General features: G+C 48.8%; 1 protein-coding gene across 1 annotated transcript; it reads left to right on the forward strand.

The window, feature by feature from the left end:
* Nucleotides 1–7233: 7233 nt before the first annotated feature.
* Nucleotides 7234–53443, forward strand: PER3 (period circadian regulator 3; the record flags this gene model as incomplete). The annotated part of the gene is made up of 25 exons (XM_080691267.1): nt 7234–7343; nt 7949–8091; nt 8856–8971; nt 10485–10686; nt 13887–13935; nt 18133–18275; nt 19990–20068; nt 22934–23040; nt 23269–23425; nt 26426–26531; nt 27467–27595; nt 28249–28378; nt 33912–34044; nt 34813–34934; nt 35147–35299; nt 40006–40230; nt 40818–41545; nt 42935–43046; nt 44084–44264; nt 45775–45925; nt 46184–46248; nt 50122–50256; nt 50945–51057; nt 51189–51219; nt 53371–53443. The coding sequence occupies 25 exons, from the start codon at nt 7234–7236 to the stop codon at nt 53441–53443; spliced, it is 3693 nt and encodes a 1230-aa protein (XP_080547393.1).
* Between the last annotated feature and the right edge of the window lie 17407 nt (nt 53444–70850).

Raw genomic sequence — 70850 nt, forward strand, 5'->3', positions numbered from 1 at the left:
ACGAATCGCTCTGGGCTTTCATAGCAGTATTGAAAATGAGCGTCCTCGTCCTGCGTCTGATCTCACACGGAAGCCGTCGGTCTCTCACCACTGAGTATGATGATAGTTATGGGTTTCCACAAAAATATCTTAAGGGAATTCCCTTCTATCCTTAGTTTTCTGAGTGATTTTATCATGAGAGAGTGGGCCCATTTTTAAAAAAAAAACCTAGTTTGGCTCAAGGTAATAAAAGTGTAAACTTGAAAAAGAATGTACCAGTAGATTTCATTGAGGATTTTGTTCTTCTGTTCCTCCGTGTGTATCTTGCTGGGGTCGTGTTCATCTAGGTGGTGGACATAATGCGAGTCAACGTGGACAAGGTGTTAGAAAGAGACCAGAAGCTCTCCGAGTTAGATGACCGTGCAGACGCGCTGCAGGCAGGAGCTTCTCAGTTTGAGACAAGTGCTGCCAAGTTGAAGAGAAAATACTGGTGGAAGAATTGCAAGGTAATTCTCTCCTACCTGACCTGTGTATGCGTTCCTGTCTCTACTCTCCTAGGATTGACCAGGCTGTGATTTCTGAACCTCGATGAATCTGGGATAAGGATTTGACTTCCTACCTGTGCACATTCGCGTCTAAAACACACGCTGTGTCCCCTTTCACCACCCACAGCGAGGAATCCCCAGGTTCATGGCCGATCTTAAGAGGCAGGTAGAACAGGAATGTCTCAAGTCACAGACCAAGCCCCTTCAGGCCCTCAGCCCCCATCCCTGACAGCCTGACAGGGGAGCCTGGCGTTGGCGGTCAGTTTGCAGGTAGCTCTGTGAACGCTCCAAGGTCGAGGGGAAGAAACCCCCCAACAGGAGAGGAGAGGGCGGCCAAAAGCAGATTTGATGTAGTTAGCAAACAAATGTCCTACGGTCAAATCCCAGATACGTCTTGCTCTCTGCATTGCTTAGAAGTGACACCTTGAGACACTCAGGACAAGCTTAGTTATGTGGAAAACTTGAATGTACAAAAAGATCCCTGCTAGGGGCCACCGGTCATTGGAACATGTATGTATGTATGTATGTATGCATGTATTTTGTGTGTGTGTGTGTGTGTGTGTGTGTGTGTGTGTGTGTGTGTGTGGTACTGGGATTGGAACCCAGGGGCCTTCTACATCCGGGCTACACTCCCAGACCTATTTTATACTTTTTTATTTGAAACAGTCTCACTAAGTTGCTGAGAGCCTCACTCAGTAGCTGAGGCTGGCTTTGGACCTGCGCGATCCTCCTGTCTCAGCCTCCCAAGCGCGGGGATTACAAGCGTGCGCTACCACGCCCAGCTGGAGCATATTTTGAAAGGCAGGGAATGACCTCCAGTCCCTAGTTGAGAGCATTCCATTTAGGCTTTATGAATTATGGATTGGTCCCTACTACGGCGCACCTCAGTTTCCCTTTCAGCTATTAGAAGGCTGCTGTAGTGAGGATTTTCAGCAAGCACTTAATACCTGCTTCTGAGCCGTGACCGCCTGTGTTGTGTTGCAGATGTGGGCCATAGGGATCAGTGTCCTGGTCATCATCATCGTCATCATCATCGGTGAGTCTTTGTTCTCGGTGACACAGGGAACGGGTGGTGACCTGAGCTCCCCAAGGGCTTAACTGGGGTGGTTTTTTGTTTGCCTTTTTTTTTTTTTTTTTTTTTGGTGGTACTGGGAGTGGAACCCAGGGGCTTTTCTACCTCTGGGCTATACTCCCAGACCTATTTTATGCTTTATTTGGAACTCACTAAGTTGCTGAGAGCCTCATTCAGTAGCTGAGTCTGGCTTCGAACCTGTGGGATCTTCCTGTCTCAGCCTCACATGCATGGGGATTACAAGCGTGCGCCATCACACCTGGCAGCAGGCAGGTTCTTTTTTTTTTGCGGGTCTGGGGATGGATCCCAGGTACATTCGATCTCTGAGCTATACCCCCTGCCCTATTTTTACTCTTTATTTTGAAACAGGGTCTCACTAAGTAGTTGAGGCTGGCCATTAACCTGTAATCCTCCTGTCTCAGCCTCCCAAGAACAGATTACAGACATGCTCCACCATGCCCAACTTAATGGTGTTTTCTTTAACATATATTTTAAATATTTGCATTTTGTGTGACTAAAGTTTGAGGTTTTTTATATGAACGTTAATTTTTTTGAGGTTAGGAAAAATTGATTCATGTCTGCTGACTAATCATTTCTTCTCTCTGAATATATTTTTATTATATATTTCCTTTTATGTGGTGTGGTGATTTAAAGCATGGACCACCTATGGCCCATCCCGCTCGACCACCTCCAGCACTGTGGCCGTGGGCAAGCAATTTAGTATCTCAGGACCTCAGCTTCCTCATTCTAAGATTGGAGTGATGGTGGTACTTACCTTGTTAATGAGGTCACAAATCTGATTAATTTATAAAAGTGCTTAGGATGGCACACATATATACACACCAACTGTTGCTATTATTATTATAGATAATATTGTAAGAAACCATTGCCATTTTTAGCCCAGTTTATGGGAACTACTAAGAGAAGCGTGGCTTCCTTTATTTGCTAGGTAGATGTTTCCTTTTCTTTTTTTTTTTTTTTGGTGGTACTGGGGGTGGAACCCAGAGGCTTTCTGCCTTCGGGCTATACTCCCAGACCTTTTTTATATTTTATTTGGAAACAGGGTCTCACTAAGTTGCTGAGAGCCTCACTAAGTAGCTGAGGCTGGCTTCGAACCTGTGCAGTCCTCCTGTCTCAGCCTCCCAAGCACGGGGATTACAAGCGTGCGCACCACGCCCAGCTAGATGTTTCCTTTTAAGGAGAACTTATGGTTATTTGGACACTTTCTCTTTCAGTCTTACCTAAATTCCCAGACTTACTGGCTTATTGCCCCCTTCTCAGAAAAAAAAAAAAAGAAAAGAAAAAGGAATTACTCAGTGTCACCTTATTTTTCTTCCTTGCCCTTCCTTTGTACCTGGACACTGCCACCCCGGACGGCCGCATCCCTCCCCCGAGGCGTGGTACACTGACTTGGGGACCTGTGCCCGACAGCACGCAGAGATGCCTCTGCGGGGAGCTGGCCAGTGGCGTTCCTGTCCACATTTAGACAGCAGGACTCACTGCTCCTTCTGGGTTGTACTCAAAGACTAAACGGCCTTTTCCCGTTTTTAAATTTTGCTTCATAGTATGGAGTGTCTCTTCATGAAGAACCGGCGAGACTCGGGCCCGCTTGCTGTTCAGGAAACCTCTGAAAGACTTTCCACTTAGAACCTGCTATGTTATCAAGCTTACCTACTGGGAGTTCCAAGATGATTATTTTTGTTAATTCACGTAAAGTTCAGTTTCTAGGATATGTGCCTTTGTTTTTAATACGCACTCCAAACTTGAGGTGCTGCCAGCCCCGCCCACATTCTGCACAGTGCCTTCACGGATTTCCCTCTGAGCTGAGAGAGAGGACCTCTTAAACTGCCAAGCGCGGTAATCTAGACACAGGTATTGTCGCTAATCAATTGCCATTGACTCCAATTATGGGAATTTGGTCCAGGTTAGCTCTCCTGGTCGTTTGAAATTATCTTGAGAACCACATTTTAATGTTTTAGTAATCAGGTTTCCAACTTGTGCCTTCCAGAAAGAACACTACTGTCTAATGCCAACTTGTGACAATAACAGGCTGTGCCTGATTTTTACTTCCCTGGTTCCCAGTAGGAGAACCCTCTCCTTTTTGTAAGCACTACTGACTCTTGCTATATTTAAAATAAGATGCTGATAAAGAAATTTTGCTCTCACTTTACATACGAAGATGTTTACTTGTTATCTATCACTTGCTAAAATATATTACTCAGAAGTAATACCCGTTTTAAAAGTTTTTATAGAACTATGAATATGACCAAAGTTTCTATTTTGCCAAAAAGTTAAATTCAAATAAAATGTTCCTAAGTCTGTCTCTGACAGATAAATTGAGAAAAGTGCCAAATGGACTTCAAGGTGCCTTTCAAAAGCGAAACAGTTCTGTCCTCAGGACCCTCGCGGTCTTGACCGCCTGTCTTGCTTTGAGATGCTGTGGACGCTGCGTCCCCGCCCCGTGTGGCGGTCTCCACGGTAATGAGTTAGCGGTTTGAGCTACACTTGCCGTCTGGTCTCCCGTTTGTGGACAGTTTACCCAGCACTTTGCAGCCCATCAGAGTGTGTCTCTAACGATGTGAGCTACAGTATTGCCGCTTTTGAGTCAGCCATCTTGACCCTGACCGTTACCTGGTTCAGCCCTCACAGACCCTAGCCTCTGGCGCTTTGCTTCCCAATTTTATCCACAGCCCATTCTCTACAGCAGTCTTGTGAGTAGCACCTGGGTGAGGCCGTGGTCAGAGGCGGGTGACCTGTCAGAGCAGACCTGGCGGAGACGTCTCTCCCACTTTGTAAGCTCCGCACAGGATGCTCCTGTGGGAGTAGTAGCTGGTGTCACCTGAGAGACCCATAGTGTACATGAGACTCACCATCAAGGCAGGTGGCCTAGGAGTTCAGGTATGAAGGAAAGCCGGCGAGGAGGCGCTGAGGGAGGCACACAGGCTGCTTTCCCGCGGCCCACTCACTAGAATGTTCTAAAATTCGTGCTGACGCGCGAGTGTGTCTGTCTGGTGCTCCAGGACATGGTTATGTGTCTTTCATGTCTGCTCCCCGACATCGCTGAGACAGTTTAGTGTTGGAGACACGCCTCGCACGCCCAGCTGTGAGGAAGGGACAGGAGCGCACCGCAGCCTCGGCCCTGCCCGAGGCCGCCTCTGAAACCTCATCCCCTGTGGCCCCGGGGTACCTCGCTGTGTCTGTGCTGGAAAATGCCTGCTATAATGAGCTGAATAAAGTGTTTATAAACACGATCTCTCGCCTCCGTTCCTTGGAGAAGGGTCCAGATCCTAGAAATGACATTACTTGCTGCCCCACCCCCGCTATTTCCCATCTTTCTCCCCATTCCCTTCCAGGTACTCTTTCCTAGCACTCCCACCTTTCCCCACCGTGCTCCCTGGGAAAAGTGCTTCTTGACTTCAGATGAGGCGGAGGCTGGCGTTCGGTTTCCAGTGCTCAGGACTTGGCTTTTGTGCCTTTATAATTCGGCCTTGCAGAATCGACAAGCAGAGCTGGTCCTGTATGTGGTGGACTAGGTAGCCGCCAGTGGGGGCAGGTTAGCTGGGTGGTGAGGGCCCCTCCAGAACATGGCTCTCCTTTTAAAAGGTCCTGCAGCCTGCAGCCTGCCTTCCCTTGAGGGCCTCCACTCTGACTCTGCAACTCCAAGCAAACAGTGTAACAGGAAGGAAGCAGGTTTCTTTATGCTTACTACTTAAAAACCCAGATACCCTTTCATTACAAGCCCAGCCATGATTTGGCCCTTCCTAGCTTTCTGACCTGTCTCACAGCACTGCTTTTAGGCAGAGCGCTCTGCCCTCCTGTTCTCAGTGCTGGGGATCTGTGGGGCCACCTCCTGCCCTGAGACAGCGCCACCTTCTCAGAAGCCCACCCTGATGGCCTGCTCCAGGACCTTTTCCTCCACCCTCCTCTGTCCCAGGTACATTTCATCTCATTGGCCAGCTGCTTTATTTCCTGCACCGCAGCTACTGCTTTCTGAACTTAATTTTACTGCATGCTGTTCAGACGGAGACGCCCCGAGTGGCAGAGTGGCCTTCACTGTACCCAGGGGTAGCAGTCATCCTTGCCTAGATAGGCACTCAACTCAGTGAATGTAGTTTGAGAGCAGTGCTTAGGAAATGACTGAAAAAGAGTTATCACTTGTTAAAACAGTGGCTTATCCTATAGTTAGGCGGGCAACCGCCCACTCCTCGGCACTTTTTCTCTATATGCAATGTTCATCTAGTAAATACTATTTCTGATACGCCAGGCTGCAGAGGGCAGGGCTTCGGGCCCTGAACCTTGCACCTTTCATTGTGGATGTCTTTGGAGCCCTCAGGAAGCGGGGAAGGGCCCCTGAGGTGTGGCTTTGGGGTCACACTGGGTTCTCCCTGGCCTCCGGGATGTGAGGGCGGAGCCGTGTGTTTCTTCTCTTCGCTCTCCACTGCCACCGAGCTCTGTACACCCGCCTGGCATGGGCTGACCCTCCAAATCTCCCAGAACTATGAGCAAATAAATCGGTGGTCATTTTCGATTACGGCAGTAAGAATGTTGCCACACACACCAGCTAAACGAGCTTTCAGACTGTTAATACACCTCCCTTTTCTCAAGCGAAGCATCTTTTCCATACACTTGTCCGCCAATTGCCGAAAGAACCAGTAACTTCAGATAGGCCAGAGAAGCGGTTCAGTTCCACGGTCAAACTTCTCTTTCTGAAAATCGGGTTGGACTTTACCCAGTTGCTTCAATCCCGCCATCTCACCGTTAGAGTTAGCGAGAGGGGCGGCAAGGCTAGGAAAGATGCAGCTAACAGGAGCTCAAGTAGACGGACACACGCAGCCCTGGCCCACTCCAAGCTACTGGCAGTCTGGACTCGCAGGCGCCAACACGGAAGCGCGGGCCTCCCGACCACGCCCACTCCTCCATCAGGCCCCGCCCCCTCGTGACTGGCAGCTCCAGGGCCCTACCACTACTGCACCCGCCGCACCAGCGCCCCACCCTCCCAGTGCTTGACTGGCGCGGCCAGGCCCGAGCGTCCTCCGGGCCGCCCCGCCCGCCCCGCGCAGCCCTCAACCTCCGTGTTATGTAACGTGCTCCGGGGCCGAGGCCCCGCCCACTCGCCTGCGGTTATGTAACCGGGGAGCCCCGACTCTGGCCCCGCCCCCTAGCCAATGGTGGCTCGCGCGGCCGGCCGCGCCGGCCAATCGCAGGCCTAGGGGGCGTGGCCGGGCGCGCGGCGCGCGGGGGGCGTGGCGCGGCTGCAGCCCGGCACGCGGCGAGCCTCGAGACTGCGCGGGGCGGCGGCGGCGGCGGCGGCGGCGAGCCCTCCTCCCGCCCCGGCCCGGGACGCCGCGCTCACGGCGCTCGCCGACTCTGCGGGACTGGGGCGGTGGGAAAGTTGGTGCGGGCCGAGGCCCCTTCCCCGGGCGGCGTCGCCCCCCGCCCCGCACCCTGGAGGCCGGGCCCGCGACTGCACGGCCATGCCCCGGAGAAAAGCGCCCCTGAGATGAGAGCGGCGGGCGGGTGCGGGCCCTGGTGACCAGCTTCCCCGACGCCATGGCCGGCCCCGAGGAGCGAGGTCCGTCGCCGTGGCCGGCCGCAGCGTGAGGAAGCCGGCGGCGGACGGCGGGCTGCCCGCGCGCCATGGACGCCCGCGAAGGCCTGGCCGCGCCCCGCGGAGCCCGCGCTGAGCCCGGGGGCCGGACGAGCCCGGGGCCCTCCGGGGCCGAGGACGCGGAGCAGCGCGGCCGCAGGTGACGCCCGCGCCCCCGGGCCCGGCGCCGCCCCCTGGACCCGCAAACGGGAGAGCGGGCTTAAGGCTACTCAACCCCGGGGAAAGTACGGGGACAGGGAGATAATGGAGGAAGCAATGACCCCGGGTCAACCAGAGAGTAGTCCGGAAGGAGGTAAAAAGAGGCTTAAAAAGTTGGCCGAGTTGAGGCTCAGGTGAGACTGAGTTTGACATTGTCCACGTCTTTGCCTCGGGCTCCTCACCTGTAAGAAAAGGGATGATGGAGCCCGGCGTGGTGGCGCACGCTTGTCATCCCTGTATTCAGGAGGCTGAAACCTGGAGGATCTCGGTTCGCGGCCAGCCTCAGCTACTTAATGAGGCCCTCTGCAACTTAGTGAGACCCTGTTTCAAAAATAAGAAATAAAAAATAGGGGCAGGGGGTGTAGCTCAGGTCAAATGCCCCTGGGTTTCATCCCCAAACCCGCAAAGAAAAAAAAAAAGGATGATGGGATGAGGAACCAACCAGGAAGGAAGAGTTGATGGCGCCTAGAAGACCTCAGAATGGAGTATGTGTTCCCTGATTGTTTTTGGCCTTGCCATTTCTCAATTTTTTTTTTTTTCTTCCAGTGAACAAGATCGGAGCAAAGTGTTTGAAGAACTCATAGCGGTTGTCCAAGAAATGAAAAAATACTTCCCAGCGGAGAGACACAGTAAGCCAAGCACCCTAGACGCCCTCAACTACGCCCTTCGCTGTGTACACAGTGTGCAAGGTGAGCGCGCTGCAGAGAAAATGATGGTTCAGGTGCGCCCTTGATGATACATGCTGGGGCCTGGGTCACAGAGCTTGAGCTGTCTGTAAGATCTCTGGAGCGGGTCGGGTACTGATTTCAGTAGTGTCTCAGTTTTTCAAATTTGAGAGACGGAGGGAACTGTATTTGTCTCTAGCTGAGTAATTATGCAATGTTATGCTGATGTGTTGCAAGAGAGCTTAGCACAGTTTGAAGACTGACTTTTTAAAGGAACGTTGTCTTCAGTGGAGGTGACCAGAGAGAACATATTTGACTAAATACAGTTTACCTTTTCCTGCCATAAACATATTTTGAAAATACAGTCATGCCATATCAAGAATTGACCACATTAAAAATGAACATTTTTTTCCTTTTTCTGACTTTTCAAGGGATTTTATTAGGAGAAGCCTTTGTGTTCCATCTATGATAATATGTTCCTCAGTGCAAAATTTCCACCATAAAAATTAGGTGTGTATTTGGAACATTGGAGCTCGTTAATTTCTTTTAGTATGTTAAACACATCTTATTTCTTACGAGCTAGAAGATGCATAATTCATAAAGTTTACCATCATAAGTTTGCAGAACTATCAATATTTTAGGTAGAAGCAGAAAATGATCTGGCTTGAAGAAAAGACGCCTAGGGTGTCATCATCCTAAGAAAATAAGCCATCTTGATAGTGCTAAAGATAATTTTCTAATGATATTGTTGTCACCAGACTACCTGTTTATTTCCCTGTGTTTCTTAGCAAACAGTGAATTTTTCCAGATTCTCGGTCTAAATGGAGGACCTCAGGCAGACATGACCATGTACAGTCTCAAGGAGCTGACCACTATTGCTTCTGAACACACTTCCAAAAACACAGTAAGAATTCATGAATTTTGCCCTCTCAACCCTGATAACTTTTCCTAAAAGCCTCCTCTGGTTGCAGATTTTTTAAAATAATAACTGAAAGTTCCAATAACCATAATATGAGTAGATGAAGGAGGAAACTGCTGAAAGAAGCATTACGTAGTTTCTCCTGTCCTTGCCACATAAAATGTCTGAAAACAGAAGTAATCCATTGTGCACTTTGTAGAAGTTTTATTTATTTTGGGTTGTCAGGTGTTTCTATTCCTTTGGCATCCCTGAGTTCTCTCAAGAGGAAAAAAACAATAACACTGCAGCGTAATTTCCTGCATCTTATTCTAATCTCTGAATTGTTAATTTCTATTTATATCATTCTTAGTTTCATACCTACTACTTCAAGTTGTAACAACTGGATTTTGTAGAACAGGTGAGTTGAGATGCTGCCATTTTTTGTGAAATTTGGAAGAGACCTTTAGTATGTCTTTTAGGAATCTCTTCTATTTAGACCTCAATAAACATAATTGTAGCTTATTGGTTTAATAATATTGCAACATGAGCTATATAATATAGCACTGTAATAGAGCTTATTTTACTAACAGGTTTGTATATAGTGCTGTAGTAGGTGCTCTGGGGCTTAAAAAAAGTTTAAGAAAATATTTGCCCTTTAAGGCCTCTAAAATAAAGCTAGCGTGGAAGATGGCAGTGCTAGCAAACGCAAGCAGTGGCTGCCTTTAAATGATATTTGTGTCTCATGGAACCAGTCAGAGCAGTGACTCTCAGGGAGTGAGGTCGTTCTTGAAGTAGGTACATCTTGAGCTTGGTCTTAAAGCCCAAACCCCGCAGTGCTGGCCAGACGTGCCTATAATTCCAGAACTTGGGAGGCTGAGGTAGGAGGATTGCAGGTTCCAGGCCAGCCTCAGCAACTTAGCAAGACCTTGTTTCACAGTAAACATAAAACAAGCTGGGGCCATAACTCAGAGGTAGAATGCCACGGTGTTCGGTCCCCAGACCTAAAAACAAAAAAGGCCGGGCGTGGTGGCGCACGCTTGTCATCCCCGCGCTTGGGAGGCAGAGACAGGAGGATCGCGCTGGTTCAAAGCCAGCCGCGCGCGTTGGCTTAGGAGACCCTGTTTCCAAATAAAAATGTAAAAATAGGTCTGGGAGTGTAGCCCGGAGGTAGAAGGACTTCCAGGAACCCCAGTACCACCAAAGAAAAAGAAAAAGAAAAAAAAGAAAACCCCTCCAGATATAAGGTGTAATTTGTGAAAGGAAGAAATCAGAAGTTTATGTACCATTTGTATGTTTCATCTGCCCAGCATACTTTTGGGGGTAGAAATCATATCTTCAGAAGGTAAAATGGAGGTGTTATAATAATTTTTTCTAAAAATCCTGGTCAAAACTATTTGGGGGATTTTATTGTCTTTGTAGGACGCCTGTGCTTTAGGCCATTGGTGATGTGGAAATCAACCTTCTGGGTTATTTCTAATAAGTATATTAATATCTGCATTTGTTTTAATTTTTTTAATAGGATACCTTTGTGGTGGTGTTTTCCTTTCTATCTGGAAGGTTAGTGCATGTTTCTGAACAGGCCCCTTTGATCCTGAATTGTAAGAAAGACTTCTTGGAGTCCTCTCACTTTGCTGACCTGCTTGCCCCTCAAGATGTGAGGGTGTTCTGTGCACACACTGCCCGAGCTCAGCTTCCTTTCTGGACCAGCTGGACCCGAAGAGGTAACATGACCAATGTTTATATGTGCCCCAAGATCAGCCTCATTCTTAGAGATATACTACAGTAATTAATGCATTATTTGGGACTCAAACTATATGGTTTAAATGCTTCTAGTACATAAAGACCCAAGAAGTTTGTTTTCATATAATTAATGGTTTGCTTTTAAAGTCATGCTGTATTATTTTTCTTTAAGAGCTTAGTATCGGCCTTCTTTTTTATTTTAAACCTTTTCTCTAATGAAAAAAAAAAAACGTTTTTAAATTGGGTATGGGGCTACATGCCTACAAGTTAGGACTTGGGAAGTTGAGGCAGAGAATCGCAGGTTTAAGGCCCCCTCGGCAACTTAGCAGTACCCTGTTTCAAAATAAAAAGGGCAAGGAGTTTAGATCAGAGGGAAAATGATCCTGAGTTCAATCCCCAGTACAAAAATAGAAGAAAAAAAAAATCAAATTGTAGTAAAAAACAAACAACATGCGCTTGTAATCCCCGCACTTGGGAGGCGGAGACAGAAGGATCGCGCAGGTTCAAAGCCAGCTGTGCTGGCTTAAGAGACCCTGTTTCCAAATTAAAAAAAAAAAAAAAACATGAAATTTGCCACCTTAATCATTTTAAGTGGTGTGAAGTGTTTATGTTGTTGTGAAACAGATCGCCAGGACTCTTTGTCTCTGCAATGTCAGTGTGTGTGTGTGTGTGTGTGTGTGTGTGTGTGTGTATACATATATATATATATATATATATTTATTTATTTATTTTTGGTGGTACTGGGGTTCCTGGAAGCCCTTCTACCTCCGGGCTACACTCCCAGACCTATTTTTACATTTTTATTTGGAAACAGGGTCTCCTAAGCCAGCGCGCGCGGCTGGCTTCGAACCTGCGCAATCCTCCTGTCTCCGACTCCCAAGCGCAGGGATTACAAGCGTGTGCCACGACGTCCAGCAGTATATATCTTTTTTTAATCCTATTCTTGCCCCAGTGAAGAGCAGCCTTGCATGTCCCTCTCCTCACTCTAGAGTTTTACAGCACCTTTTCTAAGTACTTTGACACACACTGTAGAAAATATGCCTGTCGTCCTTCCCTCCCTCTAGCTTCCGCTCTCCTTTTCCCGCCTTTCAAAAATACTGATTTCCTTTCTCTCCATCTCTGAGTGCACGTTTCCATCCTTTAGTTTTCAGTGTTTGTCTCTCTGCTTTCATTAGTCATGTTACCATTTTCGAGCAGTCGCTCTGGGCCAGGAACCACTCTAGATCCTGGGATACAGCGGGCCCAGGACAGGGCCTCGCTATTGCTTGCTGCGCTTCTGCGTTTTCCCTTCAGCGTTCGCTGCCCGTCTCTCTCGTCTCTTCAGCCTTTTCACCTTTGCTGAGTAGTGATTGCTGTGATGTTTCCCTTCCATATACAAACTTTTTGTTGTTGTTGTTTTTGCAGTACTGGGAGTGGAACCCAGGGGCATTTTACCTCCGAGATACACCGCCAGCCCTATTTTTTAGACTTTATTTTGAAACAGGGCCTCACTGAGTTGCAAAGGGCCTCAGGAAGTAGCTGAGGCTGTCCGTGAATCGCGATCCTCCTGTCTCAGGCTCCCTAGTGCTGGGATTGCAAGCGTGCGCCCACGCCTGGCTCTCATATACAAACTTAGTAGCTCCTGAAATGATTGTCTTCTAGACCTCAAACTTATACCATAAAGGACTGATGTGCCCTGCTTTACTAGAAATCATACTTATAAACCTCTAGGATCCAAGCTCACACTGAGAGCAGTTAATGAGACCTACACCTGTTCTAGGCTGAACCTAGAGTAACCTCTTTGAGCCTCTTCCGTTGAGCTCAGAGAATGTAAGAGGACACAGGAGCTGTGGACTGGGCCGTTGTCAGCCTCAGTCCTTCATTAAAACATGTTCTACTTCACAATGGGTGTACGAGCCTCTCAGAAGGATCAGGCTGCTCCTTCAGAACCGACTGCCAGAATCAGGAGGAGCCCACACATTGATGGCCTGGGTGTGGAGCGCTTCCTGCGCCTCCCTAGCCTGGCGCACAGCGCACGCGCTGTGTGGTCAGTGTGCTTGGAGCTCAGGTGTCGGGGCCACACGTCGAGGACAAGAGTGTACATTACCGTGGGGTCACTTTCTGACTTCCTGTGATCCTCTGCTCAGAAGTGCAGAGACTTGGCCTATTTAGTATTTTGATTCTTTAGTATTCTTACTATTTATACCACCCCCAGTGTGTATTTTTTAAACTCCTCACAGTTCCATGGTTTTTATAAATGAGGACTTTTTGCTCCAGAGCACAAATTTCCAAAAGATATAATCAAGGAGCTCTACAAAGGAAGCAAGCAGCAGACACTTGGGTCAAGGATCAACCCCTCATTCGACCCTAAGCACATTCGTTTCTAAGTCACCACATCGGAAGTCAGCGGAATTGATGCCGCCGTTGGCAGGAGGGTCGTGGGGAAGCGTCACTGCGAGAAAGCACTGTTACTGACACCGTGAATTGGTGTGATCCAGAGACTCGCTCAGCAGTGCATGCTGAGTCACAAAATGATCGTATCATTTAACCTAGAACATAGCCGTCAGCAATGTATTCAAGGGAATTTGAGGTGAACCAAAGGAAAATCAAATTTCATGGGACGAAATGCTAAAAAATAGTCTAAACTTCCAATTTATTTATTTATTTATTTTGTGTGTGGTGGTACTGGGGTGGAACCCAGAGGCTTTCTACCTCTGGGCTATACTCCCAGACCTTTTTTCTATATTTTATTTGGAAACAGGGTCTCACTGAGTTGCTGCGAGCCTCACTAAGTAGCTGAGGCTGGCTTTGAACCCGTGCGATCCTCCTGTCTCAGCCTCCCAAGCGTGGGGATCCCGACCTAATCTTCCAATTTTTGACAAATGTCCAGACTACTACAGTAGAATAGACCATTATCATTAAAATTATTGTTTCAGAGGCTCCTTGCAGCCACATTTGAAGTAGTGAATTAATGGTCAGCCATGGGCCCTAGGACATCATAGGGAAAGAGAGGTTGGGGACCCTCTCCGCTTTGCCTGAGAGCTGCTGGGGCAAAGCAGAGCCCTCGGGGTGAGGAGAAGAGCCCGGTTCAGCCCAGGGCACCTGTCTACAGTAACCTGATGTTGGTGTGGTGGCAGAGCGGATCACTTTGCTAAGGGAGAGCTGCCCGAGGAGGGAAGTGACCGTTTGCCTCTGTTTTCAGCACCACAGTATGAATATGCTCCGGTGAAGTCCTTCTTCTGCAGGATCCGGTGAGTAGAGGGGCGACCGTGGTCAGGATCATGTCCGACCTTTATTTAGCACGCGTTGTGCTGCTTTTGTATTCAGCTAGACTGCGTTGTAGATATAAACAGCAACAAAACAAGGTTCGGCTCCTGCCACCAGGAATTTGTATTTGGATTGCGGAGAAGAAACACTTAGGAGGAAACAAGACAGTAATGCAGTAGGAAGGACGGTGGGGAGGTCCTTGCTACCCCAGGGCACGTAGGGAGGACGGTGGGGAGGTCCTTGCTACCCCAGGGCACGTAGGGAGGACGGTGGGGAGGTCCTTGCTACCCCAGGGCACGTAGGGAGGACGGTGGGGAGGTCCTTGCTAACCCCAGGGCACTTAGGGAGGACGGTGGGGAGGTCCTTGCTACCCCAGGGCACGTAGGGACCACTGGGTGTGAAGTTGACTTGCAGCGACACTCGGGGCCTTCAGCCACATTTAAAATTAACTTCCGAGTCTTCTCCCATTTGGCCGCCTTTCCATTTTTTTAATTTTTAGTAGTTATTTTTTGGAGATGAGGGTGGGGATGGAACCCAGGAGTTCTCTACTACCACTGAGCTACATCCCCGGCCTTATGTACTTGGTTATTTAGTTATTTATTTAAACAAGGGCTGAGTTGCACAGGCTGGCTTGGAACTTGCAATCTTCCTGCTTCAGCCTCCTGAGTAGCTGGGATTACAGGTGTGTGCCATCACGTCCAACTTACGTAGCTTTGATGAAGGCAAGATATTTATATTTGTTAGAAGGATTTAAGAGACTATTGGACAGCACGCAGAATAAAATAGACTAAATCTTAATGGCAGTTCATTTCTTTTTCTCTTTTTTTCTTTTTTGCGGGTCTGAGGATGAAACCCAGGGGCATTCGACCTCCGAGCTACACCCCCTGCCCAATTTTTTATTCTTTATTTTGAAACAGGGTCTCACTGAGTTGCAGAGGGCCTCACTAAGTAGCTGAGGCTGTCCGCGAACCGCGATCCTCCTGCCTCAGTCTCCCAAATCCTGGGATTACAAGCGTGCCCACCACGCCCGGCTGGTACTTAATTTCTTCTAGAATTTCCTAGTAATCTTTTTCATTTTCTAAATTTACTATAAGAATTTACCATAAGAAGAATTTACAATAAGGAGAATATTTACCGGTGGCATTATTGAAGCTACTAACTACTCTAGGTACGTAGAGGGAGGAAGTGCTGTAATTGGTTACTGAGGCACTCCATGGACTCGAGGGCCTTGGACTAACACTGCCTGGACGCACGGGGAGGGACAACCTGAAGTCGGGCACACACACCGTGCCGTCAGGTCAGTGGTTGCTCGTGATGGTCTTAGAACTATGCCCGCCGTGCAGTGAGTGTTGTACATGCTTGTTAGGCTGAGATTTTTTGGTCCTGTGTCTGAGCCAGACGCTGTAATAGTGCTGGGACCAAAACAGTTCTTACCCTCATGTACTTAAAAGTCTAGAAAGGAGACCAGTAACTCGTAAAATACACAGTCTACAGAGACACACGAGCTGAGAAAGGAAGGGCCGGGCAGTGGCGGGTCTCTGCTGTATTCTGGGCTGCTGTAGTTCATTTTCTGCTGCTGTACAGAATACCTGAGACTGGATAATTTCTGAAGGAGAAAGGTTTACTTTAGCTCACCGTTCTGGAAGCCTTGGCGCATGGGGCCAGCATCTGCTAGGCTTCAGCTCAGGACCTCATGACAGAGGCAAGCCGTCATGTGCCAGGAAAGGGAGGAACAGAGAAAGCCGGACACCTTATGACCACCAGGACCTGCAGCAGCCCCTTCATGCGGGCAGTGCCCTGTGACCCACGCAGCCCTCGAGGGCCCCGCTACTTCTCAGTACCCGGGCAATAGCAATGAGGCTTCTACATGTATTTTGGAGGTGAGAGATCACATCCAGACCGTGGAAGAGTGATGGAGGAACTCTTCCCTTAAGCCAGTTTGCAGCCAGAAGCCTAAAGGAGGCGAGAGAGTGAGCCGCACAGGAATGGAGGGGTAAGAAGACTTGAGGAGGTGTGTTCTGGAAAGGGAACAGCGAGTGCAAAGGCCCTGGGGTGGGGAGCACCTTTTGAATGGGGAGTAACACTGCCGCTGACTGGCAAAGGTGAGCACGGGAGATGGGAAGCAGGGGCCATGCCGAGGGAGCTCTGCCTTCTGAATTGTTTGAGGTTAATTACTTGTTTCCAAAACTTTTTACTTTGCAATTTTGTAACAGAATAGCAAGTAGACAAAATAGCATAATGAAACAGTATGTCCTGACCACCCAGATCTGACGCCAGCCTGGCGCTACCTCTGTGGCCTGCAGTTCCTCTCTCCCGAGCTGTTCTGCTGCAGCCCTCAGCTCTCACGTCACAGCGTCAGCTGCTGCTTCCGATTAAGCTCCCACTCATCTTGTGCTGCTCAGATTGTCCCGTTTTCAGCCAGCAGGACGCCTGTGGACGCCTGTGGTCTCCCTGCACCCAGTGAGAGTGCCCCTGTGGTTTGAAATGGCCGCCTCGCTTTCAGGCCTGAGAGCTCTCAGACTTGCAGTCAGCCGCTTCTCCGGAACCCCTGGTTCTGTGGTGGGAGGTGGCGTTAATATCCGGAGAACGAGTATGGTTGTAGGGGTGCTTGTTGCTACAGGGTTGTTGCTGCTTCTAGGACTTTGCGGTGCACAGAGCCAGGCAGGTGCACAGAGCCAGGCAGCCAGGCAGGTGCACAGAGCCAGGCAGGTGCAGGTCCTTGAGTGGAGGCGCGACTGGCGTGAGGGTCTCAGGGCTGCCGTAAGGGTCGCAGGGCTGCCGTGCCGCAGACACGGGGGCAGGGAGCGCTGGGCCTGGGGAGTGGCCAGCCGGCGGCGGTGCAGGGAACACTTGGGTTTTTCCAGGTTTATTCATGGACTCGATTTAGAGAATGAAGTAAAAGGAGAGGAGAATGTCGGAGGGTTTGGGGCTGCAGTCAACTCTCGGAGTGGAGAAAGAGGAAACATGGCTTCCTAGGAAGATTGAAGGAAGCGGGGCTTGTTTAGTCCAGTCTGGGATCTAGGGCGAGGCCCCGCACGAGCGCCTAGGTCTCAGGAAGTGGAGCCGCTTAGGTCGTCAGCGTTCCAGTACTGAGAACTCTGGGGCGGGATGAGCCCAGAGTCCTTCCTGCACATCAGAGAAGCCGGAAGAGCTAAGTGTGGGTGCTGCAGGCTGGTCCAGAAGAGGCTGTCTTCTGAGTGAGGGGGAGTGCTGGGGTCGGGGGGGAGCCGGGGAGCGCCGCCGTGAGCCATCACGGTCTGCGAGGAGCCGGGGAGCAGAGGCGTGGGGAGTAGAACGGACATTGGAACTCTTTTTTTTTTTCTTTGTACTGGGAATTGAACCCAGGGGCATTCTACCTCCAAGCCACACTCAGACCTGGTTTTTTTATTTTGAAACAGTCTCACTTAACTTACTGAAGGTCTTGCTAAGTGGCTGAGACGGGCCTCTAACCTGAGATCCTCCTGGCTCAGCCTCCCCAGCACTGGGATTACAGACATGTGCCATCATGCCTGACGGGACATAGGCACTCTTAAGGAATATGGCGTACCCAGCTAGAAGGGTCCTCGGGTAGCTGGAGTGAAAACCTTTGTCTTTATCTCTCGTGACCCGCCCCGAGCGCCCTGTCCTCTGTGAGAGTTAGGGGTGCGGGACTGGGTTCTGGGCTTTAGCCCTTGGTCTTTCTCGCCACCCCAGCATTGTGAAGAGCACAGAGTGCTTAACTACAGGCCAGGCCCTGCTCCGGCCACCATCGCAGCCGAAGCCGTGAGACAACTAGCTACTTGAAAGGGAGTGGGAAGGGACAGCGGAGCGTGGCTTTGGGGCATGGCCACATTTTCTGTTCAGGGTACCTGGTGTGGATGTGTGAAGCAAGACCTTTATGCCTTGGCCCACAGCAGAATTGGAGACGTCGGCTGAGAGTTTGGGGCACAGAGGCCAGGAGGAAGTTGCAGGGTGACTCCTGTTCTTACTCAGAGTAGTAAAAGCGGGTCTCCATCAGACCTTTTACCCAGTGAATAGTGAATGAGTGTTAATACTTTTGGGTATTGACATTTTAAACTAACCTTGCTCGCTGTGGAGAACAAACATGTTTAAACATTTGAAATTCCAGTAAGTCTGTCTTGGACATTCCCTGTGGAAACTCCAGCCTGTTTCCTGGGTGCTAACGGCCTTGATCTCTGCAGGGGAGGCGGGCCTGGAGAGCATGAGGAGCACTACTGCCCCTTCCGCGTCATCCCCTATGTGGTTCACGTACATAGCCCTGCCCAACCGGAATCTGAGCCTTGTTGTCTAGCTCTGGTGGAGAAGATTCACTCTGGTTACGAAGGTAAGTCAGGAGGACCTGCGAGGAGGGAAGACGCGGGAATGCAGGCACCAGACAGGAGCAGGGGGAAACGTGCAGTTCTAGAACAGTCTGGCCCCCAAGACCTAGAAGCACTTTACTGGCTTTACTGCAGTCGGCTTGCTGACCTTGACCCCTTGTGCAGCGTGTCCTCGGACAGTGTGGGCTCAAGGCCTGAGCCTTGGACTTGGGCCAGTCCTCTCTTCTGGTGGCCCATCTGTGGCTTCTTACTGCTGCTTTTTGTGTGAAATATAGGCACTGATGTTTCCCAGATGGCTACAGGAATGATGAATTTATGTTTTAAGAATTGTTTTGAAGTGCTGGGCGAGGTGGCGCACGCTTGTAATCCCAGCATTTGGGAGGCGGAGACAGAAGAATTGTGCTTCACAGCCAGCCTCACCTACTTAGTGAGGCCCTCTGCAACTCAACGAGACCCTGTTTCCAAATAAAGAATACAAAATAGGGCAGGGGGTGTAGCTCAGAGGTAGAATGCCTCTGGGTTTCAACCGCAGTACTGCAAAAGAAAATAAAAGAAGAAAGACCCTGGGTAAAAAGTATCGTTTATGAGTTCTGTGAGCAGAACCACATTTCTAGACTTATATTTAGCTCCATGTGCTGCTAGAAATCACCGTCAGTTCCTATGACATGATGTGCTTCTCTATAGATTACTGTCCTGTACAAAAGTCACACAGTGAAAGTGTAGTTGTAATCGAGCAACGCAGGACGTTGAGGCAGGAGATTCACACGTTTAAGGCCGGCCAGGGCAACTTAGCGAGACCGTTTCAAATGAAGAATTAAAGGGGGCTGGGGATGTAGCTCAGTGGTAGAGCACCCCTGGGTTCAATCCTGAGTGCGCAAAGCAAAATAAGTAAAAATTTACAAGCTATAAGATGATGGGGGCATGGGTTGCAGGCAAGTAGACGAGTTCATGTGTTGTGTCTCCCGAGCGGCCATGACCAGCTGGATGCTGTGTCCTGCATTCACTTAAGGCTTCTTGCAAACAGAGTTGTGTATAAGCAAATGCAGTGTTGGATTGTGTCCGGCATTCTTCCCTAAACACACCGCTGCGTTTTCCAAAGCTTGCCTTCAAGCAGTACTGTTTTTATTATGCAAATAACGTCCATGTAGTGCTAAGGCCTTGTTTGTAAACATTTTGTTTAGTTAAATACGCCACTAAATAGCATTAAACTTTTCATTTACTCCTGCTTTAACTCTTGAATTAATTGTGATGAGGAAACTAGCAGTTCAGTATGCATAGACTCTCTGCTTAAAATTAACTTTATTAGGCATCACATTTTAACTTGATTAAAATGTTAATAAAGAGCCGGGCGTGGTGGCACACGCTTGTATTCCCGTGCTTGGGAGGCAGAGACAGGAGGATCGCGCAGACTCGAAGCAACCACGCTGGTGTAAGAGACCCTGTTTGAAAAATATAAAATAGGTCTGGGACTGTAGCCCGGAGGTAGAAGGGCTTCCAGGAACCCCCCCAGTACCACCAAAAACAAAAATAAAATAAAATGTTAATAAGGAAAATAATTATCATTTAGCCTAACTTTGGTTGCTTGAAATCCTGTCCTCGAAGTGAGGTCTCTACTATTTCATATAGATTTTATTTCCTTTTTAATATGTTACGTGTTTCGTTAAGTAGATAATCAATTTGATATTTGCCTTTAAGTGGGCCTTTCTGTTTTTTCCATAGCTCCTCGAATTCCTGTAGCTAAAAGAATTTTTACCACAACACACACCCCGGGGTGTGTGTTTCTTGAAGTAGATGAAAGGTAAGTACTTTTTAAACCTAAAAGAAACTTTTTTTTCTGAAAATATATTAAAAATATGAAGAAGTTGACATGCGTTCACCGGCTCATCTGCATGCTATAACAGAATCTGTCCATCTGCTCATCTGGTTTCCGTTAGGTTGAAATTTACTTTCATTGTCTAAATTTTTAATGTAAATGTCTCGCATGTGGTTCTAGAAGTGATTTACAAGATAATCATAGTGGATTCACAGCATTGTGCTGTGGGTGGGTCGAGGTATAGCTCAGTGTTACGGAGGAAGGCAGTGACCCGGAGGTCAACAGTGACCCAGAGGCCGGCCCGAGAGCGTGCGCGGTGTCCGCCGTGCTCCGGCTGCCTCCGGACCGCGGGCTCCTGGCCTCTGTTCCGCTGCATGGGTACGTGGCAGGTGCTCTTCACGTCCGTGTATGATGAAATTTTAATTAGTCTGAAGTGGGAGAAAAAAGAAGGGGCTTTTTGTTGTTTGTGGAAAGCTCAACTTCTTAAAAGATTTTTGTTTATTTTGATCTTGTGTCTCTCCTCTCTTGGGGGGTGTTAAAAACGTTTTTGTTATTTGAAGACTAGTGCTGGCAAATAGTACTGGCGGGCCGTCACCGCTGCTCACTGCTGCTTTTCAGTATCTTCCTCTGGAAAAAGTGAGCATTGGTATCACATTAGTATCTGCCGTTCCCACACATTTCTTTTAAAATTTGACTTACTCATGAATTTGGAAATCTATACCACATAGAAGTATAAAAAGTAAAATGTCAAAAACCTGGACACAATTACAGTAGGTATTAATTTTGATTTTTAAATGTTCTTAACATAAGAGAATGGGCTTACTTAATCATAGTTATCCAGAAACCAAAAGGTGAGACTTTGTGTAATGTGATTTGTATACACCATATGTAGATTTTGATACCGAGAAAATGTGTGTGGAGTCCGTTTTTTCTCAGGCTCCCCTCATCATATCCTCTGTAGTTTCCTGCCAGTGTATCCGGTACCCTGAGTGTCCTGTGTGCCAGTTGTCTATTTGAGTCCATCTTTTGGGAGCCCATCTATTTACGTGTTTTTAATCGTGGTTGTGTTACTCGTCTTTCTGTTACTGTAATCAAGAGGAGGAAAGGCTTGTTCTGGCTCGTGGTTTCTGTCCGTGGCCAGTTGGCTCCGTTGCTTTTGGGCCTGTGACAGGCCACCACGCAGGAGCGTGTGTTCATTTAACAACATCAGCATCTCTCTGTGGTCTTCTTGTGTGCGGTACCGGGGACGGAGCCCAGGGGCCTCTACCTCAGAGCTGCACCCCCAGCCCTGTATTTTATTCTTTATTTTGAAACAGGGTCTCACTGAGTTGCAAAAGGCTGTCCGCGAACCGTGATCCTCCTGTCTCAGCCTCCTGAATGCTGGGATTATGAGCGTGGGCCCCCATGCCTGGTTAGCTTTTTTTTTTTTTTTTTTTTTGGTTGTACTGGGGTTCCTAGAAACCCTTCTACCTCGGGGCTACACTTCCAGACCTATTTTATACTTTTTTATTTGGAAACAAGGTCTCTTAAGCCAGCACAGCTGGCTTCGAACCTGTGCGATCCTCCCGTCTCCGCCTCCCAAGCGCGGGATTACAAACGTGCCCACCACGCCCGGCTGCCTTTTTTTTTTTTTTTTTTTTAATGGCAACATGAGAGCTTTCAGACGCCCTCCGAAGAACTTGGTAAAAACAAAGCTCCTGGTCTGTATCCCTGATTCTGGTGTCATAAGCTTACAGTGAGCCTTTGATCTCGTATGGCTTGTTCCCTGGACAGCTCTGACACAGCCTATCGGGTCCACCGCCACGTGAGAGTGCATGGCCATCTCCCCACAGGGCAGGCATTGGGCTGTGCATTGTTTTTATAAATGCTTTAGTGACTGTCTTTGCATAAACATTTTCTTACTTAGAACTAAGAAGTATTTTTTGGTGTGTGTGCTTTGTTCTGTCTTGCTTGGTTTTGTTTTGCAGAGCTGGGGACTCAAACCCAGGGCCTTGTATATTCTAGGCAAATGCCCTACTACTGAGCTGCCTCCCTGGGCCAATAAACATATTTTAAAAACATATAAAGAGCCAGACATGGTGGGGCACGCTTCTAATCCTAGTACTTGGAAGGCTTAGACAGGAGAACTGTATGTTTTTGGCCAGGCTCAGCTACTTAGCGACGCCCTCCACAACTTAGACCATTTCAAAATAAAGAACAAAAAATAGCCAGGCGTGGTGGCGCACACTTGAAATCCCAGTACTTGGGAGGCTGAAATGGCAGGATCTGGGTTTGTGGGTAGCCTCAGCTACTTAGTGAGGTCCTCCACAACTTAGTGAGACCCTGTTTCAAAATAAAGAACAAAAATGGGGCTGGGGGTGTACCTCAGAGGTAGAATGCCCTCCTTGGTTCCATCCCCGGCACCACACACACACACACACACACACACACACACGCACACACGAATAAAAATAGAACTGGGGCTATAGCTGAGAGGTAGAATACCCCTAGGTTTAATTTTCAGGACCACACACATGAATGAGTGAATATAAAGTATAAAAATTAGTTAATGTGCCAGGCGTGGTGGTGCACGCTTGTAATCTCAGTGCTTGGAAGGCTGAGACAGGAGGATCGCACAGATTTGAAGCCAGCCTTAGCTACTTAGTGAGGCCCTGTTTCCAGATAAAATATAAAATGGGTCTTGGGGTATAGCCCGGAGGTAGAAAAGCCCCTAGGTTTCATCCCCAGTACTACAAAATAAAGACTAAAAAATAGGGCTGTGGTGTAGCTCAGAGGTGGAATGCCCCTGGTTTCCATCCTCAGTACTGCCAAAAAAAAAAAAAAGTTTAATATGCTGTGTGTCTGCCCCAGAGCAGTGCCTTTGCTGGGTTACCTACCTCAGGATCTGGTCGGAACCTCCATCTTAACCTACTTGCACCCGGAAGATCGTCCTCTGATGGTCGCCATACACCAAAAAGGTAGGGCCTGCTCCTTTACAGGAGAAAAGGTGTTGTTTTTTACCACAAATTCTAATTTTTCTAATTCTTTTCTCATTAAAGCAGAACCTTTAACCAGATGAGCAATGTATTAAGACTGCTATAGTAATAATTCAGTGTACTAAAAAAATGTACAAGTAAATGACGTTAAAGATCACTTGTGCTCAGAAAATCTGTAAAGTTCTTTTTTTGTCTTGTTGTCTTATATAGTCTTGGAATATGCAGGCCGCCCTCCCTTTGAGCACTCACCCATTAGGTTCTGCACCCAGAACGGAGACTACGCTGTACTCGATTCCAGCTGGGCCAGCTTCGTGAACCCCTGGAGCAGGAAGGTCTCTTTCATCATGGGTCGGCATAAGGTTCGAACGTAAGTCAGTCGGCCTGACTATTTTCGAGCAATCTTCTTACTAAGTAATACTCAGTCGTGCGTTAACTGCCCGTCAGGCAACTGGCACGTGAAGTACAGAGAGCACAGAAGGTTTTCAGTGCTTTGGGAAACAGCAGAGCAGTACGTGCCGAGCCTGAAAGAAACCATAGCGTCAGACTTAAAATCGCTGCTACATTCATCATTAAGAAAACGCTGGCATGAGCCGGGTGCGGTGGCTCACGCTGCAATCCAGCATGCAGGAGGCTGAGACCGGAGGATCCAGTTCACGGACAGCCTCAGCTACTTGGTGAGGCCTTGTTTCAAAATAAAGAATAAAAAACAGGGCAGGGAGTGTAGCTCGGCGGTTGAATGCCCCTGGATTCCATTCCTAGAACTGCAAAAAAGGAAATAAAATGCCGGAATAATTGTTTGATGGATTATGTTGGTCAGAAGACGTTTGCAAAACCGGGTGTGGTAGTGCACGCTTGTAATCCCAGCATTTGGGAGGATCGCGGTTTGCCGCCAGCCTCAGCTACTACTTAGGCCCTGTGCAACTCAGTGAGACCCTGTTTCAAATAAAGAATAAAAAACAGGACTGGGGGTGTAGCTTGGAGGGAGAATGCCCCTGGGTTCCATCCCCAGTACCACACACACACACAAAAAGATATTTTGCAGAAATGACTTCACATGGTCTCTACAATATTTTTACATATTAGATGTAAAATGCAGTATACAGGGTTATTTATACCTGTTCTTATACTTATGTTTACACACATGCTGCAAAACTGAATCATGGAAATTGGAAAGAAAATAAAAATTGTTGTTATGTGTGGGTAGAGAGACTATGGATAAGGTCGGTCACCCTGCTCCTCCCACGCGCCCTACCCCTCTCTCTGCCATTTCTATACTTTAGAGATCTTTTGGGGAGCATGTAAAACATTTCTATGTGGAGGGGTATTGGGCATCAGACCCAGGGAGTTTCTACCCTGAGCTTCACCCCCGCCCCATTTTGGTTTTATTTTGAAATACAGGGGCTTGCTAAGTTACTGCACACTGGCTTCAAACTTGCAGTTCTCCTGTCTCGACCTCCCAAGTGCTGAGATGGCAGATGTGCCCCAGCACACCTGCCTGAGCACGTAACTTCTTATGTCAGCCTCCTGTGTGGTGGCAAACATTTATAATCCCAGCACTTAGGAGGCTGAGATAGGAGGATCGCAGGTTCAAGGCCAGCCTCAGCTACTGAGTGAGGCCCTCTGCAACTTAGTGAGACCCTGTTTAAAGAATAAAAAAATAGGGCAGGGCCTGTAGCTCGAGGTAGAATGCCCTGCGGACAGCCTCAGCTACTTAGTGAGGCCCTCTGCAACTCAGTGAGACCCGATTTCAAAATAAAGAATAAAAAATAGGGCAGTGGGGGTAGCTTGGAGGACGAATGCCCCTGGGTTCCATCCCCAGACCCGCCCCCAAAAAAAAAAAAAAAAAAAATTTGTGATTACAATGCACCAATAAAATAAGTAAATAAAAACAAACACTCTCACAGCGTGAAGGGGATGTATGCTGGGCGCTTGCGTGGCGGTGGGAAGCAGGTGGTTAATTGAGGCACGGCCCAGCCATTTATATGCACACCCAGCCTGTGCAGGAGCTGCTGATTGGCCCATCCCAGCTGCTGCCCTGGGGCACGTGTGTGATGAGTGGAAAAGCCGAGTTACTGCTCACTATTACGACATTGCCAACACCCTCCGCTCTTCTGGTGATAATTTCTGCTTTTCAGAACAGGGCTTCAGTTTTTATGTAGCCGAGCTACACTGTGGATTCAATCCCGGCTCTGCTACTTTGGGTTGTCTAATCCTATGGAATCCTCTGGTTGGGTGGTTTGTGTGGCGCTGAGGGTACAAACAGGCCTCCTGCGTAACCACTCTGCCACCGAGCCATCCCCAGCCCGCCCTCACTTTATTATTTATTTATTTATTTATTTATTTATTTATTTTTGTGGGTCTGGGGATGGAACCCAAGGGCATTCGACCTCCGAGCTACACCCTCTGCCCTATTTTTTCTTTTTTTCTTTATTTTGAAACCCGGTCTCACTGAGTTGCAGAGGGCCTCACTAAGTAGCTGAGGCTGTCCGCGAACCACCATCCTCCGGATTCCAAGCGTGCGCCACCATGCCCGGTTCCGCCCTCACTTTAAAAGTCCCCGACAATTCCTACCCCAGGACTCTAAGAACGCGGGCCTCTGAGGTGGCGGCAGACGCGTGGACGTCGGGGCCTGGACCCTTGTCCCTTGGTGCTTTCCTGCTTGCCCCGTGCCAGCTAGCAACCTGGAGAAGGTTGTGACTCCAGTGAAGGAGAGGGTACTTGGCACCTAGAATGACACCTGGCACGTCGTAAGGGCTTTACATGTTGGTTATTGCTGTGTGATATAAAAACTAGTGCCATGCTGTGGAACAGGGCCAAGTAGATGTCGGGTTCTTCCCCTGTTCTCTCCTGCTGGCGTGCACATTTGCTGTGTTGAGGGAGTGGATCTGAAATGCACCAGAGTCGAGGGGAAATGAGCTGGGGGTTACCTGGCGGCAGCCACATCTCCCCCGGGGATGGGTGCTGGAGTCCTCCTGGTTGGGCAGGTAAATGATCGGGTGCGCGAAACATTCAGTGCTGCGTGCGAACCGGGGCTCTTGCGCTGCCTGCAGAAGCTTCCTCAGTGAATGTCAGACTTTAAAACCAGTCATTACTGAAGATGTTTTCGAAGCTGAGAAGGTCCCTTGCCACTGATTTTTAGATCCATACATATGCAGTGCTGAAGTACTTACAGAAATATTAGTGCCCTAGAGAAACTTAAAGCCTTTTAAGGTCTCATCTGTTTCTTTGTATTTTCTATATTTTCATGAAGAGAATTTTAGCTCTGTAGTTCCCGTATTTGAAGTCAAAGAGTTGCTTTTTAAAAGCATAGGTTTGTTAAAAATCATTTTAAATTGCTTGACTCGGTCTGTTACTCGGCATTTTGTAGGAGCCCGCTAAATGAGGATGTTTTTGCTACCAGAATAAAGAAGATCAACAGTGATGACAAAGACATAGCAGAATTACAAGAGCAGATTCACAAGCTCCTCTTGCAGGTAACGTGAGAGATTCTTTTTAATAATAAACACAGATTCTCATAATTGTGTTCCACGTTGGGATTCAGTCTTAACGTCGCTTCACGAAAATAAACTTGTTAGGAAACAGAAGAAGTCTTTACATCCTAGAAATTTATGTCTTTCTATTTTTGTCCTTAAATTGTATTAATTTTTGTTCCTTATTCTGTGTGAAATGCACAGAATATTTTTGAAAGAACTCGGTTTTTTTTGTTTTTGTTTTTGTTTTTTTGGTGGTACTGGGGTTCCTGGAAGCCCTTCTACCTCCGGGCTACACTCCCAGACCTACTTTTACATTTTTATTTGGAAACAGGGTCTCCTAAGCCAACGCGCGCGGCTGGCTTCGAACCTGCGTGATCCTCCTGTCTCTGTCTCCCAAGCGCAGGGATTACAAGCGTGCGCCACCACGCCCGGCAGAGAACTCGTTTTAAGACAGTAAACTGTATCACAGCAACAGGGTAGGAAGACTTTTTTATTTCTCTTTTCTTTTTTTGCCGTACTGGGGATTGAACCCAGGACATTCTACCTCCCATCTACACCCTCAGCCCTATTTTTTATCTTTAATTTTGAAGCAGGTCTAAGTTGTGGAAGGCCTCGCTAAGTTGCCGAGGCTAGCTGAGAACCTGTGATCCTCCTACCTCAGCCTCCCAAGCGCTTGGGTTGCAAGTGTGTGCCGCCAGGCCCAGCTCTGCTGTGGTATTTTAGAACACTTGTTCCAGAAACACCCGCCTAGATTAGAAAGCAAGATTTTGCCCTTGAGGATTAGGAAGTTATGGAGGTCTCATTCATGTCAGGTCAGGGTTAAAGCACCAATTTACACGCACCTAACTTGGGGCTCGGGGTTTTTTCATCTTGGGTTTCTGGTGGGGGGACTCCTGTTCACTAAGCAGTAGCTGCGGTCGGGCCTCTGTTCTCAGCCAGTGCACGTGGGCGATTCCAGCGGTTACGGGAGCCTGGGGAGCAGCGGTTCGCAGGAACACCAGGCCAGCGCTGCCTCCTCCAGCGAGGCGAGCGGGCACTGCGTGGAGGACGCGCCCAGAGAGCCGGTGCGTGGGGCTGTGTTCTTGGCAGTTGCCGGGTGGTCCCTTACCGCCCTGGCCCCAGGGCTGGCGCTATGGGTGGCTGGGGACATTGCAGCAAACGGTCTTCACTTTTGAAGCCCTCATCTGATAACAGACATTTCAATCTATTTTGTTTTGGAAAAAAAATGCTCTAAAAAGAAAAGACCACCTTTAGAAGGTGGTACTTGAATGAATGGTATGCTTTTAAAAATCAGCATATTGTGTTAAGCCGGGCGTGGTGGCTCACACTTGTAATCCCAGCATTCGGGAGGCTGAGACCTGAGGATCGAGGTTCACGGACAGCCTCAGCTACTTAGTGAGGCCCTCCACAACTCAGTGAGACCCAGTTTCAAAATAATAAAAAATTGGGCAGGGTGTGTAGCTTGGAGGTCAAATGCCTCTGGGTTCCATCCCCAGACCCGCTAAATAAATAAATAAAAATCAGCATATTGTGAACACATGTATTTAAGGTCTCATCAGTATTAATGTGCCGGGATATTGGGAAGCAGAGTTCAAGTGATACCTATGTTTTTAATCATTATATCTTCAGAGAACCAGAAGGTAGATGTATTTTGTTTATTTTTTTAGTGTACATTTTTATAAAATTTGAAATCTAATTTATTATTCTTTTCCCAAAGATGACCTTGCAGCAGGTATATGCCAGTGTAAATGAAATTAAGAATCTGGGTCAGGAGCTCTACATCGAGTCGAAGACCAGATCATCTATCAAGCCAGTGCCAAGGGCGCGTGCGGAGCCGCGGGGAGGTGGTGAGTGTGTGGCGCTCTAGGTCCCCGGGCGTCCTCCTCTGAGCCCCGTGCTTTAACTTTTATTATAATATTGTAAATTAAACCCAGCATGGTAGCCGGGCGTGGTGGCGCATGCTTGTAATCCTCCGACCTTGGGAGGCTGAGACAGGAGGATCGCACAGGTTCGAAGCCAGCCTTAGCTACTTAGTGCGGCTCTCAGCAACTTAGTGAGACCCTGTTTCTAATAAAATATAAAATAGGTCTGGGAGTATAGCCCTGAGGTAGAAAGCCTATGGGTTCCATCCCCAGTGCCACCAAAATAATAAAATAAATAAATAAATAAATAAATAAATAAATAAATAAATAAATAAACAAACAAACCCAGCATGGTAGCAAATGCCTGTAATCCTAGTACTTGGGGGAGGCTGAAACAGAATCGCAGGTTTGAGGACAGCCTCAGCAAGTAGTGAAACACATCAACCTGTTTCAAAATAAAAAATTAGGTTTGGGTGTAGCTTAGAGATAGAATGCCTCTGGGTTCAATCCCCAGTAATCACAAAAAATGAATAAATAATATTGCAAATTCATAGATTTTTGTTCCATCTGATCTTTCTATGAATGGAGTTGATTTTGCAAATACATTTCAGATAAAGTATATTAAAATAATAAGCCCATTTCAAACAAATGGATAATATTTTTTGTATAAATTCAAAGAAAAACATTGGTCTTAGTTTTGCCCTGTTTTTTTTCTTTGGTACTTGGAGTTGAACCCAGGAGCATTCTGTTTTGGAGACAGACCCTAGCTCTATTTTATTTTTTATTTTGAAATAGGGCCTCACTAAATTGCTGAGACAAGTCTCCAACGTGTGATCCTTCTGCCTCTGCCTTCCGAGCACTGGGGTGATAGGTGGTAACAGTACACCCAGGCCAGTATACCCAGGCCAGTACACCCAGGCCAGTACACCCAGAACAGTACACCCAGGACCTTTTTCTTGATAGGATACTACAAAACACTGACATTATTTTGAAAAGTTAACTTAATGTAGAGATCGAATTAGATTGACTTTCTTGTGTGTGTGATACCAGGGATGGAACCCAGGGGCATTCTACCTCTGAGCTACACCCTAGCCCTATTTTTTATTCTTTATTTTGAACAGGGTCTCACTAAGTGGGATTACAAGCATGCGCCACCACGCCTGGCTGGACTGAGTTTTTAATTTAGCTAGCTTCCCCTTCATTTTTTCCCCCTGAATGTCAATATAATTTTGGAAGTTATGTTGGACTTTGTCCACCCTAGCGTTATAAACGGGCTCCTCGTGTCAAATGTAGGCCTTTTATATAGTAGGAGTGACACTGTCTAAGGCCAGGAATAACAAGAATAATAGCTATGTTTTTCAAGACCTGACATGATCTGTGCCATACGAAGTCACAGCACTGTTACCATCAGTGACGTTGCTGGTACCCTGCCCTGGTCATTCTGTGCCGCTATTCCTGAGGCTAATTTATAACAACAGGAATGTATTTCTTGAAATGTTGAGGCTGGGAAGTCCACCACTAAAGTGGAAGGGTGGGTGTCTAGTGAGGTCTCCGTCCTGCTTCCACGCTGAGCCCTCTGGAGTCCTGGAACACCCTCCAGAGGGAGCACTGCAGAGAGAGACAGAAGGACCTCGTTCCTTCCCTCCAGCCCTCTTTGCGGGGGGGTTGAGGGCCTTGCTGTGTAACCCAGGTAGCATCAAACTCCTGCTCAAGTATCAGCTTCCCTCTGAGACTCCAGGTCCGCACCAGGGCCCACAGCCCTTTCATACGGTCCCTGAGCCCACGATGGCTCTGCCTCACGACTTAGTCACCATCCAGAGGCCTGTCTCTGTCATGTAGTGTGTTAGAACTTAGGCGTCTTGAAGGGAAGGGACATGTGCATGGCAGGCCATGGCCGAGCCCAAGGACTCCCTCCAGACAGCAAGACCTATCCTGGACTTGTCTCCTGCTTTGGTAAGGTTAGCTTTCCATTTGTTAAAAGACATAAGATGCCAGGCATGGTGGCGCATGCTTATAATCCCCGCGCAGGTTGAAGCCAACCTCGCTGGCTTAAGAGACCCTGTTTCCAAATATAAAATAGGTCTGGGAGTGTAGCCTGGAGGTAGAAAGAAGGGTTTCCAGGAACCCCAGTACACCCCCCAAAAAAAAAATTGGTCTGGGAGTGTAGCCTGGAGGAAGAAGGGTTCTTGCGGGGCAAGGTGGTGCACGCTTGTAATCCCCGCGCTCGGGAGGCTGAGACCGGAGGATCGTGCAGGTTCGAAGCCAGCCTCGCTGGCTTAAGAGACCCTGTTTCCAAATAAAATATAAAATAGGTCTGGGAGTGTAGCCCGGAGGTAAAAGGCCCCTGGGTTCCATTCCCCAGTACCACCAAAAACAAAAAAAAGACATAAGATTCTTAACAGGTTATTTTTCCCTTGTCTCTGAAACCAGCAGATTTCCTCTGTGCAAAAGAGTTTACCTAAATATCGTTCTTGCTGCGTGTCATCAGCCATGTTCTACAGATCGGATCTCTGGGAGGTCTTAAGCCAGGGCTTCTAAATGTTCTCCTTGAGCGTCTGCCCCCTCCCCCCTCCCCCCTGCTCCCTGCTCCCTGCGCCCTGCGCCCACCACCTTGACCTGGGCTCTCTATTATGGTTACTTTTGTAACCTCACCTCTGTGTCATCAGAGTAGCTTCCTTCCTCGCCACCTCATAATCTTGTTCCTTCTACAGTAGTACTGTTTTCACACATGCACGTGTGTGTGTGTGTGTGTGTGTGTGTGTGTGTGTGTGTGTAACCCTGGAGACTGAACCCAGGGCATTCTGTGTCTGAGCAACACCCCCAGCCCTATTTTTTTTTTTTTTTTTTTTGAAACAGAGCCTTACTAAGTTGTGGAGGGCCTCACTGAGTTGCTAAGGCTGGTCACAAACCTGTGATCCTCCTGTCTCAGCCTCCCGCTTCCTAGGATTCCAGGCATGTGCCCCGTGCCCAGCTCAAAGCAGATATCGGTATTAACATCATTCCCGTGTTACAATAGTTCAGTGGCAGGGGGTCTGTATGCTTTGCTGCTACTTTGGAAAGAGAAAAGTTCCCACTTTTATTTATTTTGTTTTGTTGTATTTTGTGATGCTGGATATTAAGCCTTTTTTCTGTGTGTGTGCGGGTCTGGGGATGGAACCCAGGAGCATTCGACCTCCGAGCTACACCCCCTGCCCTATTTTTCATTCCTTACTTTGAAACAGGGTCTCACTAAGTTGCAGAGGGCCTCACTCTGTCCGTAAACTGCGATCCTCCGGTCTCAGCCTCCCGAATGCTGGGATTACGAGCGTGCGCCACCATGCCTGGCTTAAGCCCATATTTAATGGGTTTAATTTTTTTGTCTGTGTGGCACTGGGGGTGGAACCCAGGGGCTTTTCTACCTCCGGGCTACACTCCCAGACCTGTTTTATACTTTATTTGGAAACAGGGTCTCACTAAGTTGCTGAGGGCCTCGCTAAGTAGCTGAGGCTGGCTTCGAACCTGCGCGATCCTCCTGTCTCAGCCTCCCAAGCACGGGGATTACAAGCGTGCGCCACCACGCCCGGCTAACTCCCTTTTTAAGACACTGATATGTACAGTGTAGGACTTGTGTTTAGAATAATAAAGAACTGTCAAAACTCAATGTGACAACAAACATCCACATTAAAAACAACTTTAAGAGATCTGGGTGCTTTTGCAGATACCTAGATAGCAAGTCGCATGTGAACGACTCGGCCTCGATAGTCATTAGGTGGAAACCAGTTAAGACCACGAGCATTCAGCTGCCCACCTCATACACACACTAACTGTTGGCAGGGATGCAGGATAAACAGGGTGCTCATATTATTGTTGGACAAAATGCAGATTTGTCCATCCCGCTGGGAAACGCTTGACAGTTTCCTCTAAAGTTAAGCATGTTCTTGCCATATGACTTCACAATTTCACTCTCAGTTGTTGTTTACCCAGGTGAAGTAACTTAAATTTACACAAAAACCTGTATGTGACTATTTACTGTACTCTCACCAGACCCCGGGCGCAGTCAGGTGTCATTCAGGAGATCAGTGAAGGAGTTGTATGCCATCCGCGCGGTGGAGGGGTGCTCGGCAACAAGGAGGGATGAAGCGGGCCGGCACCTGGGCGCACGCCTGTAAGCCCAGGACTTGGGACACTGGGACGGGACGAGCGCAGATTTGAAACCAGCCTTGGCAAGTCAGCAAGGCTGCTCATAAAAAATTAAAAGCAATGCCAGGCGTGGTGGCGCACGCTTGTAATCCCCGCACCTGGGAGGCAGAGACAGGAGGATCGCACAGGTTCGACGCCAGCCCTGTGCTGGTTTAGGAGACCCTGTTTCCAAATAAAAATATAAAAATAGGTCTGGGAGTGTAGCCCGGAGGTAGAAGGGCTTCCAGGGACCCCAGTACCACCAAAAAAAAAAAAAAAAAAAAAAAAAAAAATTAAAAGCAAACGTGAAGTGCTGGGAGTGTAGCTCAGTTTGTATTACCCGAAGAGAAAGAGATCAATAAACCTGATATACGCTGCAGCGTAGCTGAGTCTTAAATACATTTGCTAGGTGGAAAGAAGGCAGAAGCATACGTTGGCATCAGCCCCATTCTGGAGTGCTCCAGACAGATGAGTGTTCACAGCAGTGCCCGTGGGCGCAGGGGTCAGAGTCTAGGGTTTCTAGCAGGTGCTGGAGGCGTGGATGGTACTGAACCCCATGTGGTAAACAGTGGGTTACCCAGGCTTTCGTTTCCACCGTGCCTCTGAAGACAGGGAAGCCCGGCCCGGCCAGCGAAAGAACTGAGAGCAGCGGCTGATGGAGCCGACCTCCAGCAGCCTGTGGCAGGCAGCCCCGCCCTGCCCGGGCTCCAGCCTCGGCTCCCATGCCGCCGTGCTCTGCAGGAGTCTCCTTTGCCGGTTCATTCTTCTCTGCACTTAAGTCCTCTAGTGCTCAAAACTGGGGGCCTTCTTTCCTTTCTCTGTACCTGTGCTGTCTGATGTGGGACTCACTAGCCACACTGGCGATTTAAATTCAGATTAAATACAAACCAACCCAGTGGCACTTCTGTTATGTCTCAGTCATTCCTGCCGCACTTCAAGTGCTTGGTAGCTACGTGCGGCAGTGCTCTGGCCACTGTTAGACAAAGAATAGAAAACAGTTGCCAGTCACTACAGAGTTCCGCTGGACCCAGGCCCCGCACAGGCCACGCTACACGCGTGACGCTCCAGCACCTGCTCAGGAGGCGGGGGTACCCGCTGTGCTGCTGCCGAGTGTGCGGTGGGCACGTGCTTCGCCTCACCTGGCATTCCGTGGAGCACACGCTGCACCTCGCTTTAGTTACTTTGGTGTGTGTTGTACTCTCTTCCCATGTCAGTACATCTAGACCTGAGCTCATTTTTAATAGGTGCATAATATTCCACTAACATATATGTCACCGAGTGCCATGAATTAATTTTGCTGGATATTTTATTAACCACATGTTAAAATATTTTAATTGCACGTCTTTTCATTCTCTTTCAGATGCACAGAATGCTTTAACTTCCTCCCAGACACTGAAAAATAAAGGCATGTACAGTGAGTCTTATGAGGATTTCAGGAGAGACCAGCACAACCCATCTTATCAACAGATAAACTGTATTGATAGTGTTATCAGGTATGAGACCAAACTTTTGTGGGGGTTTTTTTGGGGGGAGCTACGAATTAAACCCAGGGGTATTATACCTCTGAGCTACCCCCAGCTCTGTTTTTTATTCTTTATTTTGAAACGGCCTCACTAGATTTATGAAAGTTTTACTACTTGCTGAAGCCGCAATCCTCCCACCTCAGACTCAGGTCCTGGGTTACAACCATGCGCCACTACGCCCTGCTTCATAGAATTTCAATAGCTCCTCTGTCTTGATGTTACACTGCAAATTGAGTGCTTACTATATACAGTTAACGGTATACTAAATATTATGGAGGGTGCAAAAAAGATTAGAAGATGCATTGCTTCTCTGAAGGGATAGTTGTGAAAACAATACCTAAACTTGTCAGAATCAAACAGAGTAAGATATGCCAGGCTTGGTGGCACATGCCCGTAATCCCAGTACTTAGGAGGCTGAGACAGGAGGATCACAGGTTTAAGGCCAGTACGTGGTAACTTAGGGAGACCCTGCTTCAAAATAAAAAAGAATGAGGGTATAATTTAGAGATGAAATACCACCAAGTTCAAGCCCCAGTACCATAATAAATGAGTAAACAAACAGTATAAGATGTAATGGCCCACTTAAGACCAGAGTAAAGGGGGTTACAACCTAGTCGCTCGGGCCAGATGGCTGCGGAACACAGAAAGAAAGTCCACAGCATTTCAAACAGAAGCGGCCGCAGAGGCAGACAGCGGAGGGGGGCAGCTAGGAAGACGTGGCCGGGTCCTGTTGCGCAGATACCTGAAGAGCTACAGCATCCCAGCCCTGAAAAGAAAGTGCGTCTCCTGTACGAACACGACGTCCTCGTCCTCAGAAGACGGCAAGCGAGACCACGAGGCGGGCGTCCGCGCGTGGCCAGGTGAGAGAGCCGCCCGCAGGCAGGCGGAAGCACGAGGCCCGTCCCGGCTCTCCAACCTCCTGCCGTCGTTGCGCGGTTGGATCACAAGGTCCTCGTGTCCACCAGGCGGCTTGGACCGCCGCTTTCCAGCTGCTGTGCCCAAGCTGTTTGCCCTGGATGCGCGTCCTCTCGCGAGGCTTTTCTGTTCACCGTCAGTCCTTGTGTATCAGCAGCTGCTGCGCAGACCCCAGCCGTCCCGGAACCACACGTGCTGACCGGTGGCCGGCCCGCAGACGCCGGCGGAGGCGCCGCGCCAAGCGGGGGGCCGGGCACGAGCCAGTGCAGCTGCAGCAGCACCGCTGTCCACGCCCCGGCCCCGGAGCCAGGTACCACCCGCCTTGTGCCGGCAAGCAAGCCAGGAGTGCTGCTTGCTTCATGACCTCTCAGTCACAAGTATTGCTTTCCTTTCTTCAAGGAAGTTAAGATGTTTTTGAAATGCCATGTTTGCATTTCATACTCCTCGTTACGGGGCTTGTTGAGGGAGTTGCGTGTGGATTGAGCAGCATGGCGCGTGGCCTCCAGCGGCAGCCGGCTTCCCGCCTGCACAGGGCCGGCCGTGCCGGACGCAGCGCCCGACGGGGCGGTGCTGGGCCACTTTGTTGCTGACCTGATTGAAACATGAGCTTAGTCTTTCGGTCAGACATTCACACTTTTGTATTGATTTGGTAATAAAGAGTAGAGTATGTTTAAAGCTCTTTTCTGTTAACATAATTACTTGGTAAATTATTCTAATCTTTTTTCTTTAATGTTTTACTGCCTCCTATCCACTTGACCTGTGGCAGCTTTTTAGTGAGTTGGTCTGTGGAATGCCGACACATCTATTAAGCTGGGGTTTCAGGCTGTCTCTCATTTATTTCTCTCCGCTAGTCTTCAGGACCATATCAACTTCTGTGTGCCGCTCTGCTCTTAGTTCTCAGGCAACGTGAATTCGTTCAATCTTCCCAGCTCTGTAATATGGAGAGTGTGGTATTGACAGGAGAGCTGGGGGTGCTGGGGAAAGACCAGAGACACAGCTGTTGCGAGATTGGATTCTGTTCCTAAGTAGCCAGAGCCAAGCGTTTGTTGGAGCTGAGCCGGGCCTCAGGACGGGAGCAGACGCACGCGGGCAGCGTGCCTTCTTCCTAATGCTCTGGTTCCATATAGCTGTGTAACCGCCCGTGCCATGGCAGGGAGGGTCGCAACCAGTGTTTTCAAAAGCTCTTTTTTTTAACTCCATTATTACGCTTTTGATACTCTGGTCTTAAATTGCTCTTTGGAAGAAGTTTCTACTAAGTACGTATGCTTTCATTTAAGGAGCTATTTACTGGTCATTATTTCTCCTGATCTTAAAGTCGTCTCAACATCTACAAGGCCACATCTTTATTCCAAAGAGAAAAAGCAGAATCCGCCCAGATGCTCTTAAACTGTATGGTATCTCTGTGGTTCTTTTTCTTTCTGCAGAGCTTGTATTCCTGAAGTTTATACCCTGTCTCTAGTTGTGAAATGGGCCTGAGGGTCATGATCACAAATGCTCTGCAAACTGCTATCTTCATTGTGTATGTGGAACAGTAAAGACACAGAGGTGAAATGACTGAACTTTCCCAGAGTCCCGTGGCCCATGAGCAGCAGAGGAGAGAGCCACTGCTGTTACAGGACCTGGAATATGAGCTGCAAAGATTAGCTGAAATGCCAGTCCATAAACATAAACGAAATCTTAAAAATACTCAAATCCAGAAGAACAGCCGGGAGGGAGAAATAAAGAAACGGAGATAACCCAGTGCATATGAAATAGTAGCTTTAAACCTGACTATCAGTCAGGACTTACTGTGAATACTGCAGTCAGGAGGCAGAGCTTGTCAGGAGATACAGAGGTCAGTGTCCAGCTAACGCTGCCTGCAGAGTAACTTTAAATGACTACACAAAGACAAGAGCCCGCCCAGGGCGTTTTATAGGAGGCCGGAGCGCTCGCAAACACAGGGGAAGCAGGTTTCAGGACAGGAGTCTTACCAGAGACATTTCATAGTGGGAAAGCAGCCCAGTGAATTCCCCAGGTAGAGTAACAGTCATCAACTGTATTCACTAATGATAGGTGTAAAGACAGGGAGCAAAAATAGAGTTAAAGAGACAAAATAGACTTTCTGTGGTTTTAGTTAGCAAATTTAATACTCTCTCTGTGCGATTGTTAAAACATCTGGACGAAAAAATGAGTAAAGAGCTGGCCATGGTGGCGAATGACTGTAATCTCAGTACTTGGGAGGCAGAAATAGGAGGATTGCAGGTGTGAGGCCAACCTCAACAACTTTGCAAGGCCCTGAGTAGTTTAATGAGACCCTATTTCAAACTAGAAAATAAAGTGGGGCTGGGGATATAGCTCAGAGGTTAGAATGCACCTGGGTTCAATCCCCAGTACTACACATATACAAACAAAAAATAAAAAAGAAAGAGAGAAGCCTAATCTTCAAAGAACATGATACTTGCTAACAAAGTAGTGTGCGTTCTTTTCAATTACACAGAGTGTCTACTGACTATAAGATATATTTGGTTGTGATATGTCTCGAGTTTTATATATTTATCATTTACTTATTTATTTAGTGGTACTGGGGGTTGAACCCATGTGCATTCCACCTCTGAGCTACAGGCTCTCACTAGGTTGCTAAGAGTCTCACTACATTGTGGGTCCTCAAACCTGTGACCTTCCTGTCTCAGTCGCCCAAGTACTGGGATTATAGGTGTGTATCTATATGCCCAGCTAACTCTCCGTTTTTAAAAGATTGATGATTCATACTGTACTTTTGGTGTAGATGAATTCAATTGAAAGTCAAAAAGACAGTAGAAAAAATTAAAGCTAAAAATTGATTCTCTGAAATGATGTCCAAGATTAACAGAGTCTTATACCAATACAGCATGGTCTTGATCCACGTAGGTTCATAGTACGTCTTTAAAGGTGGTAGTGTAGCCAGGCGTGGTGGTGCACACTTGAAATCCCAGTACTTGAGAGGCTGAGAGAGCAGGATCACAGGTTCGCGGCCAGCCTCAGCTACTTAGAGAGGTCCTCTGCAATTGAGTGAGACCCTGTTTCAAAATAAAGAATAAAAAATAGGGCTGGGGCTGTAGCTCGGAGGTAGAATGGCCCTGGGTTCAACCCCCAGTACCACAACAAAAAGCCGAAACTGTGGGAGTGTAAATCCTCCTGCTCTGCCCTTTGTCAAGATGGCTTTGGCTCTTGTCGTCTTTTGTCTGTCTCGGTGGTAGGCGCTGTTCTTCAGTGCTTGTGTTGTTGCTATTGTTGTGGGTTATGTTTTCTTTCTGCGTGCCTGGTGATATTTCTGTGGATGCCAGGTCATTGTGAATGTGTACCAGGTATTTCTGTCTTCCTATGAATATTCTTGAGATTTGTTTTAGGACCCAGTTAAGTGTTAACTGGAAACAGACCAGTTCATTTCGGCTTTATTTTTAAAATTCATTCATCTGGACCACAGCAACATATATGGTCCAGGCGCGACTGATTTTTCTCTGCCGCTGAGGCAAGTCCTCCTGAGTCCTCTGGCCCCTGCCACCGAGTGCCGAGGCTGATGGCCAGCGCTGTTCTGAGTTTCAGGAACGGACCCTCCCACCTCAGAGGTTCTTCCCACACACAACTGCACGGCACACGCTCTCCTGAGCGCTCTCAGGAGTCGTCTCTGCACATTTCCCGCAAGCTCAGGTCCTCTGGGTGACTGCGGCCTGGCTCCCTGCAGGCGGTATGCTGGGCCAGGCCATCCCATGGTTCCTCTCCTCAGACGACATCGTCCACCACCTGAGGCTCAAAGCCCTGAAACCTACTTTTCCATGTTTGTCCTTTTCCCCACCGTGTAGGCAGGAAGGTGAATCTGGTGCCAGCGCCGAAGTCCTCTGTGTGCTGAGACGATTCAGAGCATCAGAGCCCACTTGTGGATGGGGCGTGGGGCCAAGCAGCCGGCTCCAGCACGCTGAGCAGCCCCGAGAGGTGCTGGGCTCCAGCGCCCACCATGAAACCTTGTTCTTGGGAGAAGTGACTTTTTACAAGTCACAGGGTCCATTTCCAGAGTCTTAGAAGTGTGGAGTACAAATAAATGGAATCCTGTATAGTATACAGAATTATCTATGTACTGGCAAATTTCCCCAAGGGATAGTGTTAAGTGAAAAAAGTAAGTTGCAGCCTAATGTCCAGTGTGCCTTTCGGGTAAAGACAGCCAGTGGGACGGAGCTGAGCGTCTGATTCACACGTGCTCACAGTTACACGAGGAGACGGAGGACGTGTAAAAGGCACTCAGGCAGCGAACGGAACCAGACGGGGAGATTTACTAAAAACCTTTCTTTTGGGGGCAGTACTGGGGATGGAGCCCAGGGGCAGTACCACTGAGCTGTACTCCCAGCCTTTTTAATTTTTGTTTTGAAACTGGGTCTCACCAAGTTAACAAAGCTGGGCTCGATCCTGAGATCCTCCTGTTTCCGCCTCCTAAGTATTGGGATTACAGGCGTGCACCATGGCATCCAGTTACTAGGGGTGTGTGTGTGTGTTTCACTAGGGATTGAACCCAGAGGCACGCTAGCACTGAGGCACACCCCCACACCTATTTATTTTTTTTATTGGGAAACAGGGTCTTGCTAAGCTGCAGAGATCCTTGCTAAGTTACCCCGCTGGCCTCACACCTGCGATCCTCCCGTCTCAGCCTCCTGAGTCCTGAGATGACAAGCATGCCCCAGGCCCGGCTACTAAGTAGCTTTTTAAATAGGTGAATATAATTACCTATTTCGAAAGTAAATTTAATGATAAAAATAAATGTTTAAAGAATTCAGGAAGATAGAAAAAATTTATAATAAAGAATTAAATATGTGTACTATTATTAAAGCTCTATAAAGTATGTACTTATGCATACAAAAATATAAAGATAAGACTTTTTGTGCTAGGCTGATGAAGTTTTTTATATCCCAACAGTCATAATGTTTGTAAAAATTTATTAAAAGGCTGTTAAAAAGGTAAAAATACAAATACTTGATACGAGTTGCAGTTAAGTCTGTCTCCCCTCTGCAGAGGACGCTGCCCTCGCATGTGAGCCCTGGACCCTAAGCGCACAGCCAGCTCTTTTCACCACAGAAGAATCTCAGCACGTGGGGCTCACGGCCGACGCCCTGTCAGCCCACACGCAGAGGGAGGAGCAGGATTACGTTGACAGGCTCAGGGAGAAAATCCTGTCCTCACCCTACAGCTGCTACCTTCAGGAGAGCACGAGCAAAGCCAAGCACTCCTGTGCTCAAGGTAGTTAGTGTTAAAGGTATATTCCATTTGTCTTTGTAGCTGGTAAAAATCAGGTACAGCTCGAGTCCCCTCAGGTATGGGTGGGCCCCGGCTGAGACCGGAGCCCACGGAGTCTCGAGTCCCTTTCGGAAAAGGACAGAGACCTGCGCAGGCTCCTGGGCGCTTAAACTCCTCTCCTCCTGTGCCTCCTGCAGTGTGGAGAGTTGGTATGCTGTGGGGAGGGCCTGAGGACAGGAAGCAAGCGCCTCTGTTCAGTACAGACGCAGGCTGCTTTCCTGAGTAGTCTTCGTCTGCGGTCGGGAGCCAGCGTGAGGAGCGGGCAGCAGGGCGTGCCGGAGAGCAGCACAGGCTGGATGACTTACTAATATCAGCAGTCCGCGTGGGGTCTTTATGACGCGTGAGGCACTTCCTGTAGGAAGCTGGCCAGGAGGTGCAGCAGTGTTTATCCACAGTCGTGTTCCTGTCTTCGGGCCCTTCACCCTCCTGTGGTAGACCTGGTTACTGTTGGCAGTGTTACTCCTTCCTGATCTCCCCACGAGTCCCTACAAATGGCTTAATCTTCTCTAACCCCATCTTTGTCCTTTCAGGAGATGCTGCTCCCAAGCAGACCAGATCAGCTGGGTGCAAGAAAGGAAAGTACAAACGAAAGAAGCTCCCGGTGCCGCCCGGCAGCAGTGGCTCCGGCGGGGCCCCGGCCCGGGGGCTGGCTCGGGGCGGGCAGCCCTGGCACCCTCCCACTGCCTCTTCTCCCCGCGCCTCTGGCCCGGCACTGCCCGCCCCTGCCACGGCTCCCAGCCTGGCCCCGTATCTCCTCCCGCCTTTCCCCTTCCCAGTCGTGGCCTCCGCAGCCTGGGGAGCTGCACCTGAATGTCCACCGGTGCCGCCTCTGTGCAGCGGCCTGCAGACTCTCGCCGCTTTCCCTGCTCACGTGAACGCGTACCTGACCGTCTTCCTGCAGGACCCCCCGGCCTGTCCTCTGTGGGCCCCGCCTTTCTCTTCATATCCATTCTCGGGGGTCGTAGGCCCTTCTGAGATGCCACCCTCTGTGTCAGCAGTGGCTCCAATCCTGGAACCACCTCCTCCAGTCAACAGCCAGAGCAGAGTGGAGGAGCACTGGGAGCCGCAGAGCAGAGGGCTCCCGTTCGTCAGTTCTCGGAGCAGCTCGCCGCTGCAGTTAAACCTGCTCCAGGAAGCAACGCCCGGGTCCTCCGGATTCTCCGGCCCCAGGGGAAGGGACCCTGGGCCAGAAGCTGAGTGTGTAAGTGGTGCCAGCCGTGTGCAAGAAAGGAAGTTCGCGTCCCCCAAAGGCGCAGGGGTGGGCCGCAGGTGCTCGGGCCAGGCGGCAGCCTGAGGGGTGGCCTGGCGCTGCGGGAGTGTGTGGTGCCCCCGGCTCCTCTGTGGCCTGGTTCTCGGGCGCTCAGGAGGTCTTCTTTCCAAAGTGCCATCTGGCAGGTTTTCTCTGTGAGCAAGGGACCTCTACCCTGCGATGCCCAGGTATGAAAGGAAATGTGTTTATGCCCCTGAAGTGTACTTTCTTAGAACACGATGCTGTGGTCTGGAAAGATAGGGGTAAGCCATGTGGTAGGATATGAACTTAGACTCATACTTCACACATGCTTGTAGGACAACAGGTGGGTATAGAAGAGGTAGCAGCCACTCTTTCTTATCATAAAGTAGGTGGCGTGTAGCTGGGCATGGTGGCCCATACCTATAATCACAGTGCTCGAGAGGCTGAGACAGGAGAGTTCCCAGCCAGCCTCAGCAACTTGTGAGGCCCTGTTTGAAAATAAAAACAAAAATAGGTCTGGGGATATGGGTTCATTCCCAGTACCACACACACAAAAATAGGTAGCTTATAATTTCATACTTATACATGTCTTTTTTTTTTTTTTTTTTTTTTTTCTCTTCAGATCTGGGGATGAAACCCAGGGCATTCGACCCCTGCCCTGTATTTTATTCTTTATTTTAAAACCGAGTTTCACTGAGTTGCAGAGGGCCTCACTAAGTAGCTGAAGCTGTCCATGAACCGCGATCCTCCTGTCTCAGCCTCCCGAATGCTGGGATGACAAGCGTGCACCACCACGCCTGGCTGTACATGTCATTTTTAAAGATGAAAACTTATGGCCATTTTATTTAACTTTTCAGACTTTGCCTAGAAAAGCATTCTCAGATCTGTGAGATTACGCTTTATTATCTGACATTCCGTATGTAGGTTAGAACCCAGGACACGTGTGAGCATCTACACGGCTGCTGTGAGCTGCCCTCGAGGTGCAGGATCTTCTAAGTACAAGGGTGCAGATCAAGGAAATGCCCGTCCTGGAGGGCAAGGCCGCGGCCGATGGGCGGCCCCTCCTTCCTTTGCGCACGCCGACCGAGCGCTGGGACTTCATTCTGCCCACGGTCGTGCTCTCGAGCTTGGAACCATGCTTAGGACTTATATAATGTCCGTTATTGCGTATCCTGAGGGACAGAAATAAATGAAGGCACACATTTGTGTAAGGCTTGGTGTGTTGCAGGTGCTCAGAAAACTGCACCTCCCCCTGGTGCACACATGAAGGGACATTCGCGCATTCTCGGGGACGGCTGAGCGTGTTGACTCCTCAGTCGTATCTATAGATTTTACTCCATCCAACTCGTGAAGCCGCTGACCTGCACTCTGGCGTGACGCCCGCGTGTGAAATGCTCTCCCGTGTCTTCCCTTCAGGCCTGTGTCCTGGGCGGCAGTGGCAGTGGGAACGCGGGTTTCGCCGCCAGTGGCGGCTCCACGGCGTCACGGCGCACGGCCTCTCCCTCCGGAGCCAGGTCTGCGGTCTCAGGTAGCGGGCTAGAAAGCCACTTCTTGGACTCTGTCAAGGCTGTCCAGTTGGGCACTGGTGCAGAAGTCATTTTTCCTCTCCCTTTTTGTAAGCTTTCTGGGGTACGTTTGCATATAGTAAAATTCACCAATTTTAGGTATATAAGACAAGACCTCTGGCAGATGGGTACATTAGTGTAACCACTGCCATGATCACCATAGAAAACGCTTCTTCCTAGGAAGTTCTGTGGTGCGTCTCAGCTGTCCCTGTCCTGGTCCTCTGGCTCCTGGCAAAGCATTGATTTGCTTTCTGGCACCTGAGGCTTGTTCATTCTATAGTTCACATAAACTGAACCCGTATGTGGTTTTGGCATTAGGGTTCTCTCAGGACGAGGCAGTGGAGGGCCATCCCTGCCGTCCACGTGGGCACTGTGTTCCTCTGACTGCTGAGTGGATTTGCTTCGCGTAGTGTCTGTTCACAGTGGGCGGCCGCGGAGGGATCGGTGATGCTGCTGAGCGTTTGGGGAGGAGTGCTCCTGGTGCTGTGTGTTTCCTAGGGAGTGCTCCTGGTGCTGTGTGTTTCCTAGGGAGTGCTCCCGGGGCTGTGTGTTTCCTAGGGAGTGCTCCTGGGGCTGTGTGTTTCCTAGGGAGTGCTCCCGGGGCTGTGTGTTTCCTAGGGAGTGCTCCCGGGGCTGTGTGTTTCCTAGGGAGTGCTCCCGGGGCTGTGTGTTTTCTAGGGAGTGCTCCCGGGGCTGTGTGTTTCCTAGGGAGTGCTCCCGGGGCTGTGTGTTTCCTAGGGAGTGCTCCCGGGGCTGTGTGTTTCCTAGTGAGTGCTCCTGGGGCTGTGTGTTTTCGTTTCCCTTAGGCAGTACTAGGAATGACCTTGGGAGCTCCTGTGGTCAGGGTGGCTGGCTTTGTGAGCAGGCTGTGGCGGGGGCTGCTGCGGGGCTGGGGTGAGGAGCGCTGCTGGCTGGTTGCCTCAGTCTTTGAAGGGTGAGGCCTCTGTGGCAGATCAGTCCTGACACGCGTTTCCTAATTTGTTGGTGATGGTCTTGACAGGAAGCAGTGGCAGCGGTATGTACTTGACTAGTAGCAGTTCTACGTCTGAAATCTCCGAAAACGGGCGACAGGCTCAGGGTGCGCAGAAGGCAGCCTTTCCCGGCCGAGCCGAGGAGTCCATCTGGAGAACCATAGAGCAAACGCCACAGCGCGTCCTCCTGACGTACCAGGTGCCCGAGCGGTAAGAATCGCTTTTGTAAGTGGTGAGCCAGACTTTTATTTATTTCCTCGTTAGGGAGACAAGGGAAAGGGCCACATCTCTTAGTAAAAAGGAAAGCTTGAAGGTAGAAGGGACAGTTGAGAAAAGAGAAAGACCAGCCTGAAAGACAAGAGCAAGCCCCGCCCCGCCCCGCCCCGAGGAGCTGGTCATTGAACGGCCACGTGACTCCTGCCGATTAAAAGGCGCCCAGTAATACTGCAGCGGCGTCCAGTCCGTGGGAGCACCGCAGGAAGTAGAAGTGGTGCGGCTGTGCTCTACTCAGGTTCAAATGTGTATGAAACGAAAAAGCCAGCGCCATGGAAGGCCACTTTTTTTTTTTTAGCGGTACTGGGGCTGGAACCCAGGGTACCAGCCCTACTTTTTATTCTTTATTTTGAAGCAGGGCCTCACTGAGTTGCAGAGGGCCTCACTAAGTATCTGAGGCTGTCCGCAAACCGCGATCCTCCGGTCTCAGCCTCCCAAATGCGGGGATTACAAGCGTGCGCCACCACGCCCGGCTTAAAAGACCCACTTCTTATACTTATGTGGTTTCTGATGTGTTTTAAATATACAGCAGTTTTTAAATGCTTTGTCCATATCCTTAGAAAAATATGTTTTTAGATTTGGTCATTTGAAGTCAGGCGACATGTTTTTTGTTTGTTTGTTTTTTGTTTGTTTTTCTACTGGGGATTAAACCCACGGTGCTCTACCTCCAATCCTTTTTCCTTTTCTTCTTTTGAATCAAATCTCACTAAGTTGCTGAGGTTGGCCTCAAACCTGTTATCCTCTTGTCTCAGCCTCTCAAGTACTGGTATTACAGGTGGGTGCCACCGTGCCTGGCTAGCAACAAATGTGTGTGTGTGTGTGTGTGTGTGTGTGTGTGTGTGTGTGTGTGTTCCTAGGGATTGAATCCAGGAGCATTCTTCCCCTGAGCTACACCCCCAGCCATGTTTTGTTTTTTATTTTAAGACAGGATCTCAGGTGATGGAGGCCTTACTGAATTGCTGAGACCAGCCTCAAACCTGTGATCCCCCTGTCTCAGCCTCCTAAATACTGAGATTACAAGCCTGGCCCAGCACGCCTGACAGTAAATGATTTCTTAAAGCCTAAAGCCAGGATCGTGGTGGTAAGGCTCATGTGTTCAGATCCAGATTAGACAAATGATACTCATTATGAGACAAGGACACAGAATGGCTGTGCTTTCACAGACAGCGCACAAGTCTGAAAGCTTTTTTCTTTAGACTCTGGTAGGAAAGAAGAGCCATGTCCTGTGCGCTTTATTGGAAGGTTTCCAGTATGAGGCGGGGTTGCTGTACTGACTGGCTGACAGGCGGATCCGCTGTGTTCTCGAGATGTGTGTTGTAGTAACAAGATGCCAAGTACACTGCCGCCCAAAACGAGGGCTGCTTTGCAGCGACTCAAGGGGAGCCTCGTGCCTCACTCAGGACCGCTGAGGTGGTGTTTGAGGTTTTGTCGTTGCTGTTGTTTCCAGAGCTAAAGACGTTGTGCTGAAAGAAGACCTAGAGAAGCTGGAGAGCATGAAACTGCAGCAGCCCCATTTTTCTCCTGGGCAGGAGGCGGAGCTGGCCGAGGCGCACGCCTGGATTCAGAGGCAGGCCATCCCTCGCAAGGTGCACGGCCAGGTAAGTACAGGCACAGGCCACCGTGCGTCGACTAGCGTGTGCCAGCTAGCAGCCTCGTCATCGATGTAGGTGGCACAATCTCTGCTTTACTGATAAACAAAATAATGTAAGCAGACAGTTCTGTTCTTTGCTGGGGATCAAACCCAGGGGGACTCTACCACTGAGATGCGACCCCGGTCCTTTTCGTTTCTATTCTGAGGTTTGCTCGGTTGTGGAGGCTGCCCGTAAACTCACAGTCCTCTGCTTGTGCCTTCACAGTCCTTGGGTCACCGCTGCATCACCACGTCTGGTTCCCCCTTACATTTAGAGGAGTTTGGGCAGATGTAGGAGTCTTGGTTCAAAGCTTTTTCCTTAAGAACTTTGAATATATTCCCTCTTGCCTTCTGGCCTCTCAAAACTCCCAGACAGAGCAGACATACGCTGTTCGTATTATTGGCTGTGTATGGGGACTCCTCCTCCCCTTGCTGCCTTGAGGGTGTCTCTTAGTCTTCAGCTTTAGACTGTTTGTATTGTGTTTTCATGCGTGGGTCTCTGAGTTCATCCTATTTGTAGTTCATAGAGCTTGGATATGTATATTCGTGTCTTTCGTTAAATGTGGAAAACTTTTAGCCATTATTTTTCCACATACACTCTGTTTCTTTCTCTTCTCTTTTTCTTCTTCCGTGTGTGTGTGTGTGTGTGTGTGTGTGTGTGTGTGTGTGTGTGTGTTACTGGGGATGAAACCCAGAGATACTCTACGTTTTATACCCTCAGACCAATTTTATTTTTTATTTGGAAACAAGGTCTGGGTAACTCGCCGAAGCTGGCCTCAAACCCGTGAGCCTCCCAAATCCTGGGAACTGGGGGGTCGCCACGCCCGGTGCCCTTCTTGTCTGACTCCCCCGGTGCCTACATTGCTCCTTGACGAGGCCGCGTGTGCTGTGGGCTCTGTTCACGTCCGTTAGTCTTGGCTCTTTCTGCGCGGCTTTGAGCTCACGGCTTCACTTGTCCTGGCTCCAGGCCCCCAGTTCTGCCTTCTGCCTACCCAGATCTTCCTTGGAATCCCTCTAGGGAATTTCTCTTTGATTTTTCAGGTACAGAATTTCTTTTCGGTTTCTTTTTACATTTTCTGTCACTTTGACATGCTCTGTCACTTTATTGGTTTTTCCAGTTTTTTTTTTTTTAAGTTTTTGCTGGTGCTTTGTAATCATGCCTACGATGAAGTTTAGAGCACGACGCCTGTGCACAGCACGTGCCAAGCTCCTCACGGCCCCCTCCCCATAGTCCGTGGTGTTGAGGCTGGCAGTGACGTGGTTTGTGCCTCGTGGCCGTGGACGCGCCTCCCTCACATCGCCCCTCCCTCCCCGCGCCCTCGCTCCGCTGGGCTTCTCTTCCTTTGCCTGGAGTCGCTTCGTATCCCAGGTTCTCCCTGGCTTCCACAGACGCGGGGAAACGTGACCTTCCTCACGTAACATTGTCTAATTCCATTCATCTTCCTGAAAATGACAAAATTTTGTTTTTTAAGGCCAAGTAAAATTATACTGTGTGTATATTTCATAATTCATAACCCGTTGGTCTCTTGATGGACACCTGGCTGGTTCCATATCTGGCTGTCATGCCCTGTGCTGCTGTGAACATGGCTGTGCCTGTATCACTGTGATGCTCTGCTTTAGTCCCTTAGGAAAGCTGCCCAGGAGCACTGTTAGCTGGGTCGCATGGTGGATCCATTTCCAGGCTTCTGAGGAACCTCTGCACTGATCGCCAAAGCAGCTGTACTGATTTGATATTCCACTAACAGTGCTTAAGAACTTGGGTTTACCCACATCCCTGGCAGCAGCATTATTGTTAGTATTTGCCTTTTTTTTTTTTTTTGAACTATAATCCCTTTTTTATTTTTTTATTTTTTATTTTTTTTGGCCATGACTGCTTTTTTTTTTAAATTTTTTATTGGTGCATTATATTCATACATCATATTAGGGTAAAAAACTTGTGTGTACATACATGTACACATCACCGATTTAACCACTACCCAATTCCCACCCCATTCCCTCCCCCTCCCTCCTTCTCTTGCTCGGCTTAGTGGTTGACTTCGATACGTTTAAGTACATTGTGTGTTTTAGAGATTTTCCTCTTCCCCCCTCCTTTCTCCTTCTTTAGGTTGTCATGTCTGCTCCTCTATAGGATTTCCTTTTTCATCTAGAGTTCCTCCTATGACCCATTTTCTCCCTAACTCTCACATATTAGTGAGAACATCCGATTTCTTATTTTTTGTGACTGACTAATCTCACTTAGCATAATGTCCTCCAGTTCCATCCATTTCCCTGTAAGTGATGGAATTGTATTTTTTTGATGGCTGAGTAAAATTCCATTGTGTACATATGCCACAGTTTTGTAATCCATTCCTCTATTGATGGACATCTTGGCTGGTTCCATAGTTTGGCTATGGTGAATTGTGCAGCTATGAACATAGGTACACATGCATTAGTTTGGTAGTTTGGTTTCCTTTCTTTTGGGTAGATACCCAACAGTGGTATTGCTGGATCAAATGGTAGATTTGTTCCCATTCTTCTGAGGATTCTCCATACTGTTTTCCAAAGTGGTTGCACTAATTTGCAATCCCACCCACAATGTCTTAGAGTTCCCACTTCTCCACATCCTCGCCAGCATCTGTTGTTGTTTGTGTTTTGAATGATGGCCGTTCTAGTTGGAGTTAGGTGAAATCTCAGGGTAGTTTTGATTTGCATCTCTCTGATTGCCAGTGATGTTGAGCATTTTTTCATGCATTTATTGGCCAGTTGAATTTCTTCTTTTGTGAAGTGTCTATTTAGTTCATTTGCCCATTTTGTTATTGGATGCTTTGTTTTCTTAGTGTTGAGTTTCTTGAGTTCTCTGTATATTCTAGATATTAGTCCTCTATCGGAGGTGTAGGTGGCAAAAATCTTCTCCCATTCTGTTGGCTCTCGATTGAGGTTCTTGACAGTTTCCTTTGCTGAACAGAAGCTCTTCAGTTTCATGCAATCCCACGTATTGATTCGTCTTTTAATTTGTTGTGCCTTTGGGGTCTTCTGAGAAAGTGTTTGTCTGTGCCTATGTGTTGCAGTGTTGGACCTATGCCCTCTTCAAGGAGCTTCAAGGTCTCTGGTTTAGTTTCCAAGTCTTTGATCCTTCTTGAATTGACTTTTGTACAGGGTGAGAAAGTGGGATTCATTTCCAATTTTCTGCATATGGTTAACCAGTTTTGCCAACAACATTTGTTGAACAGGCTATCTTTTCTCCAGTGTATGTTTTTGGCCCCTTTGTCAAAAATCAATTGGCTGAAAGTGTGTGGACTTGTTTCTGGGTCTTCTATTCAGCTCCATTGGTCTATGTATCTGTTTTTTTGCCAATACCATGCTGTTTTTATTACAGTGGCTTTCTAGTGTAGTTTAAAGTCAGGTATTGTGATTCCTCCTGCATGGTTTTTGTTCTTGAGAACTACTTTGGCTATTCTGGGCTTTTTGTTATTCTAAATAAATTTAATGTTAGTATTTTTGATGATTGCCATTCTAATTGACATGAAGTGGAATCTCAATGTAGATGTGATTTGTATCTCTCTGATTGCTAATGATGTTGAACATTTTTTCATGTATTTATTGGACATTTTTATTTTTTCTTTTGTGAGGTATCTGTTTATTTCACATGCCCATTTTTGATTGGGTTACATGGGTTTTTTTATGTTAAGTTTTTAAGTTTTTTATTCTAAATACTAGTCTTTTATTAGAAGAATCACTGAGATTTCCTATTCTTTTGGTTTTCTCTTAAGATTCTTGATTTCCTTGTTTTTTGTTTTGTTTTGTTTTTGTTTTTGGTAGTGCTGGGGATTGAACACAGAGGCATTCTGCTTCCAGACTACATCTCCAGCATCTTTTTAAATTTTTTTTATTTGTAAACAGGGTCTTGGTAGGTTACTGAGAGCCTCACTAGGCTGCTGGGGCTGGCTTCAAACCTGCCCAGCTTCCCAAGTACTGGGATTACAAGCGTGCACCACCACACCTGGCAAAAATTTTTTATTTAATGCCATGTCAATTACGAATTATTATTTAAGTTTCTTATACAGAGGATATTTTCAAACATAAGTAAGTTGGGGGCTTAGAAATGGGTTGCTTGGCCAGCCTTTTCCTGAGTTAAAGCCTCTCCAGATAGCCCTGTATGAGGCACCTCTGTTTTCCCTCCTGTAGAGCTGTGCCCCCTGTGACAAGAGCGGCCCGGCCGGCGACGCTGCGGAGCCCCACGGGCAGCAGCCCGCAGAAGACCACGCAGCACTCTGACCAGGCCCGCCACGCCCCGGGCTCTGCGCCTCCAGAGCCGACGGAGTGGCTGATGAAGACCCCCCCCCCCTTTCTTGCTTTTTAATGGACATCCGTTTTCTGAAGCAGACCTTGTATACAGGATTTTCACTTTGTTCTGATATGTTAAAACCGCCAGTTAGGCTCCTTTTCTAGGTAAATTTTCTAAAGAGATTGGATTGCCTTTAAAGAGGTATGTATACGTCAACTTTCAGACATCACCCAAATAAATTATAAGTACAGCGAGGGTGAGCCCCAGACCGTAGCCGCAGTTGTTCTGTTCTGTTGTTACAGAAGTCACTTTTCCCTGTTAGAGTGCAGAAGAAATGCACGTAGGGCCGTAGGCTTCCCACAAGCTCTATAAGCGGACGCTCCCCTTGGCTTTGTAGGGCTCGGTGCTTCCCCTCCGCGATGAAGACACGACATTCCAGCTCTCTCCAACAAAGTCTCTCGCCCGTTAATCAGTCCAGAAATGCCTGGGTGCAGAATGCATCGTGTTGCTGCATTTTGGCTCTGCCTTTCACTGAAAGGCTTTTCTTAAGAATCCGTCAGTTTACACGGCTTGCATCCTTGGTGTATGTGAAGAGCCTCTTACTCAACCAGTGGTGTTTCTCTTTAAAGTGTTTTGTTTAAAAAAAAATGATTGTAAAATGCTTCAAAAGTTCTGACTGCATTTGTGTTTAAATGTTTGGTACCATTAACTCTTCCTTTTCAGAAAATTGACACAAAGAGGTGTCTCCATGCCGGCCAGAGCTCCGATTGGCGCTGCCTTTTTCGCCATGAACAAGGGACAGAGTTTGGAGACTCCCCAGGGAGAAGCTGCTCCGGGTGCGCTCGCTGGTGGCCCTGAGCTTCTGGGACCGCAGAGCCCCGACTCTGCTCTGCCACCTGCAGTGTGTCTTTTAAGAAGTGGGCGATTATCACCTGATAAGTCTGCTCACTGTCTGGTGCTCTTACAGAAGTCCACGACTCCTTCTCAGACTTGGAATGGTAGACAAATTCACACCCATGCCCTTCAGAAAAAGAAATAGAGATAATGAAGGTTGCAGTAACCTTTTATTTTTTTAATAACTTGCAACTAACTTATTTTTCTTTTTTGTTTTGGTTTTAGTTTTAGGAAAACACTTCTTTCTCCTTTGAAGTTTTGTAGCTTTTTATAAATGCATTCTCAATATGATTAATAGAATTGCTCTTTCTGCACGATGCCTGCAGGACCTGCTTCTCCAATCCTGTAGCTCAGATTTCCTTTGTAGAGTAGTGGTTTCTGGATGATAATTCAAGCTGAAGGTATCAAAACCGTTTTCAAATGCTGCCTTTGACATCTCGGAATTTTCTAATATTAAGCAGTCCCATGCAGATATTGCTGTCTTATGACTAGGGAACGCATGTTCTGCTCCGTCTCGATAGCTAAATGATTCCTGAGGTCTTTGTGTGTTGAGTAAATAATGCATGGTATTTTTCTACTTGGTAAAAATCAAGTTAAAAGTTATCTGGAGACAGGCATGGGGGCTCACGCCTGTAATCTCAGTGTGTGGGAGGCTGACAGGAGGATTGATTGATCGTAGGTTCAAAGCCAGGCGTAGCAACTTAGCAAGGCCCTCAGCAGTTTAGTGAGACCCTGTTTCCAAATAAGAAGTAAAATTGGGCTGGGGTGTAACTTGGAGGTAGAATATCTCTAGGTTCAATCCCCAGGACTGAAAAAAAAAATATCCTCTATAATGTCCACTGAGGACCTTCTCTAATGGTAATTTTGAGTTGGAGCTCTCAGGCTCATTCTTCGTTTCTGTGTACATATTTTAAACTTTATGTCCTCTAATTTCGTGAGCTCTTCTCTCTCCCTACTCTGGATCTTGATCTTGATCTCAAATCGCTCGTTTCTCCGCCTTAGCACACATTGTATGGAGCGTATGTTATCCGCAGCTTGATTTGAAACTGGTGCTTATGGTAGCGAGGTCTGTGAACCGTGGATGAAGCCTCTCCCTTGGTAAGACTGGTGCATCTGGAGGTGGTCGCTGCCGCCGGCCGCGGCCCCGCAGCGCTCTCGCCCCTCCCCGGGCCTCTGCGCGGAAGCTTTGTTCACACTTACTAGCTTTTTGTATTAATGACCATAGAAATTGATAATAAAAGTGTGTATTACAGGCTTCAGTGTTTACATAAATGTTACCAAAAAAGCGTATTTTCTTGGGCCGGAGGTTAAGATTTATAACAACAAGATGCTGAGGGAATGGAACCATTTTCACTCAAGTGAAACTTCATCATAATTCACAAGTAAATTTAAGCCGAATTGAAAGTTTGTTTCAGCTGAATTTGTAGTTAACCATGTGAATTTACCTGCTTTTAATGGTTATTAACATTTTTGGGGTATTTTTTAAATGAAGACAATAAACTGTACATCCAGAACTTGAGGCGTTTTCCTGAGCCGTGGTGGCAGCCTGCGTCGAGCCGCTGCCAGGATGCTTCACGCCGGCTGGGCGTGGTGGCGCACCAAAAAAAAAAAAAGCTTCATGCGTCCCTGGGTCGGCTGGCAGCCCAGCAGTGCCCTCCTCAGAGGCGCCCAGCCCGCGCCCGCTGTGCCAGAGGGCAGGCGGCCCCGGCTCAGCGCTGTCGCACTTCAGCACTGCCGAGGGGTTGTTGGGTCCTGAGTACGTGTATATATACTTTAGTACTTAATAATTCTGATGCCAATGTCATGAAATTCATTTATCAAGATTACAGACTGCAGGGTAGGCGTGTCTTATTTATGAAGCTGTATGACTTGGTGCCAATAAAATCTAGAAATTAAAATATGGCACAAGATCCAGGAGCCAGCGGGGCGTTCAGATGTGAGAAGCCCCCGGTGCCTTTCTGTATCACAACAGTGGCAGGCAGGACAGCTGCCCTTCACGGCGGTCCCTGGCAGGCCTGGGCCAAGCACCCCCGTGGGGGCCCGCTTCACAGGACGCCCAGGAAGGAGGGTCAGGGACCTAGTGAGCTGACCGCAGAGCGGAGGGAACAATTGCTCGAGGGGCTCAGGATCACCTCAGTGGGGGTCCACTCTTGAGCACTGCCGTCCCAAGGAGAGAACCCCTGTGGCTTCACTGAGCTCCTTGGCTGTGTCTGAGATTACCTCGCTCTTCACCCACAAAGCATTTTTCCCTACAGGTACGCCCCCGACATCTTAGATCAGGAAAGCTGTACCACTCCTGTGCCCTCTGAGAGCCGTGAGTGCTGCTGACCAGGTGATGCCACCGCGTGGGGGCCTGTGGCCCTGACACAAGGGAGGCAGGAGGGGAAGGTGTGCCCGGGCAGGGCATCTCGGGTTCCCCTGAAAGCCTTGGTACTCAGCCAGGGCTCCACACGTGCGCAGACCACGCTGCAGTATATAGACCTGCTGGTGGGACGCAGATTAGTACTATACCTGCAAGTGTTTGTCAAAGGTTAATAAGCCAGGGTATATCTTTAATGCCTCAGTCTTGTCTCTATAAGAAACAAAGATATTTTTCCCTAAAGTAAGTGAGCTTTGACCCTTGAGCCCACAAAAAATGATCAAGTCTTGGTGTGAAAATGTTTCCAAGTTCCCAAGACCTAGGTCAGCTAAGGGAGTCTAAGCATATGAGCTTTCTCTAATGGAACCTAGAATTCACTGTCCCTATAATGCCCTTCACTTGAGATGTTCTTCATTTTTAAGGTCTCCAAGCTGTGGTATTGCTTTTTTAAAAAAGCATTCAAGCCGGGCGTGGTGGTGCATGCTTATAATCCCAGCGCTTCGGAGGCTGAGACAGGAGGATCGCACAGGTTCAAAGCCAGCCTCAGCTACTTAGGCTCTCAGCAGCTTGTGAGATCCTGTTTCCAAATAAAGTATAAAATAGGTCTGGGAGTGTAGCCCGGAGGTAAAAAGTCCCTGAGTTCCACCCCCCAGTACCACAAAATAAAATTTAAAAAGCGGTCACTTAGCAGGCATGGTGGCACATGCCTGTATAGTGTCAGTACTTGCAAGGCTGAGACAGGAGAAATGGGGTTCAAGGCCAGCCTGAGCAATAGCCCCTGTTTCAAAACAAAAAGGTCTGGGGGTGTAACTTGGAGGTAGAATATCCTGGAGTCGATCCTCAGAAACACAGACACACACACACACACACACACACACACACACACACACAAATTAGTACTACACATACAAGTGGTTTTCAAAGATTAATAAGCCAGGGTACATCATTAATTCCACAGCCTCGAGTCCTGCCTGTCTCAATACCATGTTATTTTTAAGACTTGAGGGGACATCATAGCAAAGTCATTTGTTTAATGATGAGCGGTTTGATGGTTCTTACTAAGTCTTCGGTGCCGTTTTTTCCTTAACATTTGCATCTGCTCATTTACTGGCTTTACTTTCAAATCTTCAAGAAGTTCTCTGAATTGAAAGAAGAAACGTAAGGTTTTTCAAGATATGCTTTTAAGTAAAGCGACTGCTCATGGTAGTTGCAAAACAGGGTTTATTTTCCGGGAGCGGGCCAGGTGTGGTCGCCTGGGTGCTGCTCACACTGTTGTCAAGCGGGCCCTGGGGTTGCGTGTCCAAGCGGGGTGCATCAGAGGTGACTGGGGGCGGCACGTCTCCCTTCACACACAGTATTTCCAGAAGCATTCCGAGCGGGGCCCCTGCTGCTTGTGTTGTTTCCTGGCTCTGGCCAAAAGCTTACTCAATAAGATGTTGGAATCTTTTCCAGAGAAAGCCTGAAACCAGATCAATCCAGAAGACAGGTAAGTTACCCGTGAGTACAGTCTCACATGGAAAGAAGCTTTTACGGGCGATGTCAGATGCCTGGGCTGCAGCTGTGCAAGCGGGTCCAGGCCCCTCCACCTCTTCTGTCCAGCCTGGGGTCGCCATCAGCTTTCCTAAGCCTCGCTGGCCTGTTTCTGCACATTTACTATCCTCTGTGGCCCAGGCCTTTGGTCTTGAAATGAACGTCTTTAAGGTGACCCTGAGTTTTCTTATTTTAGAACTAATTGAGCACATCCTACTAATCTGTATGATCTTAATCTTTAATCATAATCCTTCAATTCAGAAGAATATCAACATCTGAACAATCACCAGCCACATGTAGACGCCGCCGCCACCACCCCGCCGCTGGCTGGTTTAGCCCGCTGGGGGCCTCCAGCAGTGCTTGCCTCCAGAATTTAGTGCATCGTGTCCAGAGTATGTTTTTGCCAGTGTTATGAGGCCAAAGGCGGGCTTCTGGTCAAAATGTTGGGGAAATGTTTGGCTAAAATTAAGCAATTGGCCAGGTGTGGTGTGTCCAATGCGGAGGAGGCTAAGACAGGAGGGTCGGAAGCTTGAGGCCAGTTTCAGCAACTTAGCAAGACCTTCAGCCGTGAATGAGACCCTGTTTCAAAATAAGTAAATAGGGCCAGGGGGCTGTAGCTTGGAGGTAGAACGCCCCTGGGTTCAATCCCCAGTGCCAACAAGTAAATAAATCTCTTGATCTGGAGCATGGCTGCGAGACCCAGAACCGCCAGGGCGGGGCGGGGCTGGACCCTCCACACAGCTGTGAAGAGGCTGGGGAAGATGGACCACAGGGACCCAGAAGGAAACACCGAGAGCTTTCTAGGGGCTGATAATGGCCAAACGCAGACGTTCAGCCTCCCAGGTCCTCTGAATGGCGCATCACTTCTAACCATTGGGCGTTCTCGTTATTTCCTGCCCCGTCCAAAGTCATGGATGCCCGTCCCATTTAACGGGGCACCGCAGCCCCTGCGTGCGGGGTGCTGGCCTCACAGGCTGGGCCTGCCTGTCCCGCAAGCTTCCGAGAGACTCCAGCGCTGCCGGAACTCGGCTCACCAAGACGACAAATGACGCCGCTGGGGGACAGCGGGCTCCCGCGCAGTGACCTGGCCTGGTTTTCCTTTTACTCTCTTTCAACTTGTTACAATTTACTCCAAACACATTTAGTTAATCAAGTTAATCGCTTGATTTCTCCCTGTAGATTGACTGTGAATCAAAATTTGGAAAAAGTAATGTTTTGGCACAACACTGGTCAACCATTTCCAAGTGAGGTTTCCCCCAAGAACACTTCTGTGAACGTAGGAGCCCGTAAAAGCGAGCGCATCGCTCACGCTGACGAATAGACACTTACCTTTCTTGTATTTCCTCTCGCGGTAAAAATGGCAGTGCTGGGATCTGGAAAGCAAGTTTGAAACCAGTTCATCGTCTATTGTTTCTATCTTACGATGATTCTAAAGCATGCAGAACCGAGCCTGGCGTGATGGCGCACACTTGTAATCCCCGCGCTTGGGAGGCTGAGACAGGAGGATCGCAGAGGTTCGAAGCCAGCCTCAGCTACTGAGTGAGGCTCTCAGCAACTTAGGGAGACCCTGTTTCCAAATAAAATATAAAATGGGTCTGGGAGTGTAGCCCAGAGGTAGAAAGCCCCTGGGTTCCACCCCAGTGCCACTAAATAAATAAATAAAGCATACAGAACAGGACTGGATGGTATTTACTCTCAGGCTCAGTCGGACCACACAGCACTTCTCGATGCAGACAAGTGCTTTTCTCTGGGACTCACAGAAGGCAAAAGGCACCGTTGGCCCCGTAACTTCACAGTTCACACATTTATCAAAAACCTCGGTAACAAGTAAACTCCTCTCCGTTGAACACCATCTGTTGAAAGCATCCACTGGGCTTCCAGAATGTGCTCTGCATCCCGTCAGCGCCCAGACAAGCGCTATCGTCATGGAGGAGACAGCCAAGCTGGCACCTCTCTGATTTCAAGTTGCTATAGTGCTTGTATTCTCTCATTGAATCTTCAAAATAACCGTAAGAGTCAGGTGTGGTGGCGCACGCCTGCCATCCCGGCACTTGGGAGGCTGAGATAGGAGGATCACAAGTTTGAGGACAGCCTCAGCAACTTGGTGAGACTCATCAACCTAGTGAGACCCTGTTTCAAAACTTGAAAAAAGCTGGGAGTATAGCTCGTAGGTAGAATGCCCCTGGGTTCAATCCCCTGTACCACAAAAATAAATAACCATAAGAGGTGTATTTTAAAATATACTTTCTGTTTACTGTTAGGAAACAGTGGGCATGGTGGCACATGCTTGTAGTCCCAGGTTGAGACAGGAGGATCGCAAGTTCATGGCCATCCTCAGCCCACTTCAGTGAGGCCCTCTGCAACATAGTGAGACCCTGTTTCAAAATAAGAAAAAAATAGGGCTGGAGCATAGCTCAGAGGTAGAATTCCCCTGGGTTCAATCCCTGGTACCCCACACACACACAAAAAAACTAGGTTACAGAAAAATTCGCTAATTTAGCTGGGCGTGGTGGCGCACGGCTGTAATCCCAGCACTTGGGAGGCCTAGACAGGAGGATCGCAGGTTCAAGGACAGCCTCAGCAAGGCAGCAAGACCCTGTTCCAAAGTAAAAAAGGCTGGGGGTGTAGCTCAAAGGCAGAATGCCTCTGGGTTTTTTTTTTTTTTTTTTTTTTTTTTTTGTACTTGTATTGATATATTGTGCCCCTGGATTTAATCCCCAGAACCACAAGACTGGGGGAGGGATTTTGGGGAATTTGCTTAAGTGGGAGACCAGGACTCAACACTGCATTCGTTGGAAACTGAGATGACGCCAGTACCCTAGCCCCTAAAATAAATGTCCACATGGAACAAGAAGCTCCTGGGGTGTCGTGTAAGCCGGGTGCAGAGAGGGGTGCAGGAGATTGCAGAGCTTTGGACCAGGAGGGGAGACTGCTGGGTAACTTTACTTATTTCAGATGTCTTCTCTATACCTCAAAATAGGGCTTCACTTCCTCTGAAAAGAGAGAGTTAATTCAGGAGCAAAATAATTCAACAGCCTCCGTGCACAAGCCACCTCACCTGCTTCCCGGAGCCCGGCTCCCCTCGCCGCGCCCAGCATCTCGGGAAGCCGCAGGGCCGGAGCGCCTCCCTGCTCCTCCAGAGCCGGCCCGGCCTCTCCATCCAGTGCTGCAGAGAGAACAGGAGGGCGACTCAGCGGAGGAACCAGGGACTGGAGGCCCGCAGGAACAGCTTCAGCGTGAGTGATGGTTTGGTGGAAGAAAAGGCTTCTGTCCGCTGTGCGAGCCAGCAGAGCAGAAGTCAAGACACGCGAGCCAGGCGCGGGAGTGCACGGGTGTGATCCCGGTACCCCGTGGGTCACAGTTTCGAGGCCAGCCTCAGCAACAGAGAAAGAGGCTCGGCTAAGAACTTAACGAGACCCTGTCTCAAAATAGAAATGAAAACTAAAAGGCTGGCGTGGAGCTTGGAGGTAGATGCCCTGGCTTCAATCCCAGTACAAAGAAATGGAAGAGAGAGACAGACAGACAGACAGACACCCCTGGGTCTCATGTCACCTCTTTGCTGCCAGTTAGGCCGAGTCTGCTTGTCCTTGTCCCTTATCCGTGCACTGCTGCCAGTTACCTCTGCTTTTAAACACGGGTGGTAAGTGCTACTTGCATGTCTGTCTATATCACCAAGTCTCACTAGGATGTGCAGTTCTATACATTGCGCCATGAACCTGTAAAATAATTACTGGGTGGTGCACTTGGGAAGAGAAAGCAAAGATTACGTTCTCCCCAGAGCCAACAGGAGGCAGCACCTCGCCTCCCGCTGGCCTTGGAGATGTGGAGGTAATTGTTAGACTTAAAGGAGCCAACACGGCTCTCCCAGCCGGGACCGGGAGGGACCGGATGTCTCCCAAGGTGCGTGGCAGTGCTGTGAGGTGCGGGGGGCCCTGGTCTTGGGGGCCCTTGGCCCGGTGCTGCTGTGTTGGAAGTGAGGCTCGGGGGCGTTGGGCTGGGGAGCACACAGCACACCCGCATGGCGCCGCCTGCCACGGAGGACGGATGCCCAGCTCCACACACAGCACACCCGCATGGCACCGCCTGCCGCGGAGGACGGATGCTGAGCTACACACGACCTTGACAGAAATTCCGGAAAGACGTCTGAGCACAGACGCCGTCTTTCTGCAGAATACTAATGAAAACCGGCCCAAGGTGACCATGCATCGATGTTTAGGTCACAAAGGAGCAAACAAGCAAGAAAAAGTGTGGCAGGAATCCAAGGTAAGCTTGCTTCTATTCTACCTGTTTGGAATTTGAGAGAGAGGCCAATTCCATTTCATTTGTTTCTTCAAAATTATAATAATTACAGGTAAGTCTTAAAGATGATATTAATGTCTCAGTGTCCGTTCTTGGCTTCTTCCAACAGTGGTCGTCATCCCTCTTAACAGATTAACACAGGAGGATCACAGGCTCGAGGCCAGCCTCACAATTTAGAGAGACCCTCCACAACTTAGCAAGACCCCTTTTCAAATTAAAAAATAAAAAGGGCTGGGGGTGTAGCTTGGAGGTAAAATGGCCCTGGGTTTAATCCCCAGTAGCACACACGCACACACACGCGCGCACACCAGAGAGTTAGCCGATGCCTGCTTTTCCCATAAGATGAGTGTCAGTGAGAGCTCCGTGACTCTAAGTCGACCAGACTTTGAATGACCAAGGACGCCTGAAATCTATCAGGAAGCTGACTGGAAAACATTTACATGCCACAAGTTAAGAAAATAAATGGCTTAGAGGGCTTTTTTTATCTAATAACTGTCTAATAGTACCCAAAATTAAAGGTAAGATTAAATTCAGCTAACTTTCTTGTGGAACTTTACACTCAACATATTTATTTTTTGAACTAATTAAGAACAAAGTTCTACTTGACTGATAAATTTTTTAAACAACCTGGACTTGAATGGACTTACGTCAGAAGGGAAGGTAAGTACACTTGAACAGCTCTGCTGTGTCTCCCTCCAGCCTGCCATCTTTTTCTTAAGCCCTTTTGCTTCATACAACACATGTCAGAAGACTTAAGTGGAACAACCAATTCTACACCCAACCAGTTCACTTCTAAACTAAAAATAATAACGTTTTAAACTTAGTGCAGTTTTTACAAATGGAAAAAATATATATATTGACCAAGACGAAAGTTTGAGTCACAGAGGGGACATGAAATAAGCAAGGTGGCTCCTCTCCTTTTCCATGTTTGAAAGAGAAAAGCACCCCCATAACTAAGTCTACAGTGTGCAGTGTGCCCCAAACATCCTTTTCAAAGTCGGGACCATCCACGTGACAAGACAGGATCCTGTAAGGAGAAACCCATTCTAATGTCTAGCAAGGCGTTTGAGGCCCATGGAGACGTGTTCAAGACTAACGCACAAGACCCCTCTTACCCGGGAGCAGAGGCGGCGCATCCCCAGGGTCGGTGGCAGGGAGCGACCAGAGAGGGTGCAGGACTCCTATCAAGAGCACGCAGCAGGAGGCCAGCTTGGACATGGCTGGAGAGACGGGAGTCTTCCTTCTGGCCTCCTGTTGTGGAAACCTTACAGCTTGCTCCTGCTCCTTCTCTGATCACCGGTTATATATATCATCCTGTGACCTCATATCCCCTCCAAAAAAAAAAAAATGAAATAAATTTATTGGCTGTGGAGGCTAAAAGGCAATCACTTTGCATTGATGTAATTTTTCAAAGTAACGATTCATAGACAATAAATTTGCTGTCCTGTTGCCTCGTGGACAAAGTAGGTTTTATATAAAGAACAGTTTAATAATCTGGCCAAAGAAGTAGCTCGGCTATAAATCAGGAGTTAGAGAAAGGGTCAGGCGTGAGCTGACGCGTGCGGGGCAAGAGACATGGATTTATGAGTTCCCGTAGAAATTAACACCGAGCGTGACATGAAATACATCAGCTTCCTTTTTTCTAATAGACAAGGTGTTGTGTTTGGGGCTCCAGTGATTGAAAATGACCATGTGAACACTTAAAAACAGTAATTCAGAGCCTGGCGTGGTGGCGCACACTTGTAATCCCAACATTCGGGAGGTAGAAACCGGAGGATTGTGGTTCACGGACAGACTCGGCTACTTAGCGAGGCCCTTCGCAACTCAGTGAGACCCTGTTGGAAAAATAAAAAAGACTAAAATACAGGACCAGGGGTGTAGCTCGGAGGTAAAATGCCCCTGGGTTCCATCCGAAAAAAAATTAAGCATATTTCATCTGTGTTGCCCCTCAGGGCCTCTCAGGCACACCCAAGCGAGATGAAGGTGTCCACGCAAGCACAGGGCCACAGCTGTCTCAGCAGCTTGTTCATGATGACATCTAGAAGTGAGGGGATAGGCCAGTGCACTCTTACACGATGGAATGCACAGGGACACGGAGAAGCCGCCCAAAAACACAGAAGGAGCGAACCTCTGAAACAGCACACTAAGCCAGCCAGCCCCAGAGGGGTATGCACTGCACCTTCCGTTTAAATGAGAGTCTATTTCTTTTCTTTTTTTTTCTTTTCTTTTCTTTTCTTTTCTTTTCTTTTTTTTTTTTTTTTTTTTTGCGGGTCTGGGGATGAAACCCAGGGGACTTCTGCCTCTGAGCTCCACCCCTTAGCCCTATTTTTTATTCTTTTATTTTGAAACAGGGTCTCACTGAGTTGCAGAGGGCCTCACTAAGTAGCTGAGGCTGGCCGTGAACCACGATCCTCTGGTCTCAGCCTCCCGAATGCTGGGATTACAAGTGTGTGCCACCACGCCTGACTTAAATGAGAACCTAGAACAGGTAAATGACCTGCAAGCCAAGCATGGGGGCATAGACATGTAAACTCAGTGTTTGGGAGGCTGAGACAGGAGGATTACAGGTGTGAGGCCAACCTCAGCAACTTAGCAAGGCCCTAATGTAGTGAGACAAAACCCTGTTACAAAATAAAAAATTAAAAAAAAACAAAAGCCAGCACGGTGGTGCATGCTTGTAATCCCAGTACTTGGGAAGCTGAGACAGGAAGATCACAGGTTCTAGGACAGCCTCAGGAAGGACTGAGATTTTTTGGCAACCTAGTGAGACACTGTTTCAAAATACATAAAATAGGGCAGGGGGGATAGCTTGTAGGTAGAATGCCCTTGGGTTCAATCCCTAGTACCAAAACAAAAACGCCCCTCAAAAAAAAAGAATAAAAAGGACTGGTGGTGTAGCTCGGAAGTAGAATGCCACTGTGTTCAATCCCCAGAGCCAAAATAAAAAACATTCTCCTCTCACAAACTTTCTCCCTGGAGGACACAGACAGCAAAAGAAATGTGTGCTGTGACTATTGCTCATTGCTATAACAAAAATAAAACACAGGAGCCGGGCGCTATGGCACATGTTTGCAATCCCAGCATTTGGGAGGCTGAGACAGGAAAACTGCAGTTCATGGACAGCCTCAGCTACTTAGTGAGGCCCTCTGCAACTCAGTGAGACCCTGTTTCAAAATAAAGAATAAAAAATAGGGCTGGGGTGTAGCTTGGAGATAGAATATCCCTGGGCTCGATCCCCAGTACCAAAAAAAAAAAAAAAAAAAAAAAGAGGTGCTTGCTACTCTTTATAAAAGAAAAAAAGCCAGGCACAATGGTGCCTGCCTGTAATCCCAGTATCTGGTAGGCTGAAACAGGAGGCTCACAGGTTTGCAGACAACCTCAGTAATTTAGCAAGACCTTCAGCAACCTAGTGAGACCCTGTTTCAAAAAAATAAAAAATAGGGCTAGGGGGTGTAGCTCAGAGGTAGAATATCCCTAGGTTCAATCCCCAGTGTCAAAAAAGAAAAAGAAATGTGGGCAAACACTGGTATATAGCATTACCAAATTGAAAATAGCCGTGTTGTAGTAAGAGGACTTTCCTTTCCTAAAGCCTTATGTGATTGTACATACACATATCCTTGTGCAGTGCGGCGCTGGCCGGAGCCTGTGAGCGGCCGAGGCACGGGGCTGAGGGACGTGGCTTTGGGCGACCCTGGAGGGCAGCTCCAGAGGGAGGCAGGCGCCACCTCTGGGGCCTCTGTCCTCCCTGGAGGAGGCTGCTTTGTCACTCGGTGACTCAAGGGCCCCGACAGTCATTAGTGACGGTTTTCCGGCATGGCCTAATTAAGCTATTACCAAAGGCTGCATAGAACATTAGCAACCTTCCTTCAGCAGGCCCTGGATGGCAGAGTCACCTTGTCCCAGAAACGCCCTGCGCCTGTGAGCCACTAGGCCCCAGTGGTCCTCGTGCACAGCCCGCCGACGACACCTGTGAGCAGCGACCACCGTGGCGGGTGGGACGCCTCAGGTCAGTTTCAAAGTCCTCCCTGAATCAGAGGGGGTTTTCACGTGGGTCACTAAAGTGACGTACTCGAGCCGTGGAGGTGCACGCACGATCCCAGTTCTTGGGAGGCTGAGACGGGAGGATCACAGGTTCAAGGTCAGCCTCAGCAGCTTAGTGAGGCCTCTGTGACTTGGTGAGACCCTGTTTCAAAGTAAAAACGAACTGGAGGTGTCACTCCCAGAAGTAGAATACGCACACATGCGCACATGCGCACACGCACACGCACACGCACACATGGTGTGCACTGGGTGGTTTTTGTTGGCCATGAAGCACCAGTCACCATTGATTAAGTGTGAAAATCACAAGCCTTTGTTTCAGTTTTTGCTTTGAAGCAGATTTCTGTGGCTGTCTCTTCTTTCCTTCTTTCTTCTTTCTTCTTCTGATACTGGAGATTGAACCCAGGGGCATCCTACCTCTGAGCTATACCTCCATCCCTTTTTGTTTTTGTTTGGAAGCCGGGTCTCACTGGGTTGTTGAGAGTCTCTCTGAATGGCCGAAGCTGTTCTCGAGCCTGCGATCCTCCCATCTCAACTTCCTGAGTACTGGGATTACAGGTGCACGCCACCATTTCCAGTTCATCTTTACCTTTAATAACAGGGCCACCGCTTGTTTTTGTTTGTTTGTTTGTTTTGTTTTGGTTTTTTTTGTGCTGAGGATGGAACCCAGGGGCATTCTACCTCTGAGCTACACCCCCAGCCCTATTTCTTATTCTTTATTTTGAAACAGGGCCTCACTAAGTAGCTGAGGCTGGCTGCAAACCGCGATCCTCCTGTCTCAGCCTCCCGAGTGCTGGGATGACAAGCCTGCGCCACCACGCCCGGCTGGGCCACAGTGTTTGAATGCAGGACTTCCATAGGCTGTCCTCAGCTGTGGGCAGGAGAGGAGAAATCGAGAGGAAGAGGCGGTGCCTGCGTTTAAAGTTGATGGGTCCTTAGTGACAAAGAGCCATCTTCATGTGGGTGGCCCAACGGGAACACGCTCCTGCCCTTCAAACACCGAAATGTGTGTGCGCACGTGTGTGTGTGTGTGTGTGTGTGTGTGTGTGTGTGTGTGTGTGAGAGAGAGAGAGAAGGCCTGAGTATGGGCATCTGGGGCCAACACCATGGGCTTGCGGACGCCCCAGGGCTCTGCCCTTATCATCATTGTTATATAATCATAGGTTATAGACTCTGGTGGACATTTTGTTTACACTCTTTGTAAGTTTAACTGAGCCGGGCGTGGTGGTGCACGCTTGTAATCCCCGAGCTTGGGAGGCTGGGACAGGAGGATCACACAGGTTCGAAGCCAGCCTCAGCTACTTAGTGAGGCTCTCAGCAACTCAGTGAGACCCTGTTTCCAAATAAAGTATAAAATAGGTCTGGGAGTATAGTGCAGAGGTAGGAGGCCCCTGGGTTCCACCCTCAGTACAACAAAAGAAAGGAAAAGAAAGAAAGAAAGAAAGAAAGAAAGAAAGAAAGAAAGAAAGAAAGAAAGAAAGAAAGAAAGAAAGAGAAAGAAAGAAAGAAAGAAAGAAAGAAAGGTAGGTAGTTTAACTCAAAGCCAGACGTGGTGGCGCACACTTGTAATCCCAGCATTCGGGAGGCTGAGACAGGGGGATCCGGGTTTGCGACCAGCCTCAGCTACTTAGTGAGGCCCTCCACAACTAGTGAGGCCCTGTTTCAAAATAAAGAATAAGAAATAGGGCTGGGGGTGTAGCTCAGAGGTACATGCCCTGGGTTCCATTCCCACTATGGCAAAAACAAAACAAAACTAATAGATACAAAGTAACGTATGTTGAACCAAACCTGATCTAAGGCCTTGGAATGGCTGGCATTCACGAACTGAGCTCCCTGTCTCTTCCTGATCTAGTAAAGAATAAAGAGCTGGGAGTGTGGCTCAGAGCTAGAAGGCCCTGGGTGCGCTCTGGCCCCCCAGCTCACCTGACCGCTTAGCAGAGCGCTTTGGTTGCTCTTCTCCCTCCATAACCTCCTCGCTCACCCCTCAGCCAGGCAGTCACAACGTGCTGGGAGGAAAGGGGCATCGCAGTCTGGTGCAGGCTCAGTGATGGAGACGCTGCACGTGGGTCAACTCTGATATGAGACAGAGAGTAAAAGGGCTCATATGCTTATAAGGTTTGCGCGTTTTAGTTGAAGTAGTAAAATGCTAAATTTAGGGAGACCATACAAAGCAAGATGTGTATAATGTGCTCTAGAGCAATTACTAGATATTATAATATTTAAATATATGGAAAACAAAGTGATACTGTAGGTAAATTAAAACATAGTCCTGGGGGCTTATGGTGAAGCTGAGTAGTACAGTGCTTGCGTGAAGCCCTGGGTTTGATCCTCGGCTCTACAAAAATAAACAAATTACTAAAGTATTAAAACTTTCAAATAATGCAGGAAAATCAGAAAAAGTGGCAACAGGGATAAAAAAAATAATGGGAACAAACAAAACAAATTATGAAGTGGGAAGTCTAGATGCAACTATATCAATCATTACATTAAATGTAAATAGCCTAAATACAACAATTAAAAGACAGTAATTATAAGTTTGCATTAAATATACAAGACCCACATATGTGCGCTATTGATAAAAAACCACTTTATTTATTTATTTATTTATTTATTGGTGGTACTGGGGGTGGAACCCAGGGGCTTTCTACCTCCAGGCTATACTCCCAGACCTATTTTATACTTTATTTGGAAGCAGGGTCTCACTAAGTTGCTGAGAGCCTCACTAAGTAGCTGAGGCTGGCTTCGAACCTGTGTGATCCCCCTGTCTCAGCCTCCCAAGCATGGGAATTAGAAGCATGTACCACCACCCCTGGCAAAAGCCCACTTTAAATATACTCAGCAACTTAGGCCCTATTTCAAAATTTAAAAAATGATAATAAAAATAGTGGCTGCAGGTATAGCTCAGAGGTAGAATGCTCCTAGGTTCAATCCTCAGTACCATAAAAAACCAAAACTCCAATTCCCCTTTACACAGAAGGATAAAAGAAGATACAATATGAAAATAAATATGAGTTAAAATAAGCTAGAATGGCTGTGTTAATGTGGACACAGTCGACTTCAGAACAAGAGCCGTCGCTTGGGCTGAAAAGGGCCGTTCCACGGTGACAGAAGCAAAAGGGCCGTTCCACGGTGACAGAAGCGCACTTTACCAAAGGCATCTGGTTCCTAAGTGTGCACGTATTGTAGAGAGCTTTCGCTGCCTCAGCCACTTGTGAGACCCTCTGCAAACCCAGCCAGACCCAGTTTCTTTTTCCTTTCTTTTTTTTTTTTTTTTTTTTTTGGCAGGTCTGGGGATGGAACCCAGGGGCATTTGACCTCTGAGCTACATCCCCTGCCCTATTTTTTATTCTTTATTTTGAAACAAGGTCTCACTGAGTTGCAGAGGGCCTCACTAAGTAGCTGAGGCTGTCCGTGAACCGCGATCCTCCGGTCTCAGCCTCCTGAATGCTGGGATTCCAAGTGTGCACCACCATGCCTAGCTCAGACCCAGTTTCAAAATAAAAAATCTTGCTGGGGGTAGAACTCAGAGGTAGAATGCCCCTCAATCTCCAAGCCGGGCATAGTGGCACACACTTGTAACCCCAGCATTTGGGAGGCGGAGACCAGAGGATCGCGATTCGAGGACAGCCTCAGCTACTTAGCAAGGCCCTTCATACCTCAGTGAAACTGTTTCAAAAAAGCATTTGGGAGACTGAGACAAGAGCTTGGTTCGAGGACAACCTCAGCTACTTAGTGAGGCCCTTTGCAACTCAGTGAGACCCTGTTTCAAAATAAAGAATAAAAAACAGGGCTGGGGATGTAGCTCAGAGGTAGAATGCCCCTGGGTTCCATCCCCAGTACCACAAAAAGAAAAAGAAAAAGAAAAATAGGGCTGGGGGTGTGGCTCGGAGGTACAATGCCCCTGGTTTCCATCCCCTGTACCACAAAACAAAACAAAACAAAACAGTCTTCAACACTTGTCTTTCAATTCATGACTCTTGGAGGAGTGGCCGGGGACTCAGGACACTGCAGCATTTTGTTGGAAGGGGCCAGCTGTGCTTGGCTCGTACCGATGACACGCACTTTAGCCGGTGTGTGGGCACCGCGGGCAGCGATGCTGTGCTCCAGGTCAGAAGGAGACATCTGTGCACAGAACAGACCTAGACCTGCCCTGGGGGAGCTTCCTGACACCAGATGAACCTCACACACCCCAGGGCTGCTGTGGAGAGAAACCAGAACGGGGCCTGTGTCTGGGAACGGGAGGTGACAGAGGGCGGGTGACCAGGTCAGGCCTTGTTAAGTGGTGGAAAGCACAAGGGCAGCGCGCTGGGCTGCGTGTTTGGGAGGAGTGGGAAGAGGAAACGGGCCCCAACAAGGGGCTGCGCTGGACCCCGGTCCTGCTGAACGGCACGACCCCAACTATCACCACCGCAGGTAAGTGCACTGAGGTGCCAGGTCAAATCCAAAACAACACTGCTCCATCCGTAACCCCGGCTGCCCACCGAACACAAGAAACATGGTCCCCAGCCCCAGCCCCTGGCTAACACGACGGATGGCTGCTTCCTTGCCAGTGACCACTGCAGCCTCCCAGGGGTTCTAGAAGGCTCTCCCTGCCTTCTTGACAGCATTTCTTAGACATCCCAGAGTTCCTTCTGCTTCCTGGCAGCATCTAGCCCAAGGCAAAGCCCTGTTGGCATGGATGCTCCCCACGCCTGCCCCTCCGGCTGGCGTCCTCTGAGGCCCTTGCAACAGCTCCTCGCCGGACCTCTGCTGCCCGTGGTGCCTGGATTAATGAGTGGGTCAAAGCTCAGGCTTCCTTTGGCTCTAACTGTGATCCTGGTGGGTTTGGCTAAAGGATAGTCAGAGTGGAGACATGATAAGAATTAAAAAACGATACTTTAATCCAGGCGTGGTGGCTTACGCTTGTAATCCCAGCGCTTGTAATCCCAGCATTTGGGAGGCTGAGACAGGAGGATCGCGGTTCGCAGACAGCCTCAGCTACTTAGTGAGGCCCTGTGCAACTCAGTGAGACCCTGTTTCAAAATAAAGAATTAAAAAAAGAGGGCTGGGGGTGTACCTGGGAGGTCAAATGCCCCTGGGTTCTATCTCCAGACCCAGAAAAAAAAAAAAAGGTTTAATGGTCTCTCCCTTTAGAATACATTCTCTTCAAGCGGGAGGACTCAGGGAACTAGACTGATCCTGGCTGGACCTACAAGAACCGTAAGGGAAGCTTTGGGAATCACAGTGTAGATTTTGTGGGTAGAATGACGCTCTCACCTGGAAAGTCAAGTAACCTGGGAGTCACACTCGCTGGACACTGAGCTGACGGTTTTGTTCTTTGATGAGATTTGAAGTGACAAATACCAGAGTCGCGGGCCCCCTCTATCAGCCCGCTCAGGCTTTACGCCGAGTGCCACCGGCCGGCTATCCTGTGTGCGCGCAGCAATGGGGACTGACCCAGAGGCCTTCAGTCCCAAGCTACACTCTGATAAGTTGGGTCCTGCACTCATGTGACTTTGTGTCACATGACCTCTGCAGGGCAAGGGAGGGGCTGAAACCCCCGCGAGAATTGGGCGTTCCCGCGAGTAAACCCTCATCTCGCGAGATGCATACCTTGAAAAGGAGAGCCCGCGTCCTCAAACTTTTGGACAGGTGCGCGGGCCCCACGGTGCCTTGCCCTGATCCCCGGGAGAGCCGTGCCATTAAAACTTTACATGCCACGTGTATCGGACCTCTCTCGTGTTTTTCACACTCCGCCGTACGCACATTATTTTTTATTTTACTCGCATTAATTTTTTATTTTACTTATCATTTGGAGAACTCTTGGGTCCCTCCCCATTTTTTTCTTTTTTTTCGTTTTTTTTTTCTTTTTTCTCTTTTTATTTTTACTCTCTTTTTGAGCCCCGGACTCTCCGACCCGCCAGCAGCTGACTGTGAGGTCCCACACCAGCGCTCCGCTTGCAGGCGTTGCTCCCGCCACTGCCGCCACTGCCACCCCGTGCCTGCCCGGACCGTAAGCCTTCTTCCCCAGCCCCGCGCTCTCCGGGAGAGCCGGCGGCCTTCTTCCCGCCCCGGGCTCTGCTGAGAGTCCGCAGCCATCTTTCCAGCCCCGAGCTCTGCTGAGAGCCGGAGGCCATCTTTCTGATCCCGTGCTCTGCTGAGAGTCTGCAGCCATCTTCCTGCCCCGGGCTCTGCTGAGAGTCTGTGGCCATCTTTCCAGCCCCGAGCTCTGCTGAGAGCCCGCGGCCATCTTTTCGGCCCCGTGCTCTGCTGAGAGCCGGTGGCCATCTTTCCGGCCCCGAGCTCTGCTGAGAGCCCGCGGCCATCTTTTCGGCCCCGTGCTCTGCTGAGAGCCGGTGGCCATCTTTTCCTGCCCACGTGCTCTCTTCTGGAGCGCCAACGGCCATCTTCCACTGCCACCGTGGCCACAGCCACCACCGCCGGGGCGTGCAGGCTCCGCCGGCCGCCAGGCTGCCAGTTCCACCCGCCCGGAGCCAGGCTCCTTGGGTGATGCTGGCACCTGCTCTGCCTGCCGACCTCCTGCACGGGCCAGGACCTCTGCCTGCTGCTTGGACCTCCTAAAACCACCGTTCCAGCTCGGCGCTCCACCGGGACCTCTGGCTGGTTTGCCCTGCCCGCCCCGAGCCAGGCTCATTGGGCGGCGCACAGCCGGCTTCGGTGTCCGCTGCAGTCACCCGCGCCAGGCGTAGCTCTACTCGCTGCTGCTGCTCCGTTTCACCCACCCAAGCCAGGCTCACTGGCGGTGCTCCTCGGGGCCCAGCCTCAGCGACTGCCACATGCCTGGAAGCCATTTTGTCTCCACGCCGCAAACCCAGCAAGCCATGCTGCCTGCGTGCCACCATTTGATCCCGCCTGCGCCAGCCGCCAGTGCCGTCCACACCAGCCACCGGCATCCACGCGCCCCAGCTCCACCGCGCCCCCAGCAGCTTTTCAGTGCTTCTGTCGCAGCCAGCACTGGCCGGCAATGCTTCACTCCGGTAAACTGCCTCCTTCCCTTGGTTAGCGGGTTCCGGACTTGGGTCTTCCGGTCCACTGGGACCCCAAAATCCAAGCGCTTGGTGACCCATTGTCCCATGGTCCACTGGGACCATGCTGCGGATGACCACGTCATCCTCCGGTTTTGAGAAGGAATGAAGACGTTCTTCCCTATCTCTTAACCTCTGTTTCTGAACGATTGAGCAGGGAAATCGGGGACGCCCATTTCCTGTTCTTCGTTTCCGCCCGCGAACCAATTATGGGGAGTCGAACCTTTATACTAGCAGATGCCCTGAGAGCCTGTCTGCCTTGATACGAGTTGGGAAATGGGTTGCAGTGGCCCAGGAATAGGAACTTTTCTAAGCGGTCTGGTATCCCTCCAAATGCTCTCCCCTATCAGCTGCCATTTAATTTCTCCCAGCCGCCATTTTGTGATGGCACGCAGTCGCTGCCTGGTGACGTCACAGTCGCTATCTTGGCCCCCACCAGACTACAATTTTGTTGGGCGCCTCCCGGCCGCTCCGCATGGTCCTA

Source organism: Muscardinus avellanarius (assembly GCF_963383645.1).
Source record: "Muscardinus avellanarius genome assembly, chromosome: 3".
Taxonomy (NCBI): domain Eukaryota; kingdom Metazoa; phylum Chordata; class Mammalia; order Rodentia; family Gliridae; genus Muscardinus; species Muscardinus avellanarius.